This window comes from Mesoplodon densirostris, chromosome 1 (assembly GCF_025265405.1).
Source record: "Mesoplodon densirostris isolate mMesDen1 chromosome 1, mMesDen1 primary haplotype, whole genome shotgun sequence".
Taxonomy (NCBI): Eukaryota; Metazoa; Chordata; class Mammalia; order Artiodactyla; family Ziphiidae; genus Mesoplodon; species Mesoplodon densirostris.
In genome coordinates, this window is record NC_082661.1 from 201,773,697 (window position 1) to 201,845,785 (window position 72,089).

Below are 72,089 nucleotides of genomic sequence, written 5' to 3' on the forward strand. Positions count from 1 at the left end.
CATTTTTAGTGGGGTATGATGTATACAAGTATGAAAGCAACCATAAAGGGAAGAAAAAAGATGAGTTAACAAAATTTTGATAAATGTTGAATGTGGGTTGATGGTACTATTTTTTAATGCAATTGTGTCTGCTTCTCTGCATCTTTGAAATTTTTCATAATAATTAATTTTGAAGTATACTGAAAAGTACAAACTAACTTGAGCCGCATGAAGAATGATTCTGGGGTACCTCAAAATTATCTGTAACACTAATTTTTTTCTTAATATAAAATATTGAATGAAATATGACAAAATATAGCAGGCATTAGTAATACATGAATTAGTTATGCATGAATTTGGCAAGAAATTGTTTATGAAGGAAAAATCAGTAATACATATCCTATTTTTAAGATTCTGACATTTTGTTCATCATGGACATTTTGCTTTCATTTTGACTTTTTTTTTTTTCTCGTTACGCGGGCCTCTCACTGTTGTGGCCTCTCCCGTTGCGGAGCACAGGCTCCGGACGCGCAGGCCCAGCGGCCATGGCTCACGGGCCCAGCTGCTCCGCGGCGTGTGGGATCTTCCCGGACCAGGGCACGAACCCGTGTCCCCTGCATCGGCAGGTGGACTGTCAACCACTGCGCCACCAGGGAAGCCCTAATTTCGACTTTTAAAAATACTTAAAGTAGTATTGGTCTTGATCCCTGTGTGTTTTGGCACCCCTTAAATTGTGCACCTGAGATGAGTCCCATGTTTTCCTCCCTGTAGACCCAGTCCTTCCACTCAACACATGGAGCTGAGCTGGAGCCGTGGCTTGAGAGCGGCGATTCTGGACACATGAGAATCTTGTTTTTCATAACTATGAGCCCACCTCCCCCAGTGCAACCCCTACACTGAGGGAACCTGGCTCAGCCTTCTCTTCCCACAAGATCTATCTCTCCTCTGTCCCTGTCAACACTCTCAAGCCAAAGGGATGGGAACCACTTTTATTTAGCACCTGGGCTCACTACTCTCAGTAAGGGAGGACACACCATGGGGAGCCCTCTAGCATTTCAGGGAGGGGGTGTTATTTTGGTGGTGGTGTGTTATGGGGTTTAGGAAAAGGCTAAGGAAGAAGGACGTTGCTCTGATAAGATATTGCCAGTAGGGGATTCATTCTGTGACGGGGTATCTTCATAAACCTCATGCAGAAGGAGGGAAGACTAGACTGAGGCTGAAGATGTGATGGGCACAGTAATAGCCGTCACTCCTATTAGCGAAGAGAGGCAGGTCCTGTCCTGGATGTTGGGTCACTTTTGTGGTTTGAACGATGTTCATGTTTTGTCTGTGTCCAGACCTGCTTCAAGAGTAGTCTTGTGTTTGTCTTGTTGATCAAAGTCACAGAGTGGCCCTGTCGGATGATGTTGCTGTTCTGTGAAGCTGTTTACGTTCATCAGGAGAACAGCAAGACCTAGGTGAGGGTGCCGGGCCAGCTCCCATTCATGGGGGGCAGGGGTGGGCATTTCTTTCTCCAGGCTCCCCAGTTCTGAGGATCACTGGGCAGGGATGAGAAATGAATGTGCTCTGTTGCATAGCAGTCTGTGGGACCAGAACACAGGTGGAGAGACGCTGGTGGAAAGTGAGAGGCAGTCAAGGGCAGAACCCCAGGGACCACAGTCACAGAGCAGCCAGAAAGAGGAAAACAAAGCAGAAACAGCCGTTGAAAGAGCACCTGCGACTGGTTGACAAAGTCCAGGTCCTGAGCCCTCAGGTCATGAAAGTGTCAATGGTGTTGGAAACAGAATCACCATAAGGAGCCATCTGAGTAGAAAGGCAGGACTGAAACCTTGATGAGAGAGTGAAAGTTTGATTGTAGGGAGTTGGATTTGATGACTGTAACTCAGGCATTTATTCCAGATGAGGCCATCAAAGTTGAACACTTGACTGTTTACATCAGTTCTTTCAGGCTGGGGAGCTCCAAATAAGGTCTGCCCCTCACTAGTGTGGAAATATCGATTGTGCCCCCCAAATGTCCAAGGGAATGAACTGCTGGGAGGGCTTTAGAGCCAAACTAAGTGAGGGACCTTATCCTGAAGAATGAAGAAGAAATGTATTTATAATTATGTGAACACTGGTAAGCAATGACTCACCTACTATGTTCAATATCGATAGAATAAAATTTATATTTTAAGGCAGGACAAGAAAATTTAAACCTAAGATTCACTCTCTCTGTCCCTTTGGGCCTCCTCCCTCTCCCCCTCATGTGCAGGGTGCCTCTGCATCACACATAACCCACAGCTCCTAAAAGATGGGAGAACCTGCTCGAACATAAATATCAATCTTTCCCCCTTTCTTTGATGCTAGCAGTGTGACTTATTAAAAGAATAGCTTCTTTCCCAGCTCCGTAGGGAGTCATGGACCTTGCTGCTCACTTTGTACGTGCTTACCTTAGTGAACTTTATGTAACATATCCATATGTTATTTATTTATTTATTTTTTATTGCCCCCCAGAAGTCAAGGGGATCAGTGTGCTGGCCTGACAGATGACCTCCAGGAAGTGGAGGCATGGGAAATGGAGAAATGGGGGCTCAGAACAGAAGGAAGCTGAGATGTGGCGCGGCGGGTGGGAGGAGGGGTGGGGATGGGGCCAGAAGAGCAGCAGAGTTCCTGGAGGGGACAGCACCCTCCCCCCTCCTTCTGGCACCCCAGACCAGGCCAGAGAGGAAGAACAGCAGCAACAAGCTCCTCTGAGGGCTTCCTAAGTGCCTGGAGCTGTGTTAAATGCTTTAAGGACATTATCTTCTTTCAACCTGGTAAGTGCACCCATTTTGCAAACACGGAAACTGAGGCATGGAGGTCTCAGGGCCACTTCAAGGTGGAGCCTGTCGGACCCCAAAGCCAGAGATTAACGGCTCCTCTTGTCTCCCACCTCACAACAAGCCCCTCACCCTTCACCAAAGTGGCAGCCCTGAAAGAACCAGCAACCCTTTACCGCCCAGAGGGAAAACTGAGGCCCAGAGAGAGGAAGGTTATTGGACAAATACTGGGGTTTAGGGCAAGTTGAGGTGGGGCCACCTCAAACATTTTTAGCTACGAAGAGAGAGACTCCAACTATGGGGCTTGGGGGAGGGATCCCTCCACCACCTCTCGGTCAACGTAGGGACCTCCATCTTGCTTCCCACAAGCAGCCCTGCCTCCTCCCTCCAGAAGCATTACCTGAGCTCAGGAGTTAACCTACAGCGTCCATATGTTATTTTGATGGACGATCCTGTGTCTCAAACACGTACATGACTATACCTTCAACTTCTAGCAGGTGGAACTTCGGTTATATTCCTCAGTGTGGCTTGAAAGAAATTCCCTTCTTAACGTCACTGTTAATTGAATTTTTGTGGACAACACGTACTATTGATTTGTTTCTTTGGTAAAAATCTAGTAACTGGAAGAAGTGACAGATGAGGTACCTAGAGAATCCAGAAGGCTGTATGTGGCCCCTTTGCAGCGCCCTCTAGTGGTTCTGAATGTGTGGTTCCCAGACCAACATCATCTGCGTCAATTCAAATACATACATCCAAACAAAAAGATGGTTGCAGCCAGTTGGGATTCTGGATATCTGATGATTTTTAAAAGGTTATTAATGAAAAGACATCCTATACGTGAAAGACACAGAGTACACTATTTACATTGAAAACACTATGATATGCAGGATTTGCTTCACAGTGATGAAGAGCAGGGATGGCTGGGGGCATCACTCACTGGATGTGGACATGGGATGTTGTAGGCTAAACTGTGTGCCCCCCACAGTTCATAAGTTGAAGCTGTAACTCCCAGGACATCAGAATGGGACCCTATATAGTAATATAGTCTGTAATGTGCTGATTAAGGTAAAATGAGGCTGTTCAGGGAGGTCCTAATGCAACACTGATGGGTGTTCTTAGAAGGGGAAGAGACATCAGGGACGGGGACCCACAGAGAAAAGGCCATGTGAGATCACAGCCACGAGGAGGCCACCTGGGAGCCAAGGAGAGAGGCCTCAGGAGAAAGTGAACCTGCTGACCCTTTGGTATTCAACTTCCAGTCTCCAGAACTGGGACAATGAGTTTCTGTTGCTGAAGTCACCCTAATGTGTGGTGTTTTGCTGTGGCAGCCCTTGGAAACTGATACATTATGTTTGTTCTACTATTTTTCTATTAATTTACAATCTGAACATGTTCTATGTAAAAACACTTTTCACAAGGCTGACCAATGTTCTCAGTGTGCTCCTGTCCCAGCCAGGCCACGCCAGCTTCTCTCTTCCTTCTTTGAGCCACAACTCTCCCTCTCCCTCCATCCTAAAGTGTCCACATCCCTTCAGTCTCTATCTCCAAGGGAAATTTAGAGATTACAGCAGACTCAAAAGGCGTGCCAACCTGGGAATGTAAGTTGGAGTAGCCAATATGCAAAACAGCATGGAGTTTCCTCAAAAAAACTAAAAATGGAAGTGCCATATGATCCAGCAATGTCTCTTCTAGGCACATATTGAACAAAACTATAATTCAAACTGATACATGTATCCCTATTTTCATAGCAGTGCTATTCACAATCCCCCAAACATGGCAGAAACCAAAATGTCCATCAACAGAGGGATGGATAAAGAAGATGTAGCACATGTATACAGTGGAATACTACTCATCCATTAAAAAGAACAAAATAATGCCTTTTGCAGCAACATGGATGGAACTTGAGATTATCATACTAAGTAAGTCAGAAAGAGAAAGACAAATGCCATATAATATCACCTACATGTATGATCTAAAATATGACACAAATTAACCTATCTATGAAACAGAAACAGACTCACAGACATACAAAACAAACTTGTGGTTCTAAAGAGGGAGGGAGGGGGTGGCAGAGGGACAGAGTGGGAGTTTGGGGTTAGCAGATGCAAACTATTATATATGGAATGGATAAACAACAAGGTCCTACTGTACAGCACACGGAACTATATTCAATATCCTGTTATAAACCATAATGGAAAAGAATATAAAAAAGAATGTATGTATATGTAATGTGAATTACTCAGCTATACAGCTGAAATTAACAAACAATTGTAAATCAACTCTACTTCATTTAAAAAAAAAAGACGTACCACCATTACAAGTAATTGATGTGAGTTGGCTGCAAGTTCAAACACATGAAAATAATACTATGATTCTGAGACAGGAAGACAAGAGCACAGCCATTCTGGAAAAAGACCTAGGAATGGCCTTGGGCAAAACAGGCACTGCAGGCTAAAGAACAAACTCCCTGGGGTCTGATTCCCAAAAGAAGAAAAAAAAAAAAAAAGAAGAAGAAGAAACAGGGCTTAAAAGATTGACCTTATCTCTATTACGATAAAACAAATGTCACAGGTGATTACAGTATAAAAAGAAACTGTGTGTATATATGTCCTTATGATAGCCAGCAAATATTTATCTTCCATAAAGTAACCACACAGGTACATACATAAAACCTTAACTAAGGAGCCCATATATTGAGAAGAAAATGGAACAGCAGTGAGCAGGGTGCCTGGCACACAGCAGGTCCATCCCACAGGAGCCCCTAGGACTTGCCCACACCTCCCGCAGGTATGGTCCAGGTGACAGGCAGATTCCAAGTCACACCCACACCCACAACTGGGGCTTCCTTCCCCCTACTGCATCTTCCTCTGAACCCATGGAATTTCCCACTCTGCAGGCCAGAGAGTCTGTTCCAAATGAATCCAGTGAGAACCTCCTGCCCTCTAGTACCTCCCAGACCATCCTGTCTTGGCCCTTCTCCATCAGAGTGTGGTCACCCAGAGTCCCCTGGGCAGCTATGTTGTCCCTGCTCAGGCCCACCTGAGATTCTGGCCCCAAGTCCATGCTCACCTGTCCATGCTTCTCAGTCTTGGCTCTGTGCTGCAGGAGCTGCTCTGTGTCCTCAAGGCCTTGGGGGCATCCTGGCTCCACCCACTGGGGCTCTGGGCTTCTTCCTCACAGAGCAGAAGGTCTTCCTTGATCCAGGTCTTGATCCAGGTCTCAAGGCATGACACAGCCCACCTTCTCTGTTCACTGCTGGGGTCAGAATCTGGCCCCTTGGGCCTTAAAAGCCTGAAGGGAGACTCCTTTCCTTTATCCCATTAGACAGACTGCAGACGCAATCAGCCTGGGAAATTACAGGCTGCTGATGACACCTCTCATCTTCCTCTCTGATTGAATCCTCTGTCCAGGGAGTGTCAGACTCTCCCCCTTAATGCCCTTTCTCTAATTCTATCAGTGATATAGATTCTGGCTCCTTGGAATACTTTTTTTTCCCCCAGAAGGCCATAAGTTTATTTTTTCCAGTTTTATTGAGATATATTTGACATATAATATCACATAACTTTAAGGTATACAATATAAGAATTTGATATATGTATATATTGTGAAATGATCACCACAATAAGTTTAGCTAACATTTATCACCTCACATAGTTAGAATTTTTATTTTTACTTGTGATAAGAACTTCTAAGATCTACTGTTCTAGCAACTTTCAAATATACAATACAGGCCCACAGGCTGCCTTCCCTGGGCAGGGGTGCTGGACCCAGCTGGGTTGAGGGCACTGATCTGCAGTTCCCTTCCCACTGGCCGTCCTGCTTGGGTGCCAAGTTCCATACGGGATTTCATGGATTGGTAGTTCTGCAGGCTGGGGAATCTGACACCAAGGAGCTGGAAGATTCAGTGTCTGAATCAAAGTACCAATAAAATGATGTCCCGTGAAAGCTGAAAGTCTCCATGTGAATATGACGGACAGACAGTGCGTCTTCATTCAGTGAGCAGTTCTGAGCACCTGCCACACCAGGTGTGTGCTGGTTGCTGGAATCCCTGGCTGTTTGGGATGAGGTTCCTGCCCACGAGAAGTTAAGAATCTGGAGGCAGGCGGAGTTAAGATGGTGGAGTAAGAGGACGTGAAGTTTGCATCTCCCCACAAGTACAACAAGAATGCATCAGAGCAATTCTTGCAGAGCACCTAATGGGTGCCGGTGGGGGACCTAAGGCACAGAAGAGGACGGGACAAATCCCCACATGACCAGGGTCTTTGTTCCAAGGCCAGGGGTCAGGCTTGATCTCCTGTGGTGGGAGCTCTGAGTCCAAGCTGCTGGGCTAACATAGAACTTCAGGCCCCAAGGAATATTTATTGGTGTCAGATTTCCCAGAGGTCTTCATATCAGTACCAAGACCTGGCTCCACCTAACTGCCTGCAAACTCCAGTGCTGAACGCCTCAGTCCAAACAACCAGCAAGACAGGAACACAGCCCCACCCACCAGAAAAAAAAAATGAGACTATAGAAAAATATGGTACAGATGAAAGAGCAAGGTAAACACCTACAGGTCCAAATAAATGAAGAGGAAATAGGCAACTTACCTGAAAAAGAATTCAGAGTAATGACAGTAAACATGATCCAAAATCTCAGAAATAGAATGGAGGCATGGATTGAGAAAATAAAAGAAATGTTTAACAATGACAAAGAACTAAAGAAAAAACAGTGATAAACAACACAATAGTTGAAATGAAAAATACACTAAAAGGAATCAATAGCAGAATAACTGAGGCAGCATAATGATTAAGTGAGCTGGAAGATAGAATGGTGGAAATTACTGCCAAGGAGCAGAATAAAGAAAAAAGAATGAAAAGAAATGACAGTCTCAGAGACTTCTGGGACAACATTAAATAGACCAACTTTCAAATTATAGGGGTCCCAGAAGAAGAAGAAAAAGATAAAGGGTCTGAGAAAATATTTGAAGAGATTAGAGTCAAAAACTTCCCTAACACGAGAAAGGAAATAGTCAGTCAAGTCCAGGAAGAACAGAGAGTCCCATACAGGATAAACCTAAGGAGAAACATGCCAAGACACATATTAATCAAACTAATAAAAACTAAATACAAAGAAAAAAATATGAAAAGCAGCAAGGGAAAAGCAAAAAAGAACATAGAAGGGAATCCTCATAAGGTTATCAACTGATTTTTCAGCAGAAACTCTGCAGGCCAGGAGGGAGTGGCAGGATATATTTAAAGCGATAAAAGGGAAAAACTTACAACCAAGATTACTCTACCCCGCAAGGATCTCATTCAGATTCGATGAGAAATCAAAAGCTTTACAGACAAGCAAAAACTAAGAGAATTCAGCACCACCAAACCAGATCTACAGCAAATGCTAGAGGAACTTCTCTGAAAGGGAAACGCAAGAGGAGAAAAAGACCTACAAAAACAAACCCCAAACAATTAAGAAAATGGTAATAGGAACACACATATTGATAATTACCTTAAATATAAATGGATTAAATGCTCCCACCAAAAGACACAGAATGGATACATTCTGGCTGAATAGATACAAAAAGAAGACCTGTATATATGTTGTCTACAAGAGACCCACTGCAGGCCTAGGGACACATACAGACTGAAAGTGAGGAGATGGAAAAAGATATTCTATGCAAATGGAAATCAAAAGAAAGTTGGAGCAGCAATACTAATATCAGACAAAATAGGCTTTAAAATAAAGACTGTTACAAGAGGCAAAGAAGGATGCTACATACTGATTAAGGGATCAGCAAAGAAGAAGATATAACAATTGTAAATACATACGCAGCCAGCACAGAAGCACCTCAATATATAAGGCAAATATTAACAGACATGAAAGGAAAACTTGACTGTAACACAATAATAGTGGGGGACTTTAGCACTCTGCTTACATCAATGGACATGTCATCCAGACAGAAACTCCATAAGGAAACACAAGCCTTAAATGACACAATAGACCCGATAGATTTAATTGATATTTACAGGACATTCCATCCAAAAGCACCATAATACACTTTTTTCTCAAGTGCACATGGAACATTCTCCAGGATAGATCACATCTTGGGTCACAAATCAAGCCTAGTAAATTTAAGAAAATTGAAATCATATCAAGCTTCTTTTCTGACCACAATGCTATGAGATTAGAAATCAACTACAGGAAAAATAAAAACCCACACACACGTAGTGGTTAAACAATATGCTACTAAATAACCAGGAGATCACTGAAGAAGTCAAAGAGGAAATCAAAAAATACACAGAAACAAATGACAACAAAAGCACCATGACCCAAAACCTGTGGGGTGCAGCAAAAGCAGTTCTAAGAGGGAAGCTTATAGCAATACAATCCTACCTCAAGAAACAAGAAACATCCCAAATAAACAATGTAACATTACACCTAAAGCAACTAGAGAAAGAATAAACAAAACCCAAAGTTAGAATGAAGGAAACTGTAAAAATCAGAGCAGAAATAAATGATATAGAAATGAAGAAAACAATAGCAAAGATCAATAAAACTAAAACCTGGTTCTTTGTGAAGAGAAAAAAAAAAGATGAACCTTTAGCCAGACTCATCAAGAAAAAAAGGGAGAGGGTTCAAATCAGTGAATTAGAAATGAAAAAGAAAAATGACAATGGACATTGCAGAACTACAAAGGATCATAAGAGACTACTACATGCAACACTATGCCAAAAAAAATAGACAACCTGGAAGAAACGGACAAATTCTTAGTAAGGTACAACCTTCTGAGACTGAGCCAGGATGAAACAGAAAATATAAACTGACGAATCACAAGGAATGAAATTGAAATTGTGATTAAAAATCTTCCAACAAACAAAAGTCCAGGACCAGATGGATTCACAGGTGAATTCTATTAAAACATTTAAAGAGCTAACACCCATCCTTCTCAAACTCTTCCATAAAATTACAGAGAAAGCTTGGAAAAACTCCCAAGCTCATTCTACCAGGCCACCATGTCCCGGATACCAAAACCAGACAAAGATATTACAAAAAAAGAAAATTGCAGACCAATATCACTGATGATTCTCAACAAAATACTAGCAAACAGAATCTAACAACACATTAAAAGGATCATACAACATGATCAAGTGAGATTTAACCCAAGGATGCAATGATTCTTCAATATATGCAAATCAATCAATGTGATACACCATATTAACAAGCTGAAGAATAAAAACCATATGATCATCTCAACAGATGCAGAAAAACGTTTCGACAAAATTCAACACATATTTATGATAAAAACTCTCCAGAAAGTGGGCATAGAGGGAACCTACCTCAACATAATAAAGGCCATATATGACAAACACACAGCAAACATCATTCTCAATGGTGAAAAACTGAAAGCATTTCCTCTAAGATCAGGAACAAGACAAGGATGTTATCTCTCACCACTATTATTCAACATAGTTTTGAAAGTCCCCACCATGGCAGTCAGAAAAGAAAAAAAACAAAAGGAATCCAAATTGGAAAAGAAGAAGTAAAACTGTCACTGCTTGCCAATGACATGATACTATACATAGAAAATCCTAAAGATGCCACCAGAAAACTACTAGAGCTCATCAATGAATATGATAAAGTTGCAGGATACAAAATTAATGCACAGAAATCTCTTGCATTCCTATACACTAACAACAAAATATCAGAAAGAGATATTAAGGAAACAATCACATTTACTATTACCACAAAAAGGATACCTAGGAATTAACCTACATAAAGGGGCAAAATTCCTGTACTCAGAATACTATAGGTTACAGATGAAAGAAATCAAAGATGACACAAACAGTTGGAGAGATATACCATGTTCTTGGATTGGAAGAATGAATATTGTGAAAGTGACTATACTACCCAAAGCTGATTCAACTGCATAAAGGTTCAATGCAGTCCCTATCATATTACTGTGGCATTTTTCACAGAACTAGAACAAAATATCTTAAAATTTGTATGGAGATACAAAAGACCTCGAATAGCCAAAGCAATCTTGAGAGAGAAAAACGGAGCTGGAGGAATCAGGCTTCCTGACTTCAGACTATACTACAAAGGTACAGTAATCAAGACAGCATGGTACTGGTGCAAAAACAGAAATATAGATCAATGGAACAGGATAGAAAGCCCAGATATAAACCCATGCATCTATGGTCACCTAATCTATGACAAAGGAGACAAGAATATATTGACACAATGGAGAAAAGACAGTCTCTTCAATATGTAGTCCTGGGAAAACTGGACAGCTACATGTAAAAGAATGAAATTAGAACACCCCCTAACCCCATACACAGAAAATAAACTCAAAATGGATTAATGACCTAAAGGTAAGCCCGGACACTATAAAACTCTTAGAGGAAAACATAGGCAGAACACTCTTTGACATAAATCCCAGCAAGATCTTTTTGACCCACCTCCTAGAGTAATGGAAATAAAAACAAAAATAAACAAATGGGACCTAATGAAAGTTAAAAGCTTTTGAACAGCAAAGGAAACTATAAACAAGGTGAAAAGAGCTCCCTTAGAATGGGAGAAAATATTTGCAAATGAATCAATGAACAAAGGATTAATCTCCAAAATATATAAAAGCTCATGCAGCTCAATATTTAAAAAGCAAACAACCCAATCAAAAATGGGCAGAAGACCTAAATAGACATTTCTCCAAAGAAGACATACAGATGGCCAAGGGGCACATGAAAATCTGCTCAACATCACTAATTATTAGAGAAATGCAAATCAAAACTACAATGAGGTATCACCTCACACCAGTTAGAATGGGCACCATCTGAAAATCTACAAACAACAAATGCTGGAGAGCGTGTGGAGAAAAGGGAACACTCTTGCACTGTTGGTGGGAATGTAAATTGATACAGCCACTATGGAGAACAGTATGGAGGTTCTTTAAATAACTAAAAATTGAATTACTATATGACCCAGCAATCCCACTACTGGGCATATACCCAGAGAAAACCATAATTCAAAAAGACCCATGCACCCCAATGTTCATTGCAGCACTATTTACAATAGCCAGGTCATGGAAGCAACCTAAATGCCCATCGACAGATGAATGGATAAAGAAGATGTGGTACATATATACAATGGAATATTACTCAGCCATAAAGAGGAATGAAATTGGTTCATGTGTAGAGACATGGATGGACCTAGAGACTGTCATATAGAGTGAAGCAGGTCAGAAAGAGAAAAAGAAATATTGTATATTAATGCATATATGTGGAATCTAGAAAAATGGTACACATGAACCAGTTTGCAAGGCAGAAATAGAGACACAGATGTAGAGAATAAATGTATGGATGCCAAGGGGAGACAGTGGGGGGGGGATGAACTGGGTGATTGGGATTGACATATATACACCAATATGTATAAAATAGATAACTAATAAGAACCTGCTGTATAAAAAATAATAAAATTTAAAAAAATTTTTAAAACCTACCAGGAAAAAAAAAATGGCAAGCTGGTAAAAGACTGGATTTGGTTTTCTCTCTGTTCAGAGAACAAAGTTTCCTTGGAATGTTGCTTTTGATAACAGATTTTGTGAGTTTCTGTTCCTTTAAGTGATCTGTATTTGCTTTTGAGATCTCTTGTCACTTTGGTTAAAGAATAAGTATTATCTCAGAGTAAGCTATAATCTTATTTGACCCAATGTTTTGAAACCTTTTGACAAACTTCGCAAATATCAACTTTTAATTAAATTTCTTTTTACCTCCAGCTAAATTTGGGACACTTTAGAGGGTTCCTGAGACATCTCACAGAGAAATATTTAACTATTATTATTTGGTATGTTAAATTACACAGAGAACATTGTCACATGAGTGATAAACTACTTAGAATACACAGTACTGTATAGGATAAATGTTATTAATATAGATATTGTAAAAATTATATAGAGAGCCTGCACGACGCAATGAAGAGCCCACACGACGCAATGAAGAGCCCACACACCGCAATGAAAGATCCCGCATGCCACAACTAAGAACCAGCACAGCCAAAGATAGATAAATAAATAAATAAATAGATAGATAGATAGATAAATAAATATTTTAAAATATATAGTTTTAGTTGTTGTCTTAAAATGTTTTATGTTACAGCAACTTGGTTAATCTTCTTTGCCAAAAACATTGTAATCAGATCCTTAGCCTTGCCTTTGTAAGTATTTTTGTCATTCATAGATAGTTAAAATGATGCTTTGCAAAATTGCTTCATCTTCAAGAAGAATCACTTGACTTTTGACAAGTACACTTTTCTGATAACTTTTAAATCACACTACTAAACTAGGTAAGAAATTTTAAAAATCTAATGGAAACTGTTAACAGAAAGGATTAGTTACATAGGATTGAGTAAACTGATGAATATGGTTATAATTTTTATGGTTTCTGTCTGAAACATTATAAGATTTAAATCTGTGTTTTCCAGATATAAAGAAACCCTTCCCTTCAAGCTAATTATGACTTATAGCAATTTGGTAAATTATACATTTGTAAGCAGAATGGAAACATTTCTCTTTTCTCTCTACCTGATCCCTCCAGAGATTGGACACTCTTAGGTTCCCAGCAGGTTTATCAGATAAATTAGGAAGGCTACCTCCTAACAGGTGCAGAAATCTGAAGGTATTTTGTGGACATCAAAAAGGGAGGAACTCTCCTAAATTTGTAAGGTGAAATCTGTGGCAAGCCCCTGGCATGGCTTTCCTGGCCCTGGGAGGAATTTTATGATTTCATCAGACTTAATTTGTGAACCAATTAATTTTGATTTAACTATCTTTGATTAAAATGAGGGTTATTTTAGAGGAAAAGAGATGCTTCAATGGACATCAAAATCTTATTGTGTTATTGAGGTCTGTTTTCACTAAGATTCACTTCCCAGATAGCTCCTTGCTGTTATGTTATACTGTTGCAAAGTTTAACTGAATTATTAAAAGGACACTCTAAATTTGTTTCTGAAATTTAACGCAGTAATCTATCTCTGGATGAAGATCAGATGCTCCATGATCTGCAACCAGGAGATTAGCACCAGGCTATGGTCATTTAAAATTAAAGGCTCCCTTATATTGGGGACAATTAAACCACACTAGGGATAACCGGCCTAGTAACACTAGGAAATTGCACTAGGTGTATTATGGCCAATGCCAATATATAATTTCTCTTAAAGATAAGGATTGGTACAGAACAGACTAAGTCAGATGACTTGGAAATGTACTGGGCAGGGCCTGATGGAAGTTCTTGACTTAAATTCTTACTTATTATCTTACTAATACAACTACCTATGTTACTTTTTTTTTATATTGCCTGTTTTACAAAATTGTTTCTTATACTACCAAATGTGTGACTGAGCCTCTGATAAAATGTTGATATATAGCTCCATATGAGATCAAAGATTGTAATAATGTGACTCTAGATATGGGAAGAAGCAAGAAGAGGGAATATTTTCCTGCACCATAAGAGACTATTAAGACAGGTGGTCCAGAGACTTTTGGCTACTGTGCCTAGGCCAGTAATAGCACACCGAGTGGTCTATCAGTGAAATCTTCACCAGACCTGGGAATGAGTATTCCCAGCACCATGGGGTGAAATGACCATGAAATGCCCCCCAAACCATGGTCCAATTCATGACTCTGAAGGGGACCTGCCAACAGAAAATTGGCACTTGCCTTCTACATCTGCAAGGATTAGGTCAATGACCACTGCAGCCACTGACCTTCAACAGACACTGAAAGGAATTCAGGGTGAAGATCAGGAATGAGGAACTCCATGCTCTGGGAAAAACTGGCAGAACAGACCTTCAGATAGTTAGATACTTTCAGGAGAATATTTTATGACCCCAAATTCTTGCATCTTCTCATATCTAGTAAAGCACTGAAATCACTAACAGTGGCATCTGTTTTGGCCGTTATGGAGAGGAATGCAATTGAAAGTCAAAATGGAGTAGCTGTGGTTCAGACATCCAATGTAATACGAGGGGGCATTATGGACGTGATTTCAGACAAGTCTTTGTATTGCCGAGAACTTGAGTTTTCTGAGCTGTGTCAGACTTGGGATGACACCAGCCATTCTCAAAGCAGTGTCTGCTGGCGGACATCGGTAGCTGCAACCTTATGACCTCGAGGTCTCCCCTTGCAACTATTAAATGTTTAGACAATAAAATTGCTTTAGATTAGATGTTAACAGAAAAAGAAGACATGAGTAGTGGCCAATAGTTCCAGTTATGTATATGTTAATACCACATCGGAAGTTAAAACCTACTTAGATAAAAGTAGACAACTAGTTAATTTGTACTTGGGTACAAATTTCCCTAAGGTGTGAGGTCCAAACTGGGTTTCAGGTTTATTCTCCTGAATTCCTCAGGGAATGAGATTTATTTTGTCCATTAAAATTCAAGTTGTCACTCCTCCAAATACTTCTAATTGGGTCTGTTACACCAAAATGTTGGACAAAGGGATTGAGATCTTTTTTTTTTTTTTTTTTTTTTCGGTACGCGGGCCTCTCACTGCTGTGGCCTCTCCTGTTGCAGAGCACAGGCTCCGGACGCGCAGGCTCAGCGGCCATGGCCCATGGGCCCAGCCGCTTCGCGGCATGTGGGATCTTCCTGGACCGGGGCACGAACCCGTGTCCCCTGCATCGGCAGGCGGACTCTCAACCACTGAGCCACCAGGGAAGCCCCAGGGATTGAGATCTTAATCATACAAGACTCAGATCCAGGACTTGGAACTCAGAAATATTTCCAATTTGGTGTCTATTCCCCAAATTGAAGCAGGACTATGCCCCATTTCTGCAGGAAGTGGCCAGAGCTGTCCTCACGCTCAACCATCGCCTTTGAAATGTTGAGGACTATCAAAGAAAAATGGAGATTGAAAACAAGCAGGACTCTGTGGGGCCTCCAGGTACAAATCCTTTCTGTGCCCTCTGTTTCTGTAGGATATAAGCTTCATCCCAAATTTTGCCTTCCTTTTCTGGGCCCAGTGCTGATCATCCTGTTAAGCCTCCTGTATGGTCCCTGTCTGTTTTAACTGTGTACAGGTTTATCTCCATGGTCCAACATGGTCCAACAGTTTCAGATTAAATTTTTGTTACCACAAGGGTAGAAGCTGGTTTCAGACATGGAATACCTCGATTTAGATCAGAGAGAGAGAGAGAGACTTCTACTCTCCTGGGCAGGATGGCACCCACTCCCAGCAGGAAGTAGTTACAGAAGAAAGAGACTTCCACCCCAATTCCCAAGAAGTATCTTAAGTATGAAGTCTCTCGGTGGGCAGTTGGTAGGGAACTGCTGACCAAAACCACCTTCCTTGGCCAGACACAATGATAACCACTTGCTTGAGTTGCCTCACAATAGAAAGTCTGGATAAAGGATGCAGTGCTGCCCTCAAAAGCCAACTGGGAGAATTTGGGGGGCCAAAAGAAGGAGGGAGAAGACGATATGCCCTGCCAACTTCCCAGAAACCCTCACAGTGGAATCCACCTTGGCTGAAAGATGTGTGCACCACCAGGAAGGATCCTGAGTCTGACCAAACATGGGCCAAGGAAGATGATTGGCCAGGGACAACCTGGAAACTGACCCCATTACCGTAAAACCTGAGAGGGCGAGCCAAGGGACAGAGCAGTTCTCCTAAGTTCCCTTACCCTGCTGCTCTCTGCCCGGGTGCCCCTTCCCAACAGAGTCTTTTGCTTTGTCAGTATGTGTGTCTCCTCAGGCAATTTATTTTCTGAGTGTTAGACAAGAGCCCACTCTCAGGCCCTGGAAGGGGTCCCTTTTCCTACATTTTCCCCATCAGATTAACAAAAGTTAAATTGATCCTTCACAACCAATTGGCAAGGATTGTGAAGGAAATCATATACTATCATTGGAAATGTTAATAGATACAGATTTTCTTTTTACACTTAAAAAGATTGCAGCATCGTAGGACAAAATAGACTTGATTTTTTAAAATAACATGCTTCAATTTTATCAGTAAGACTTATGAAGGAATATAATTTTGGGTGCAGGTAGTGTTGCTACAAGTCTCCTGAGAGACGTGACTTAACCTTGCTCTTCAGTGAGGCCATGTCATAATTTCATGCAGCCCTTACTTTAAATATGCCCCCCTTATTCTTGATCCCCACTCCCACTCACTTCCCCCACTGGGCACCTGAATCTCATTTGTCTTTAAGAATGGATTTTTCTTCTAAATATGAAGTACTGCTTTGCATGTATAAGTGTTAATTTACTGATACGTTCATTTTTATGTATATACTGTATAGGAATTAATTTATTATGTTGGGCTTTGCTTTATAGTTACTGGATTTACTTAAAAGCAGTATTGGTATTTGCTTTTATAGTACCATGTGAATGACAGTAATACTTTATTTTTCAGAAATTGTGTTTTCTTTGCCTGCAATCTACCAGTATTCACTAATAATAATATATTTCATTTTAATGACTTATATTTTATCAGGTTAATGGAAGAATACCACACTTCTCCAGTATTGTTTCCAAAAGGATTCCATTACACGTTATACTGAATTCACATGAACACAAAACTATGTTTTTAGTGTTGGGGAAAAAGAAATTTTCCTCTACCCTTCTAGGTTGTTCTGGCTGGTCTAACTGTCACAGGAATGTGGACCCCTTCCAGGGCCTTAGAGTGGACTGTTGTCTAACTCTTGGAAATGAATTATCTGAGAAGACACACGTGCTGACAAAGCAAAAGACTTTATTGGGAAGGCTCCCGAGTGGAGAGCAGGAAGGTAAGGGAACCCAGGAGGACTGCTCTGTCACGTGGCTCGCAGTCTCGGGTTTATGGTAATTGGGTTAGTTTCCCGGTTGTCTCTGGCCAGTCACTCTGACTCTGGGTCCTTCCTGGTGGTGCACAGGTCACTCAGCCAAGATGGATTCCAGCAAGAAGGATTCTGGAAGCTTGGTAGGACATATTAAATGGAGCCTCTTCTCTCCTATTGAACTTCCCCGAATTCTTCGGGTTGGTGGCATCTTGTTAGATCTGCAGTCCTTACCAGGACCTCCTGTTGTAAGAGAACTCATGGGCCTGGCCAGGGAGGGTTGTTTCAGTCATTGAAACAACTCAATGTAACAACTAAATTGACATGAGACATATTGTATATTAACGCATATAGGTGGAATCTAGAAAAATAGTATAGATGATCTTATTTGCCAAGCAGAAATAGAGACACAGATGTAGAGAACAAATGTATGGATACCAAGGGGGAAAGCAGAGGGTGGGAGGAATTGGGAAATTGGGATTGGCACATATACACTATTGATACTATGTATAAAATAGACAACTAATGAGAACATACTGTATAGCACAGGGAACTCTACTTAATGTACTGTGGTGACCTAAATGGGAAGGAAATCCGAAAAAGAGGGGATATTTGTCTATGTATAGCTTATTCCTTTCATTGTACAGTAGAAACTAACACAACATTGTAAAGAAACTCTATGCCAATAAAAATTAATTTAAAAATAAATTGACATGAAACAGATTGACAGAAGATAATCAAACGAAGTTCAATAACATGGATACATGGGAGAGGCCCAGGAAGACTGAGTAACTCACCAAAATAGCCAAAGTTTCACCTCAAATACATCTTCAGCTAAAGACAAAAGAGGATGTTGAGGGTGGGAGGATCAGTATTGGGAGTTGACCAGGAGAAGCACAGTAAACAAGGGTAGGGTTGTTTATGCAGATTTAAGTCCTTGCTTCTTTCATTGATAAGAGTTTCTAGAGATTTGGTCATCCTCCTCTTTCTGGTACAGAAAGGGAGACAACCTTACAAAGGGAAATTTCCCTTATAAATGTAAATGTTTCTTAAGGGTAACACCTGCTTGGTGTTCACAGTTTTCCTGAATGTTTGCAGTTTCTTAAAAGATAAACAGCTTAAAATACTTGATATGCCAGAAACATATTTTGAGGTGGTCATTTTCTCTCCACTACATCAGCTACAACACCTTTTTAACTTTCTCTTCAGCTAAATCTTTTTTTAATCCTGCTATGAAAAATTTAAAGTTTATACAAAGTAGAGAGAATAGGATAATAAACCTCCATTCAGTCATCACCCAGAGTGATTATCCTTTCTACAACTTAAGAATCACTTTAGAATTATGTTCTATATATATAAATAGAATGGACTTAGATTATTTCTCAAGAATTTCCTTATGAAGTCAGTTTGCATCTATGAACCAGAGCTTGAGTAAAAAAAGAAAAAAAGAACATTGCTCACCACCTGGCTCTACAAGGGTTAAGAGGCCACCCACAGCAGTCATCCCCCCAACAGTGGACCCTGTTAGGAATTCAGGGTGAAAACCAGGATGAGGCACTCTGTGCTTTGGATAAATGAGCCCCTAGATAGTTAGATGCATACCTCAGAAAGAATTTTCAATGATCCCAGATTCTTGCATCTTCCCACACATAGAAAAGCACTAACTTCATTCACTTGAGGTATCTTTTTTTTGTGACTTGCAGTAATATAAGCAGATAGGTTAGGGTGTCCTTGGCAAAAGATGATCAGGCATGGCTTTCTTGACATAAGAGAGACTGTTCTGACCTAAGCCTTTTTGTGATCTAAGCCTGGCCTCAATGCTTGCCCTTGAACAGGTCTCAGTAGTCAATGATCGTAAGGGAACAAATGATGAATGCAGGAACAGAGAAAAGGCAGTCAAATGATAGTGCAGTGATAAAGCAGAGTCCTAGTTCCTCCTCAAAGGATATACGTAATAATACACTTTTGCATTCTGCAGGAACTAAGGCCCCCCCACCCAGGTGGAGGATGGAATGATGATGTTGACACTCTTGACTTCAGTCAACTAAAGTTTGGAGTCTGTTGACCTTTATCCCAATTCTATACCTAATTCTCCTCTGCTTGAGCCCCATTCATGAACATGCATGTACCCTTAGCTTAAAACCTCTCAGATTTTGCTGTTCTGGGATACACTGCTTTGGGAAGATCCCTGCTGTTCTTACTTGCTGCACGTAATAAATCCTTCCTTCTCCTGAACTTTGGTGTGGTTCTGTGTTTTGACACCCACCAAGAAGCAAACCCCCTTTTCTGATAACAACATAACATATAATACCACAGCAGATTGAAGGCAGAAGCAAATATGGTAAACCAGATGTCTTCTATTAAGCCAGAAATTAAAGATGTTGGCAAAAGTGTAAAACAATGTCACTCTTCCCACTATTTTTGTTTTAGAAATATATTTTTCATATTAATATGTGATGACTTTATTATTTTTAAGTGACTTCAATTTTTCTGTTTTATTCATAATAGCAGCTATCAATTGACATTACCAACATAAACAAAACTTCTTTTAGGGTCCTGATTAATATTTAAGGGTATAGGGGAGGAAAACTAACTTTCCCCCTACCCTTCTAGGTTCTTGGCTAAAAACCCCCTGTAGTAAAAAAAACAGATTAACAGGAGAAACAAAAAGTTAACTACGTATACCATCTACATCTGGCAGCAGCACAAAGACATGGAACTAAAAAGGTGGCCAGAGGATTAAGATTTATATACCATCCTGAGCTATGGAAAGGGATGGGAGCCTGGGATTGCCAAGGGGGAGCAGTTCCTGGGAAGGTGAGAAGAGGAGCTGGTAGACAAAGGTTGTTATGCTTGCAAGAGAGGCTGTTTCTGCTGGTAGCTCCTGTTTCAGGCCCCCTTTCTAATGAAACTCTCCTTACCAAAGGGTAACTTCTTCTCTGTTTTCAGAGCTTCTGTGTCTAAAGTTCTACAAAACAGTCAGCTCAAAATAATCTTTATGCCAAAGAGGCTTATTCTGCTACCCTTCAGTGTAAACGGGTCTTGAGATAAAAAAGTGAGAACCACTGCTCTAAAGTTCTAAAAGGAAGAAAAATAGGATGAAGATGGATCACAAGAGAAAAGTTTGCCATTTAACCTGGAGAGGTGACTCCTTGTCTTAAAAAGAAGGTAAAGAGCATGGATTCCCATCTGATTCAGGTCTTACAAATTTATTAAAGGAAGATGAGGGATTTCCTATCTGATAGCCTATATATTTTATCTACATATTTATTCACTTAGTTTTTTTCTTGGTATAAGTTACTGTAAACAATGTTTAAAGGGTTCTGGTTTCAAGTCATGTTTAGAAAGTCACTGCCTATACCCAGATTGTAAAAATGGTCTCCAATATTTCCTTATATATTTATGTGAGGGTTAATTTTTCTTGTCAACTTGACTGGCTGTGGGGTGCCTAGGTTAAACATTTCTGGGCGATGAAAGTAGATGAAGTCACCGGGTGTGAGTAGACAGAGATGACAAGAGGGCCCAGGACTGAGCCCTTGGTCATTCCAACCTTGAAAACCCAGGGAGAGAAGCTTCGGATGCCAAACGAAATGGAATAAGCCTGCTAGTGTCTATCTCTCCCACTGATTTTGATCTTGGAGAGGCAGCAGTGGGCAGTGGCTTGAAGCCACTAAGGTCTTAGTCCTCTCACTGTTGTGGCCTCCCCCGTTGCGGAGCACAGGCTCCGGACGCGCAGGCTCAGCGGCCATGGCTCACGGGCCCAGCCGCTCCGCGGCATATGGGATCCTCCCAGACCGGGGCACGAACCCGTATCCCCTGCATCGGCAGGCGGACTCTCAACCACTTGCGCCACCAGGGAGGCCCGAAAACCAGGAATTCTTGACCAGCAAGGTCTAGAGGCTAGATTTCCCTGGCTCTTGCCCCCAGTGAAAACTGCATTTCTCAGGAGGTAAAAACTGTTAAAAACAGGTACAAAGTATATTATTAGAGACACAGCACAACAAATGGGAGAGCACACAGAGAAACGGTCTGTTTATTTAAGATAGAGGCAAGGTAGAGATACACACCCAGAGAGGAAGGGTGTGGGCCTCACCCCTAATGAGGAGTGCAGTAAAGAGGTTGTGAAATCATTTATATAGGGCAGTTCTTCCCGGTCTTTGTTTACCCTAGCCAATTATCTGGTTTCCTTTTCCACATCTGACCTGCCCTAGGGCCCTCCCCAACACGCGTGCGCAACTTTTTTCCAAGATGGATTCCAGCCCAGAGGCCTAGGGGGAGCCTTGGCATCACCTCTTCTGGGGTGGTGCCCCCTCCTTTTTGACCCGCAAGGGGCCTTTCTGCCCACGTGCAGTGTCTCCCTTGCCCCAAGGATGGGAAATATGTGGCCTCCTGATCTTTACTCCAACAGGGTTTAAGCCCCTCTGTCCTCAGGAGACAAAGCCTGGCTATTTACCCTGTTTCTGTAGTTATTTCTCTTTGGAAGAGCAAACAGGAGGCAGGTTGTAAATATCTAACCTGGAGCCCACCTATCTCCTGTCTCAGGAAATGCAAACAGGAGGCTAGTTGTAAGTGTCTGGCCTGAAGCCCACCTTTTTCTCACCCCAAGAAATGTAAACAGGAGGCCAGCTGTAAATGCCTAGCCTGGAGCCCATCTATCTCCTGCATCAATTTCAACTGAAACCTGGAAAAAATACAAAAAGCAGTTACCTGAGGACTCTGAAAAGTAATTAAGGGCAGGCGGACTGGGGAGGGAAGGTAAAACTTGTAGAGCAAGCTGTAAGGTGGCAGTGAGTTTCCTGGGGTTTCCCTCCTTTACTCTCAGCTTTGACCCAAGAGTGGGATGGTGAATCGAAGATGGCAAACCCTTGGAGAAAGACCCTTCTAGTGAGAGGACAGGGAAAGGGCACATGGAGAGTGTGAGTTCCCACCTTGCTCTGCCTGAGACCAGTTCACGACCCAGCAGGGAAATTGCACTCGCGGGCTACAGAAACGGGGGAAAGAGACCACTTCTTACAAAGTGTGTGTGTGTGTTGGGGGGGTGGATTCTCCTGTTATTTTTTCTCTTTTGCCACTTTGTCCTCAGGGAAGGCCTGATTGCTCAGAACTGCGCAATAGCATGGGAGGCTAAGTTTTCAGGAAAACACCATCTTTTTGTCCACATGTAATAGGAAAAGAAAGTCAGCGAGTGTGGGGAAAGCAGGTGGGACCTGGAGAAGGGAATTCCCTAACTCTGTGGATAGCTCCAGGCCCACCTTTAGCTGCTCTGAGAAATGAGCTGCCATGTAAACCCACACAAAGTCCCAGACAGCTCCTGAGTGGCTCATGCCTGGGGCACATCCAAATATATTAAAAGCCTCTTAAAAATCAACAAGAAAGCAAACAACCCAGTTTTAAAAATGAACAAATGACTAGAACAGACATTTCATCAAAGAAGATAAAGAGATGGGAAATAAGCACACGAAAGATGCTCAAAATCCTAGCCATCGGTGAAATGCAAATTAAAAACAAAGATACTACTACATGCCTATTACAATAGATAAAACTTTTGAAGAGTGACAATGTCAAGCTCTGGCCAATAGGCCGAGGCTGGAACTCAAGTTGCTGGTAGGAGTGCAAAATGGCACAGTTACTTTGGAAAATAGTTTGTCAGCTTCTTTTAAAGTTAGACCAGGGCCGCAGTGGCGGAGGAAGCGGCACCTGCAGCGGTAGCAGCAGCTACAAGCTCCCCGTGCCGGGGCGCTGCTGCACGCGCCCCAGGAGCCGCCCGCCCCACTGCCCTTGGAGCTGCCTGACCCCGCCAGCGTGTCTGTCGGCCCCCAGCCCGGCAGCGCCCCCAGGAGTCCTCCGACTTGCCTTCAGCCTTTCGCGCCACCTGCAGCCTCAGCCCCAGCAGTAGGCACAGCCACCGGCACAAAGCCAGTCCCAGGTCCTGCTGCAGCTCCTCCAGACACAGTCCCTGCGCCGACACCCTGGAGGTTGGGATGCTCTTCTCCAAAATCAACTTGCTTGCCCACCTGTGCGTCGCGCCCTGCCACGACCTGCACGGCACCAAGCTGGCACCCGGCAAGGAGAAGGAGCCCCTGGAGTCGCAGTACCAGGTGGGCCCACCACTCAGGCATCTGTGTCGCCGACAACTTGCCAGTGGCCAACAAGCACGTGGAGAAGGACCGGATCTCCGACTGCGGAGAGCTGCCTAATGGCACCCGAGTGTCTGTGGAAGTGGTTCTGCTGAAGAAGGTGAGCTCGGGCTTCCCCGGCGTCATTAGGCTCCTGGACTGGCTCAAGAGGCCCGACAGTTTCGTCCTGATCCTGGAGAGGCCTGAGCTGGCGCAAGACCTCTTCGACTTGATCACAGAAAGTGGGGCCCTGCAGGAGGAACTGGCCAGCAGTTTCTTCTGGCAGGTCCTGGAGGCACCGTGACATCAAGGACCAGAACATCATTATCCGCCTCAATCGCTGCGAGCTCAAGCTCATCGACTTCGGGTCAAGGACGCCGTCTACACGGACTTCGATGGGACTCGAGTGTACAGTCCTCCAGAGTGGATCCGCTGCCATGGCTACCATGGCAGGTCGGCGGCCGTCTGGTCCGCCTGACTGACCCCTGTTCTCTGGTGCACACTGGCTCTCAACTAAATGTTAAGTATTAAATGAAATGAAATGCCTGTGTATGGAGACATTTTTAGTTGTCACAACTGGAGGTTGCTACAGGCATCCTAGCAGTCAGAAATACTGCTAAATATCCTACAACACACAGGACAGTCACCATAACAAAGATTATACCACCCAAAATGTCCGTAGTGCCAAGGTTAGAGAACCCTGCCTTAGAGAAAAAAGGGCAAAGAATTAACTCAATTCATGTGAAGAAAAACGGCCTCCAGCAGAAGCCTGGGTGGGTGGGTGGGTGGGCGTGTGTGTGTGTATGTGTGTGTTTGTGTGTGTGTTTGGCTGCACTGTGAAGTTTGTGGGATCTTAGTTCCCTGACCAGGAATCAAACCTGGGCCCTCAGCAGGGAAAGCACGGAGTCCTAACCACTGGACAGCCAGGGAATTCCCAAGCATGGGTACATTAAAATTCCCTCAAACACTGCTGGCTCTCACCCGATGTAGCTTTAGGAATTCATTTGTGTGAACTTTCCACTGGTGCTACGGGGACAGAATCCAGGCTGTACTGTTTGAAGAGTACATGGCAAAAGAACCCAAAACAAACTAGAAAATATTTCCAACAAATATAAACTGAAGACTATCCTTATATATAAAAGAAGATGTTTGTTAGAAAAAGAATATCCCAGGAGAATAATAAGCAAAAGACTTACACATGTACATCACAAAAGATTTGTAAAAGGCCAAAGAATACGGGAAAAAAGCTCTAATCCATTAGTATTCAAAGAAATGCAGTAAGTCATGATGCTATTGTCATTTGAAATAAAATCCCCAAATTAACAATATAGAAATACAATACAGATATATACATATATGCCCATGATAAAATGTTACTTTACCCATCCTAGTTCAGCGCCATATACTCTGCCACCCACTTTCCTACACCACACTGGCAGTCTGCTCCTTCTGAAACTAAAACTGACTGCCACTTCCTTGCCTGGAACCCTTCAGTGGGCCCCATTCCACTGCAGGCCCCTTGGCCTAGAGAGCATTAGGGTCCCCAGAATCTGCCACTGGTCATTCCTCCTCCAATGTCCAGCATCACCCTTTGGGCTCAAGCTATACACAGTGCAGATGATCATCTGTAGCTGTTCGACCTTCTTGTTTACTCATAAATTTCCCTGGAATACCTAAAGCCTTTCCCCCCAGGAAACTCTGACCTGGAGCCCCTACGGCACTTTGGGCTTATTGTCATCGTTTCACTTAGCACAGAGCCTGAAAATCCTAGTCCTCTCCTTAGAATGTAAGCCACAAGCTAGGACTGTCTTGTTAATTTTTGTGTCCACCGTGCTAGCACAGTATCTACTTGGTGCGCAGAATGATTAACATTTAAATTGTTTTGTTCATTCCTTTCATTTTCTTTTATTGTTTGAAATGTTCAGAATTGAGTTTAGAAAAGAGTGTTGGTGATTATACAGACAGCCCATCAGAACTTGAGTATTCTAACTTTTTAACTATACCTTTCTCTGTAAACCAATGTTCATCACATAAACCTTAGAAACTGACTGTAGATCCAAACTGAATTTAAAAGTAAATGAGAATTAATCATCTACCACATGTATTTTCCCTAAGGAAAACAGCTAAAGGCAAAAGCTCTTGCAGAACATAGAGACAGGTTTTCACAGAAGGCAGTGGCTTTGAGACATATTAAAAAGGAAGGAAAAAAGAAAAAAAGAGAGGAAGGAAAAGTCAGGAAACTTGGATACAATCTTAACTTTAAAAATACAATTTTGGCTTTAGTTTGTGAATGTTTGCAATTTGGAGACTCAATGGTATTGACTACAGGTGACACACAATCACCTTGACCTCAGCAGAAAACCTTGAGAATGCTCCGCAATGGCTGTATCTAAAGGAAACAGATGTTTGCCCTTCAGATGTATGGTATGACTCAGTGAACACATCCCTTGCCAAATAGTTATGTATAGCTCAAGGATTTTTAAATCAAATATTGATTATTCAGCTAAATAAAAAAAAAATTCAGCAGCATACATAATCACACATATCCCCTTCCCTCATGTTAAGCTTTCACACAGAAGGCTTTCTGAGGCAGCATGTAAAGGTGCCAAAAGCAAAGTGATACATGAAAAGGGCATGCTAGGAAAACTGGAGAAAAAATGCCATTTACTCATAAATATGCTTCATTTTATCTGGAGAATTATATATGTTTACTATCTATATATAGGTTGATATGACATTTTTTTTCCATCATAAATTTTAAGTATAATCCAAGACTAAAAAACATATTCTTTTTTTCTTTCAAACTTAAAGCTACAGAAGACCCCTTTCCTATCACTGAACTTATTGATCCAAAGACAGTCAATACTGAAATACATGGCTACCTCTCAAAGAAGGGCCAAAATAAAGAGAAAGCCTGAAGTCTTCTCTAACTATTTCAGCTGCTGCCAATGGCAGGTGCTCCTGCTTTTCACAAGCAGCACTGGTCGGTCTAATGCTGGTCCAAGTAATCTTCAAATCTTATTTCTGGCGAATGGAAACCTGTAGGGGCTGCAAAGTAAATCATCCAGTGAGACCTTGGTCCTACAGTGATGAAATTCTTATAAAAGCTATAAGGGCCAAGGCCATCCAATACCACACAAACATATAAAATACATAAGGCTCCATGTGAAAAAACACTAACCATGAGCAATGATGACTTCTCTCACCAGTATAAAAGTGGGAAAAACTCAAGCCCAATTTTAAAGATTGTCATTTCAGACTTCCTCTATAAAAAGCCAAATTATTACCAGGTCCCAATGAGTATGGAAGAAGTGTTGGTCAAGGAGATGTTTAATCTATACCTTTGATCCTAGGATAAACCAGGCAGTTAAATAATTTCAAAATGTGCAAAACAGACATTCCCCTTGAGTTCGAAAGGCGCTACAAAGTGTCTTTCAAATGATCCACGAGTCCAACTTATTAAACAGCCACACAGGTGAGAACCAAATTCAGGTTTCCAACAGAAATTGTAGAATGTTACTTGGCAAAGCTGCATTTCTCTAAGACAGCTTGTCAGGTGGCCGGTCAGTCTAAATTACTCTGGCTCCTCTGGAATTGCTGTCAAATCCCACTTGGCTGAGAGCTGAGGTCAGAGGACGTGAAGGCCAGCAGACGCTGGCTGAGCAGGGCATTGTGCCGCTTCAGGTACACTATGATGTCTCCCTGCTTCTCCACAATCTCTTCCAGGCTTGAGAGAGTCCTGCACAGAACCAAGGTATTCATGAGTTACACATGTTCACCAAAAGTCTCTTTGCAAATGGATCTCTACTAGTTTTCAGTACAGCACGTTATATCCGTTACTTTTTCTTAGATTTTATAAGCCAAGGCAATATCCCCAAATGAGATTCTTTCTTTAGACTTGGTTTCACCACAGCTGAGAGGAAGTAAACAAATCAAACATAGTTGTAAACATATTTTAGCATATGCAGAGTCCTAAACTCCAAGCATCAGAATGGTCTCTAGATTTCCAGATGGAATAAACTTAAATCTCTTTCACTAATCTTTTACTCCACACTTACCTGAATCCAGTCTCTGAGGTAATATTGCTGGGGTAAGCATAGATTTTTTCTTCTTCAAGTACATCAGGCTGTGGCTTGGCTTTATTAAATTTTCGAATTTTCACTAAAATAATAAAGTCATTATTGTCAGGTTATCCAATCACGAAAAATTTTCTAATTCCATTTATTCAAATTTCATTAGTAATTGGCTATTCAAGTAATATGCAAAAAAAAAAAAACAGTTCATAAAGGGAATTAACAAATAGGGAAAATGTGCTAAAAGGGAATGGAAATGCTGATGCAGAGGCAGGAGAAGAGTCAGGAAAGAGCCATCAGCGCTCATTACCGGAAGCGAAGACACGTGAAAGAGCCAGGGAATTCGGCGACCTGGAGGCCACTGATGAACCTGAAGCCCTAATCCCAACATGAGTGTCCTTGGAGACATGACCTTTGGTGACGTAATCAAAGTAAGAGCAAAGTAATGGGGGCGGTGCTGATCTGAGAGATGAAGGGACACCAGGAATGTACAGAGCAAAGGCCACGTGAGGACACAGCGAGAGGCAGCCACCTACACACCAAGGAAGAAGCCTCTGGAGAAGCCAGGCCTGTGACACCCTGATCTCAGAGGTCCAGCCTCCACAACTGAGAGAAAATAAGTTTGTGTGTCTTAGTCACCCAGGCTGGGTATGTGCTCTGGCAGCCCCAGCAGCCTAATGCACGTGGGTAGAAGTCTGCTGCAGAGAGTTGAATAATCACACACAACAAGGCTGTTGTTCCCAACCTCGCACGTTTGGCTACAGACTGAGCCGAACAATCTGCATGTCTGAGTAAGAGCCACTGTCCGGGGGCCCTGCCCAACCTGCGTAATAACCCTGGGACATGGCTGGAATGAGCACTCCCACCACAGATGGTGACAAGGGGACAAGAGAAAGGGCTGAGCCAGGCCTCAGTGATGGCAGTGACTATCCAATGAGACTGGCCTTGAGAATTGTTCGTGCAGCTCCAAATGGGTCAAGTATTCAACACGTGGGAAGGGGGAGGGGAGGTGGGTTAGGCCCCAGGACAATTTTTAAAAACTCCACATATGATTCTTTCCTTTCTTGTAACAACCCTTGAGATATAATTCACATACAATGCAATTCCTTCAAAGTGTACAATTCAATGGTTCGGTACATTCAAACAGTTGTGCAACCGTCTCCACAATAAATTTTAGAACATCTTGTCACCCCAAAAAGAAGCCTGGGATCCATGAGCAGTCACCCTCTAGGTACCCCCACCTCCAGGACTAGGCAACCACTAATGTGTTCTCCTTCTCTATAGATGTGCCTGCTCTGGGCATTCCAAGTACACAGAATCATACAATATTTACGACTGGCTTTTTTTTCTCTCAGCATAATGCTTTCAAGGTTCATCCATACTGTGTCAGTGCTTCATTCCACTATTCCTTCCTTTTTGTGGCTGAATACTATCCTCTGTATGGATAGAACACCTTTTGTTAGTCTAGTCATCACTTTATCTTAACACCATTTAGGTTGTTTCCACTTCTGGCTGCTATAAATAATGCCACTTGGAACACCTGTGTAAAAGTACACATGGACCCAGAAGTGCATGTGCTGAGTCATATGTTCAACCTGTCATGGAACCGCCAGGACCCACAGATGATTCTGATGTGACCCTCAGATGAGAATGAGGCTGAAGAAGATTAAACAAAGAGGTTAAAGAGAAATGTGAGAAGGTTCGGAGACATGCAGAGGGTTCATCAGAAAGGACCAGAAGGAAGTGGGCAGTGAGATGCCAAAAGAACCAGTGAGGGAATGTAACAAGAAGCCCTTGATTTTTAGGTGGTGGCCAAGAGAGTTAGAAATGAGAAGCCCCTCACACAAAAACAGACACACACAGACCAATGAAACAGAACAGAGGACACAGAAATAAACCCACATGCTTATGGTCAATTAAGCCATGACAAGGGAAGCAAGAATATACAATGGAGAAAAGAATCTCTTCAATAAGCATTGCTGGGAAAACTGGACAGCTACATGTAAAAAATGAAATTAGAACATTCTCCAATACCATATACAAAAATAAACTCAAAATGGATTAAACACCTAAATGTAAGGCTGGAGACTATAAAACTCCTAGAGGAAAACATAGGCAGAACACTCTGACATAAATTGCAACAATGTTTTTTTGTATCCATATCCTACAGTCATGGAAATAAAAGCAAAAATAAACAAATGGGACCTAATGAAACTTAAAAGCTTTTGCACAGCAAAGGAAACCATAAACAACATAAAAACAAAACCTACAGAATGGGAGAAAATATTTCCAAACCAGGAGACCAACAAGGGATTAATTTCCAAAATATACAAACAGCTCATACAGCTCAATATAAAAAAAAAACCAAACAACCCAATCAAAAATTCGGCAAAACTCCTACACAGACATTTCTCCAAGAAGACATCAAGATGATCAACAGACACATGAAAAGATGCTCAACATGGCGAATCAGAGAAATGCAAATCAAAACTACAATGAGGTATCACCTCACACCAGTCAGAATGGCCATCATCAAAAGTCTACAAAAAAAAGTCTATAAATACAAATAAAATAAAATAAAATAAATAAAATAAAATAAATAAAATAAAAAGTCTACAAATAATAAATGCTGGAGGGGGTGTGGAGAAAAGGGAACCCTCCTGCACTGTTGGTGGGAATGTAAATTGGTACAGCCACTATGGAGAACAGTATGGATGTTTGTTAAAAAACTAAAAGCAGATTTACCATATGATCCAGCAATCCCACTCCTGGGCATATATCCAGAGGAAAAACATGGTTCAAAAGGATACATGCAGGGGACTTCCCTGGTGGCGCAGTGGTTAAGAATCTGCCTGCCAATGCAGGGGACACGGGTTCCAGCCCTGGTCTGGGAGATCCCACGTGCAGCGGAGCAACTAAGCCCATGCGTCACAACTACTGAGCCTGTGCTCTAGAGCCCTCGAGCCACAACTACTGAGCCCACGTGCCACAACTACTGAAGCCTGTGCACCTAGGGCCTGTGCTCCGCAACAAGAGAAGTCACTGCAATGAGAAGTCCTCGCAATGCAATGAAGAACAGCCACCACTCGCCACAACTAGAGAAAGCCTGCACGCAGCAACGAAGACCCAATGTAGCCAAAAATAAATAAATAAAAATAAATAAATCTGTTTAAAGAAAAAAAGGATACATGCACCTCAATCTTCATCGCAGCACTTTTTACAAGAGCCAAGACATGGAAGCAACCTAAATGTCCATTGACAAATGATTGGATAAAGAAGATGTGACACATATATGCAATGGAATATTACTCAGCCATGAAAAAGAATGAAATAATGCCATTTACAGCAACATGGATGGTGGATGGACCTAGAGATTATCATACTACGTGAAATAAGTCAGACAGAGCAGGACAAATATCATATGATTATTACTTACATGTGGAATCTAAAATATGATACAAATGAACTTATTTACAAAACAGAAATAAACTCACAGACACAGAAAACAAACTATGGTTTCCAAAGGGGAAACGGGGTGTGCAGGGAGGGATAAATTAGGAGTTTGGGATTAACAGATACACACTACCATATATAAAATAGACAAACAACAAGGACCTACTATATAGCACAGGGAACTATATTCAATATCTTGTAATAACTTATAATCGACAAGAATCTGAAAAAGAATATATATCTGAATCATTTTTCTGTACACCTGAAACGAGTACAACACTGTAAATCAACTATACTTCAAAAAAAAAAAGATATGAATAGCCCCTTGGCTTCCGATGGCACAAGAACAGCACGCCCACCCAAGGGCAGACGGGGACTGAGTGCTGGGCTCCACCACGCAGGCCGGGAGAGCTCAACAAAACAGAAGATGGGGCCATCGGGGGCCAGGCGGGATGCCAAGAAGCCAGCTTCCCAGGACAAGTAAAGAACGCATCTCAAGGCGGGAGCGAGCCACTGTGTCCAGTGCAACTCAGGAGATGAAGGCTGAGACTCCACTGTCCCATGAGGCTTGCCTCTAAATTGGAGTTACGTTCATATGGCATCTCCTTATAATAGCGTCTTCCACATAATAACTCTAAGATAAATGAAGAATTAAGTTTCTTGAACTGGGGAAAAGGAAATAACAGTTACAGAATATTAAAGTAAAAGTTAAGAGGCAGAAATAAAAGACAATATAGCACAACAATATAAAAATGTCCATTTTTCAGACTCATCTTTGTGGGGTTTTTTTTCCTGAAGGTGTTCCACTTTTTTTTTAATTGAAGTACAGTTGATTTACAATGTTGTGATAGTTTCTGGTGTTTGTGGTTTTAAAAATAAATTAAATTGCATGCAGTCAGCATATATCAGACCACAGGCCAGGCAATAACACCAGTGCAATCTACATGGAATGAGAATCTTCCACTCTTCCTTTCCACAACAGTAAGCCAAGGAGAGCTCTCACTAAACCGCAGGACACTGGACATGGGCCTGCTGCCCCTTACAGTCCTTTCCTCCTGAGCTGAAGCCCGAACATCAGGGCTACTGGAAGGCTGGTAACTGAGTAGCATTTTTTGAATCCTTGCTTACTTTTAAACAAATGGAAAGCTAATCAAATCACCACAAAGCTTTTAAGTTTTCTTTTCCTAGTTTTTTCCTACAGAGGCAGTCAGGTGCCCAATGAAAAGAGTCCATCTTCACTTCTAGAGATTAACTACTTTACTGCAGACAAATTAGTCAAACTTAGATTAGAATTAGTATATCAAAGAATCTTGTCATGAAGAGCTACTATCAGCATTACCAAAACTAGGTATCTTTTAAATCTTTTTAATATAGAGAAGCAAGAAAAATGCATGTATCAGGGAATCAACCTTAAATTTTTTGTGATACACTGAACAAAGTCAACATTTGTCCTAGAAGCCGTAAGAGGCACAAAACAGTAAAATGAAATACAAGCTTTGGCCCATGTGACTTTTCCTCATAACTGAAGAAATAATCTCTTTCAAAATGGACAGATAAGGTATTTTATTGTCACAAAACAACTGTTGCTCAATGCCACCAAATTAGCTGCTATTACAGATTTCAGTGCATATCAGTACTGCAGCAGGAATGAAATCTTGTTTCTTCCAGGCTTGGATTTTTTTTCTCTTCAAGTATCCTTCCATCTATTTTTCATGTTAACATGTTTGAAGCTTATTTAATTTTACCACTGAGAGTTTTGAGAGACAACCAGAAAGAACAATCCTCAGACAGTTCTAAATTTAGAAAGAAGTGGGTTCTTAAATGGTTTATCAAAATCAAGTTTGGGCTAAATGCAGTTTTACATGTATTAACTTATTTACTTATTTTATTTTACTTTTATTTTGCCACACAGCATGTGGGATCTTACCCCTACCAGGGACTGAACCCATGCCCCCTTCAGTGGAAGTGCAGAGCCTTAACCACTGAACAGCCAGGGAAGTCCTATATTTAGCTATATTTTAATTTAAAGCCAGACTTACATCTCAGTTGCCTTTGAGGATGCAAAAGTTTGTAGATCTTTTTTATTTTTTCACTCTTTCTTTTTTTTTTTTTAATGGAAAGCCTTCATTCTAGTTGATAAGAATTTGTTGATGACACAACTTTAGAAATGCGACTCACCGGTATGTTCCTGGTGGTTTGAAATTAGAGGAGTCTGGATGTGGTCAGCAATGAGGTATGGGTGCTCAATAGGGTAACGGCCACGTAGAAAAGGTTTCCCGCCAGAAAGGTAATGGGCTGGGCTTCAGGTGGGGATGCGACCAGCAGTGAAAGGCCTTTCTATAAGAACAGGCTCCTTGTCATTCTCACCTGTGTACACGAGCAGGCACGTCAGGGAACAGACCAGCTCCACGGCCAGGGTAGCCAGAATGAGGTCCAGGTACAGCACGCTGGGCTCGGGGAAGGAGTGCTGCAGGCAGAGCAGGAGGAGGAGCGCCGTGCTGCCTGCGGGGAGGAGACTCAGCGTGGGTGCGTGGGCGGGGTTGGAGTCTCGGAGCTCGCACCGCCGCCGCCACCGCCGCAGCCCCCGCAGGGCTACCGCGAGGGCGCAGGCACCCACCCAGCTACGCGGCGACGAAGGAAGGTAGAGGATGGAAATCAAACATAACACGGCTAAGAGCAAATGATGCCCCATGACACAAATACGTAAGAATCTGGACTTTTTTAAAACTCAAGGAGTGAATTTCTACGAGCACCCGGTGACCCCTTCTGGTCATGCAGCACAGTAAAGGACGCGGCGAGTATCCAGAAAAAAGCCAGGGACACGCTGCTGACCTTGGACAGATGACCTAACACCTCCACTCCTCGTCTGAAAAATGGGGTGACAATAAATATGAGCTGTTTCTCCCCTGCTCAGCGTATCCATTATTTATTTTTGAAGACCATTTTAACCTCATTCTGCACTTACAGTCTGAAGACTGTCAAAGAAAAGTTTAGGGGCAGAAGTCATTCCTGTAGTGTTTTATCTTAGAATTTCCTAAAACTAACGTATTTATCCAAGTCTGATCAAGGCTGGGGAGATGCTCATTTGATTTACCTTCTGCTTCTTGGTACAAAGGGATGACTGTGAGCCAAAGAACCCTGTTTAAATAACCTCTCAGAAGTCCCTCTACACAAAGCAATAGTCCAGCACAAATCCCTAAGCCCTCCCCTTACACTCACAAATGTCACAGTGTCTTAGCATGTTGACCAATAGCTCAATTTATGAATTAGTTTTGTGTACAAGACAAATATAACTTTACAGCTTTAGGGAGAGGAAAAAACTAGGGAAAAACCTCTGCAGGGAAAGTGAACACAGTTTCCAGAGGATTTCTGATGCCCTGAGCAAGGCCTGTGTCAGCAGTGTGGCAGGTCACAGGGTGAACTTGCAGGCTGGCAGCAGAGACTGCAGAAGTAAGACATTCCCCTGAATGGTAAGCACTGTGGACATCATGAGAGCACCCTGCCCAGCACCATGTCTCCAAGGGTCAAGTTTTCGCTTCAATGAAAAGAACAACTAAATAGGGAACTTGTTATGCAGCTAATAACATTTGATAGAGTTCAGGATGTATTTCGATCTAAGGAAGGAGAACAGATAAATCAGATAAATATTTTCAACTTATTGGGAAGGAAAGCAAAGCCCCTTCTCCCATCTCCACAAAATAAAGTAAAATCAATTTATTTTTCTCTCTGCAGAGAATAACAAGCATCAGGATGAAGCCAGACAATACCCAGCAATACTATCACAGGCAAAAAAAAAAAAAGAATGGTTACACCCTTCGGATTAGCTGGAAGTTCTATATCCTCATAGATTTACCTTCTTTTTCTTCAAATAAGAAAAAAAATATTTAAAGAAAACAGAAACAAAGTAAACACCTGCTCCAATTCTCCTGGATTTTCTGGGTCCTTATATGAGTAACTTAAAAGTGATGCCATCTGTGATTAAACTGAGGGTCCAATTGTTTAGAAACAGACTGTGATTAAGGGTCACATGTGTAGCAATAATTTTAAAGTCAGAGGAAAGGCAAAGATTAGACAATCTCTTGGTGGGCCTCAAAAATACTATTTCCAGACCATCAGTGGAGAAACTGAACATTATTTTGGTCAGTATACAAATAGGTTTCTGCTTTTCTCTTTGTCAGAGGCGCAAAGATTATAGGGACATCTTCTGGCCAAAAACAAGTACTGCAGTCAGCAGTAGAAGTAGAAACCGCACTCTTCCTCTGGGGGCAGTAAAGGCCGCCCCTTGGAGATGCTTCAAGACCAGCCATTCCAATACAATGCTTCTTTCTCTGCAACCGCTGGGCCCTCCCGCTCCCATTGACAACCTCGCTGAGCAGATGAATTCACAGCCTGCCCTTTAAGAAAATGCACTACCAGAACACAGGAAAAACATTAAATTCTGTAGAGCTGTTTTTTCTGGGGAAAAATTAATTTCTAATTTGGTTTTAAAATGTTCAAACATTTATTCTGGACTCAAATTGAAAAAGAGGGCTTTTTAGAAAAGGTAGAAACCTTGACAATTAGGCAAAAATACCTAAAGAAGTTCAATTTAATTCCATTAAGCCTTTAAATTGTCTACATCCTGGATGGACTTTCTGACCTTGCCTTCATAAATTGTTTTCCAGGTTTTCTGTTTTAGTAATACATCTTATTATATAACAGTCTTTCTCTTACTGCGAGAAAAGTACCGAGCTTCATTTAAAATAAAACAATCCCCTCTTATCCTACAAGTATCAACTAGCGTCAGCTGTATATCTCCTTGAGATGAGTAAGTCTGCTAGTATCAAAAGGGGGAAAAAAGTCCACATTTCACACAGGGGTATCTTGCTCATAATGAAGGGGACAGAAAATTCTACCCCAAAATATGCCTTCTTTGTCTTAAGGATTATTTTAAGCTGATTATTTTTAAGAAACGGCAGACACAGATGAAGCTCTGAAAACCAAGTAGGAGTTACCTTTTATAAGAGGCATTTACAATTATAAGGGAAATCTCCATTTGTAAGGTTATATCCCTCTCTGTACCAGGATGACTCTAAATCTGTAGGAACTCTAATCAATGCAGAAGGCAAGCATAACAAACTTACCCTTGTTTACTGTGCTTTTCCTGGTCACCTCCCAGAACTATTGCCCCTCCCCCAACCCTCCCCATCTTCTTTGGTCTTTAGCTGGAGATATTATTTAAGAGGGTGGCTTAGGCCATTGTGGAGTTACTCAGTTTTCCTGGGTCTCTCCCATGTATACAGGAGGTATAATGTTATTAAACTTCTATTCGTTTTTCTCCTGTTAATCTGTCCTTTATTGGTGGAATCTCAGCCAAGAACCTAGAAGGGTAGAGGGAATATTTTTCCTCCCCTACATAACAAATACAGATTTCAAAGGGAAATATAAGAAAAACTTCAAGACATTAAGGTGATCCTAATTTTAGTGGCCACATCACTCTCACAAAAATGAGAGCATGTATTTGATTATGAAATCAAACTTAACATTTTCTTTCTGCTGTCATTTATTACATTCAAGCAAGCCGCCAAATAGCTGAGTGAGACAACTGGGCTTACCAGTGGAGTGTATCATCAGCGCAAGGCTTTTAAGATGCCTTGTTGACCGGTAGATCTTGTTATAGCCTCGGTTTCTTACTTTGCTGTGGTGATACTGGATGTATCGTTCAAGGAGGAAATGCAGAATCCACAAAATAACTTTTCCCAGGATTATGACTGTCTGAACTTTCAGTGGGTTGGTATAGTTTCCTGGGCACTTGTCCTCAATTGGATTGGGGTAAGAACAAAGCACACCTGTTAAAAATGCTAAAATAACAAACACAATCTGGTGGAAAGGAAAACAGTAGAATTAATATTCAATATTTGGATTTAAGAAACAATAATGACCATCCCCAGCACATATTCTTATACCTATGACTTTCAGTATCCTACTTTTATGAGTTTAAAAATACTTTCTTTTTCGCCATTTTTACAAACTTTTTAAACAGATAATCTGGAGAAAAATTTGCAGAAAATTTGGGAAACAGATAAAATCACAAATAAGAAAATAAAAATCACCCTAAATCCCATCTAACAAAGATGAGTACTTAATGTTAAATTCAATTTCCTGCCCACTTCTCTTTTATTAAAAATAGTAAAAACAGTTAATTTAGCACCTCAAAACTAATAAAAATTGTGAATTAAAAAAGTTTATTTCTAGCTTCAGTTTTAAGAGAACAAGAATAACTATCCAATTAGATTGACAAAATTTTAAAAGATTGATGTCAACATATGGGCAAACAGACAGTCTCATAAAATGCTGACTGGTCTGGGAAGTGCTGCTGAAAAATAATTTGGAAATATCTTGACCCAGAAATCCTACCTTAGGACCCTATCACTCAGAAGTAAAAGCACAGTACCTAGGATATATGGACACATGTATTTACTGCAGTGTTCTCTGTATTTGAAAAAGACTGTAAATTGCCCAAGTATATGTATGCATCCATAGCAGAATATTTGAATAAATTAAGGTATACCCACTAACATAATAGAATGTTATTCAGCTATAGAAGAATTAACTAGGCAACTTCCCCCGTGGCACAGTGGTTAAGAATCCTCTTGCCAATGCAGGGGACACGGGTTCAATCCCTGGTCTGGGAAGATCCCACATGCTATGGAGCAACTAAGCCCGTGTGCCACAACTACTGAGCCTGTGCTCTAGAGCCCACGAGCCACAACTACTGAGCCCTGGTGCCACAACTACTGAAACCCGCATGCCTAGAGCCCGTGCTCAACAACAAAAGAAGCCACCACAATGAGAAGCCCCTGCACCACAATGAAGAGTAGCCCCTGCTCTCGTCACAACTAGAGAAAGCCCAAGTGCAGCAACAAAGACCCAACACAGCCAAAAAAAAAAAAAAAGAATTAACTAAAGCTCTATGTATTAGTTTGGGTGGATATCTATGACATGTTAAGATTAAAGAAAGTAAGGTGTAAAGTAGTAGTTCAAAGTGTGGTCTCCAGACCAGTTAGAAATGTAAATTCTCAGGCCCCAAATCAAAATCTCTGGGAGTGTGGCCAGTAGCCTGTAGTGTAATAAGCCTGCCAGGGTGTCTGGTGCATGCTCAAGTTTGAGGAACACTGCTGTTGAGTAATAAATACTGTATTATCCAATCTTTTCTTTTTTGGAAATGGGGGACATCCTTTTATAACGTGGTAATCTTTTTGTATACATTTGTATGAACTTAACAAAAGACACCGAAAGAGATACAGTGAACTGACCCCATTTATTAACTCAGGGAGAAGGGGTAAAGCAGAGAAAAGGGAAGATTATATCTTTGTATACTTTGGTAATGATTTACTTGTTAACCATAAGGCAGTATTATTCTATAATTTTTTAAAAATCAAAGAAAATTTTAAATGCTGTCATTAGCATCCATCACCAAGCTTCCAATAGCAACCAATCTTAGAATGTAATAAATCTATTTAAAATTTATGTGGTTTGTCAAGAGCAGTAATATTTGCTATAGCAGCTCAAGATGCACATCTTCATAAAGCAAAAGTGGAAAAGTCAACATATTCCCTCTACTGTAATATACTGTACATTGAACCCAACTGATCCATTTTATACAAAGTAGTATATAAAGACATTAGTTTTTCTTGTTCTTTAACATAAGATTTTCTTAGTCCTAAAATTAGGGCAATCAATCCCACAGTATCGAAGGCAGGCAATTTAACGTAAAAAGTTTTTTTTAAGTGGGGTGTGTGTGTACTGTACATACATAAAGAGTATGTTATACTCTTTATATAATGTATAATTATATAATTTATAAATTATATCAATACAAAGAGGCACAAGGAAAGAAGCGCTTCAGCTGCTACCTGGGGATCAGGAAGCCATGGCAGAATCAGGCCACTTACTAGATCTACATGAGGAAAACAGGTGCACCTCTGTCCTCAATGCACTCAGTTCTGAGTGCAAGTCTTCCACAGTGCACCTCACTGGAGCAGCGGCTGGGCCAGTCCTCAACCACATCCACCCTCCTCATGAACACCCAAGGAGTGGCGAGAATCTGCCTTCTTTTGATCTTTCACATTGCAGCAAAGAACTACAGCCCCTAGTGTCTGAGACTACAGTAACCAAAATGAGGAAATAATTAACAGACTTGGAGCAGAGCCCCCAATAAGCCTGCAAGACCATTCATACATGTGCCTTGTTTTGTTTTTATGACGTTGAACTTTATTTATTTTTATTGAGGGATATAATTGACATAATGCTGTATAAGTTTAAGGTGTGCAATGTGTTGATCTGAAACATTCGTATATTGCAAAATGATGGCCACTGTAGCTTTAGCCAACACCTGTATCATGTCACATAATTACCATTTCTTTTTTGTGGTGAGAGCAGTTAAGGTACCTAGTCTCCTAGCAACTTTGAAATTTATAATATTACTGTTGACTATAATCACTATGCTATGCATTAGATCTCCAGGGTTTATTTATCTAGTGGTTGCAACACAGATTTTAAAAAATCCCCAGGGCCTCCCTGGTGGCGCAAGTGGTTGAGAGTCCGCCTGCCAATGCAGGGGATACGGGTTCGTGCCCCGGTCTGGGAGGATCCCATATGCCGCGGAGCAGCTGGGCCCGTGAGCCATGGCCGCTGAGCCTGCGCGTCCAGAGCCTGCGCGTCCGGAGCCTGTGCTCCGCAACGGGGGAGGCCACAACAGTGAGAGGCCCGCATACCGCAAAAAAAAAAAAAAAAAAAAAAATCCCCAGATATTTGTAATTTTATCATATAAAACATGGGGCAACAGTACACTGATTTCTCTGCTTAACACTATTTCCTAAGTGTAAATAAATAGATAAATTTCCATGTCAACATATATAGATTTATCTGTATCTTTTTTTGTTTTTATAACTGAAAAAGTAATATATGCATATGGTAAAAAATAAATTCAAATAGTACAAAAAGTAAACATTAAAATATATTAGGTGTCCCTTCCACTGAGGCGCTCAGTGCAACTAGCATTAAAAGGGTCTTGTGGGGCTTCTCTGGTGGCGCAGTGGTTGAGAGTCCGCCCGCCGATGCAGGGGACACGGGTTCATGCCCCGGTCCGGGAAGATCCCACATGCCGCGGAGCGGCTGGGCCCGTGAGCCATGGCCGCTGAGCCTGTGCGTCCGGAGCCTGTGCTCCGCAATGGGAGAGGCCACAACAGTGAGAGGCCCGTGTACCGCAAAAAAAAAAAAAAAAAAGGTCTTGTGAATGCTTCTGGAAATATTCTATTACAGAATACAGGAATAAACGTTAAAAGTTTCCAGTACCAATTCCAATGTGTGTGTGTGGGGGGAGGGGACGGCGGAGGGGGGCGGCAAATCTCTGACACCAACTGGGAGCTCGACTGGTGAAATGGGTGTCTTGATGAAGACAGCTCAACTCAATTCTGACACTACCTGAAGAGAGCATCAGATCCCATGGGTTGAAGGCTCAGTCCCACAAGACTGCCCTCACTTCAGATGCTAACTGCAAGTCCAGGTTGTCACCAGTGCTTCTTACCCACTGGCTACAAATCAGAGGTTCCCACAACCCCCTCCTTGGACTTTAGATACCACTTGCAAATCCAGGTTGTTACCTGCACTTCTGACTGACAGGCTATAAATCAGAGGTTCCCATCAACTCCTTCTTGGGTTCAATTAGTTTGCCAGACTGGCTCACAGAACTCAGGAAACCTGTTTACTCACCACATTACCAATTTATTACAAAGGATATTAAAAGACACAAATCAATAGCCCGGTGAAGACATACTTCCTGCCAGTTCCCAAACAAAGGAGCTTCTGTCCTGGTGGAGTTTGGGGGCCTGGCAGGTGGTTCATAACAAGTGTTCTAGCTCACCAGCCTGGAAGCTCTCTTAACCCCCTCCTTTTGGGTCTTTATGGAGGCTTCATTACATAGGCCTGGTTGATTAAATCATTGGCCATCGGTGGATGATTTAACCTCCAGCCCCTTTCCCATCCCCAGAGGCCAGGGCATGGGACTGAAATTTTGTTCCTGCTTGGTTCCCCTGGCAACAGCCCCCATCCTTAGGTGCTTTCCAAAGTCACCTCACCAACATAAATGCAGCAGTGGTGGAAAGGGGTTGTTATGAATATCAAGACACCCATTTCACCTTTATGACTTTGAAGCGATTTTAGGGACTGAGGACAAAAGACCAAAAATTATAACAAAAGATGCTCCATTGCTCTTATCACTCAGGAAATTCCAAGGGTTTTGGGAGCTGTGAGCCAGAAACCATGGATGAAGACCAAAGACATATGAGAACTATATTTTGATCATCTGAATGACCAAGTATATTTCTTGTAAGTCACAACATCACCCATATACACATTTCTCTCAACACCCTTTTAAAATGTACAAATAGGAACATTCTGTACACACCATTGTAAACCTCATTTTTTTCCATTCAACAATGAACCATGAAGGGTACACATCCACCCCAAGTTTCTCTTCTAAGTTTCTCTTTTAATATTGTATAAGCATTCCTTCATATGGACAGGACATACAAAGCATCTTCTGGATGGTGGCAGTTTGTAGTTTCTTCATATTACAGACAACATTGCTATCATAAACGATATCCTTACATGTGTGCAAATATGTCTACAATAAATTATCTGAAGTAGAGATATGAGTAAAAAAGTATGCACACTTTAAATATTAATAGATATAGCCAAACTGCCCTCTGAAGAGGTTATAAATTTTTGAAAAACATCGCCTTTGGATGGATCACTTTCTCCCAGTCAACTTACATGTATCAACAAGAGAAGATTTGCAATGATGACTGTAGGAAGAGGGTGGAATCTGGGCCTAAAATGAGCGTGTAATGAGTGATGTGGGAGATGCTGGGTGTCCAGGAGGGGGTCATCTTCAATACTTTGGATGAGATCCAAGGAACCCTGAGGTGCAGAAAAAAGGAAGCAAGCTATAATCACCACTCTCTGGATTATGTTTCCAAGACAAATCTACTAAACTATAAAGCTTTAAAATTCATTACACAAATTATAGACAAGAAAACACACTCCCTATCTAAAGCCAATTTTGAAAAAATACCATAAACTTCTTGATGACTACTGTAAACAAACTGGTAAAAACAATTATTAAAACAAGTAGAAGAAATCTTAATTTTTTATCTCCAAATGAGGTAAGACATAATGAGATTATGTATAAATAATCTCATTAATTATCAATTATTAATCTCATTAATCTCAAATAATTTCCTTCAAGCCCTCAAAACTTAGATATTGATTTATTTAACATTACACACACACACACACACACACACACACACACACATATATTTACATTTCTGGCTGTGCCATGCAGCATGTGGGATCTTAGTTCCCTTACCAGGGATTAAACCCGTGACCTCTACAGTGGGAAGCACAGTTTTAACCACTGGACCACCAGGGTAGTCCCCAACATTATTTATATTATTGATAAAACTAATTACATATGGTTGCAATTCTTAAACTGTATCTCGGTGTTCCACAAAATTTTGGAAAGCTGGTTGACACATTACTAAGAGATCTTAAACAAACTTTCAATCATGAGAGAAATATGTTAGAGTGTTAATAGAAACAGATCACCCTGATAGACCCTCGAGGAGATTTCAGTTTGTAGATACCAGATTCTCAATGAAAACAACTAGTTGCAATGTCACTGAAGTAGCCAGCAAAGGCTGAGCTGCAACCTCAACATCTTGTTAGCCATGTTTAAAGTTAGGGTCTTGACAGGAACAGCATCTTATGTATCTGGTGCATAAAACAAGCTCTCAGTCTCAGAGCCTTACTGAAAACTGTTACATATGAGGCACTGTTTCTGAGATAAAAGAATGTAAGACACAGTCCCTATTCAAAGGGAGATTACATTTTCATCGGGGAGGTTAGGATAAAGGCATGCAGGACTGAACAATATAAGAATGCACAATAGAATATAGTGTGAGTCATACTATGGGGCAGTACATAATAAATTAGCAAATGAATAGCACAAATGATGCAAAAAATTTAGGTTAGATAATTGCACGAGAACAAGAGGGAAATGAAAATTTAGTGGGAAAAGGGGAAGCCTGAGAATTGGATTTGGAGACAGAGGATATGGGCTCTTCACTTTGGAAGGGGTAGAGAGGGGGACCAATGGTGTAAGGGCAGGCTGCTGTGCACCAGGATTATAAAGATAACACAGCAATCTGGGAAATGACCAGATCTGGAATGGGCTTCTCAATTTCCACTCCCAGGCATTCAATGCTGCTGCAATTTTTTTATTCAATGCCTAGATAGCTTCCTGTTTAGTTTGCCATAACTCATGGAGCAATTCTGATGATTTCTATTCTCTTCAAGACTCCTCTGATTCTAGCTTTCTCAGTTAGCAGCTGTCCCACCTCTACGGCTCTTCCCTTAACTAATGTCCATGAACCTCTCCAGGCCATCCTTCCAGTCTCTGTGCCTCTTCATCCCTCCCCACCTGTCAAGTGTCTATCTTAGCAAAAATGCTGCCTTCTCTGATGCCTCAATGCTGTTCCTACTGCCTTTTTCATCTGACATTGTAGTTTTTATTTCTGCAAGTTTGAGTGGGTTTATTTTATACCTCCCATGTGTCTTTTTAACCTTTGGAACATACAGAAAACAGTTATAATAATTTTTAAAAATGTCCTTGTTTGCTATTTCTAGCATGTCATTTTTGAATCAGTTTTGACTCATTATGTCATATTTCCCTGCCCCTTTGCATGCTTGATCATTTTTTCCACTTTATTGAGATATAATTAACATGTCACATTGTGTAAGTTTGCATACCATGAGTTGATTTGATACACTTATATATTGCAAAATGATTACCACCATAGCATTACCTAGCACCTCCACTAAATCACATAATTAGCAATGCCTGGTAATTCTGGACTGGATGCCAGACATTGCAAAATTTACCTCTTTGGGTGCTGGACATTTTTGTATTCCTGTATTATTGAGCTTTGTTCTGGGATTCAGTTAAGTTACTTGAAACAGTCTGATCTTTTTGGTCTTTCTTTTAAGGTGCTTTCTTAGGTGGGACCATACCATGTTTGGTCTAGTGCTAATTATTCCCCACAAGTGAGGCAAGACCTTTCTGAAAACCTAATACCCTGTGATTATGAGGTTTCCAGTCTGGCTGGAAGAACAGGCACTACTCCTGGCCCTGCATGAAAGTACAGCTCCCTCTGGTCTTTCTAAGTGGTTTTTTCCCAGTCCTCAGGGAGTTTCCTCAGAGGCACGAAGAACAGGACTCAGCTGAATACCTGAGGGGACCCTGCACCTCTTCCGAGCTCTCCCTCTGTGCAGCGCTCTCCTTTCTGGGTTTTCTGTCTGGTGAACTCCAGCTGCTTCAGTATCCCCAGATTCAGCTCCATCTCCTCAACTCAGAGTCTACTGAAGCCCCACTTGGTCCCCCTTCCTCTGCCCACCCCGAAAACTCTCTCAAGGCAGTGAGCTGGGGCAATCACATGGCTCACGTCATTTGCTTCCCATCTCTCCAAGATCACTGTCCTTCATCGCCTGATGTCTATGATCTCAAAAAGTATTTTTTCATATATTTTTTGTTTTGTTTTGTTTTTTTGGGGTTTTTTTTTGCTTTAAAATATACTCTATTTTTTTCTCCAATTATAAAAATAATACATCATCCAAACAGATAGCTTAGGAAGCACAAAAATCCACCCAGGAAAACAACAAAAGCCCCTCCATCCCACCAGCCAGAGATAAGTGCTGCTGGTGTCTGTGACAAAGGCGCACCTGAGGCCGTGCACCATGTACAGATGATGCCTTTTAAGTCCGGGCAGAAGGCAGAAGAACTCACATTAGAAGAAAGGCTGCAATAAGGCTCCAAAGTTTCTGCACATAGAACAGTGGCCTTAAAGTCTCCTCCCCTTGATCATTTTTGATGCTGCAGAGCCCCACCCGGGGACACAGGAAGAGCACGTCCCAGCTCCCTGGGGACAGGGCTGGCCTCTCCTCTTCTCAGCCAGACGCCCATGTCCATGGCCACATGAGATGCCCCAGGGCTCCACGGGGCATAGCGGGGACCTGCAGGCAGGGACCCTGAGATTGTGGGTGCGACCACACATTCCAGAGCAGGCACCAGGAGACAGGGCTGGAGTCCCAGCTCTGCCGCCCACTGCCCTTGGACCAGGCAGTCTCTTGGGCCTCAGTTTCCTCATCTATAAAATGGGAATAACGCCTACCTCACGGGTTCTTGAAGGGACTAAATAAAACATGGGAAGCAGGTCACAGCACTGGCACATCTCAAGGGTCAATAAATGTCACAGTACCCATCACTCCTTCCCATTAACCTGCTTCGTGTCAACCCTGTGGCTCTCATTTTTAAAAAAAACTGTCCCTCTGAGCGCTGACCAAAGCCCAGGGGGTAAAGGGGAGGTTTATCCTATCCAGAGCCAACCTGAGTCTAGATCCAGCCAGGCCTGCCAGGTGACGAGAACCCATGAGCCAGGGGCCTGGACCCTGGACCAGAGAAGAGCAGACTGGTGAGGGCTCTGCCAGGGCCGTGTTCACGCTGCAGAGCAGACAGGGCCCAACAAAGGACGGGCCTGTGTGGAGGGGCCCCGTGGGGGGCACCGAGGCTACCCGGCAGACCTCGGGAGAAGGAAGCCCTTTCACTGGCCAAGCTGGAACCCTCCCTGCAAAACAATGAATCCCCCATCATTGTTTTGCCTTTAATCGCATTTTTAAACACTTGACAAACGAACATCTGTTCCCTGATATTTTGTCTTTGTGCGTCTGTCATCCTCAAAATGAAAGTCCGGAACCTTCTGCACTAATTTTAAAATCAGGCTGGACGTTTAGTCATGAACAAAGCTGCTTAAATTTCCCTCTAATTCTAAGTCTTCATGAAGTTTATCATAAGTAGGGTCATCATAAGAGAATTTCTGAATCATTCCAATCAACGATTCTAAGACCTTCATCTTTTTGCTGTCTTTCTCAGTGGTATAGCCGTGCAGGAGACATCTCCAAGCAAAAGCAAAACCTTGGTAGCACCCGATCTCAGATCCGATTCTAGCTCCATGTAACGTGCCATACTGTCTTCCTTCAATCATACCCAAACTACTTCCTTCTTCATAGCCTTCCTGATAACCTTCCCCGTGAAAGCGATCTTGGGAGGCGAAGTCCACTTCCGGGGGCGGCTGCGCCTGTTTTTTCATATATTATATACAGGTTTTTGGTTCTTCCAGGCAGAAGGAAGGACAAGGTATCAAAGTGGTTCGAATAAGGTGTGCTTCACAAGGTCAGGACTCTATATTATACTATGTTCTTTGTACCTTTAGTACCTGATACACAGCAGGTACTCAATACATGTGTTGAGTGAATGAAAGACGGCCCAACTTCTTGAACAGTTGGGATCTGGGAACTTTTTAAAAGGTAGCATTGAAACCCTGACTGTAAGACAATAGTCTACTTTATCTCCCACTCGTTCCCTTTCATGCACCTTCTCCTCTAGCCTGCATGAGCTTTCTGGAATGCCCCACAAATATCCTCTCTTATCTTTTTCAGAATCCAACTCATCTTTCAAAGTCCAACCAAAACTTATATTCTCTATAAAACTTGTCCTGCCGAGTGTTTTCTTTCTACTTTAAAACTCCTAAAAAATTACTGCCCATAATATTAATTTGGAATATTTCTTATGCTGCCTTGTATTGTTTCCTTTATGTGTATGCCTTTTGTTTTCCCTGACGACACTGAAGGGGCTTGGGGACAATATGGTTTCTATGTCACTTATTCAGTGTTCATGAAATACAATGTATTTGGTGACTACATCAAATACACTGCCCTTCGGAGCCTACAGGAAATGTGGGAAAACCATACAAACAGCACCCTCTGGAACTCACCATCTGCAAGTGAAGATAGCTGTTGTTTTTTCCACACCATCTCCTCCCTCTTCTTTTGTGACAATAGCTACTTCCTTTGGGGACCCAATGTCTACCTCTGCATTAAGTCTCAAGGGGAACATCCTTTGATGCTCTTCACCCTCCTCTGTCCTGGGGTGGTCATGGAACCAAAAAGGGCTGGGCCAATCCAACTCTCTCTCAGAGCAGCAAAGCAAACGGAGTCCATGTTTGAGGTGATCCATCCCAGGACAATTTCTGAAAGGACCCCTGTCTCTGGATCCCTTGAGCTGCCCTTGTTTGGATCCTTTCAGAGGCCTAGATGTTCATCTACCCTATATCCTTTCAAATAAATCCCTTTCTTCCTTAAAGTAGCCACAATTGGTTCACCCACTTGCAAACAAAGAACCGTTAACTAAAAAGCCTTTGCCTCTTTTAACTCATTTAGGTGTCTGGGCCTAAGACATGGCACACAGTTTTTAGCTTTCTACTGAGTGGTAGAAACCGTATCCACAAAATACCAAAAGCAGGCAACTTGCTCAGATCTAAAGCTATGTAGCTATTGGTGAAACATTACTCTCCAACTGTTTGGTGAAACATATTTCTAGGGTTGTACTAATCCTAACACTAAAAGCTACAGACCCAAGAACCCTGGGGCAGGTTAGCACAAACCAAGAAGCATTTACTGCACACGTTTTGATGAGTCTCTAATTTTCCTCTTACTCATTTTCTCCACACATTGTCAGTTCATGAATCTCACCCTTAAAAATTTTAGAAACAGTTTTTCTTTAAATATATATGTCTCAAATCTACTTCCAGGTGTTACAGTTAGCTTTCCATGTTCTCAACTGAAAAAAAAATAGAATTTTTTAGTCTTATCATTAGAAATTGTTCGGTCTTTATTTAGTCAAGATAACTGAACTATAGTCACTATTTGCACAAGAATCTAAGGTCTTGTGTAGGGCTGGAACTGTGTTTCATGTGTCTTGCCTGATGCACCTCATTCAGTGGTAGGATCACAGTAATATTCCTATTAATCTATTAACACAAATCAGTGCTTTAACTATCAACTTTGCATTTTTCAAGAGCAATAATTTTGTGCCAAAGGGTAACCCAGTTAATTTTGGGCACAAATACATGCTTTTCCTAAAAATGCTTTAATACATTTAAGCAAAGATTTTTGCAATTACTCTTCACTCTATACACTCCATACACTGTAACTAGTGCACTGGTTTTTTAGTAATCTGGTTTGGATCCATCTAAGTAAAGAGATTTAAAAATCCCTTCACTCCTACCATGCCTCGATTCAAAACATCACGACATTGTTTTTCTCCAATGTGGGTTTTCGGGTGATGATAACGACAGGTCTGCCGCAGCCGCTCCAAGTCACAGCTCTCAGGACCAAGGCCGGGGCCCAAGAGGAGGGGGACTCACCCCTGCGCCAGGGCGTCCAAGCGGCCCCGCGCGCAGGGCCCCGCTCGCACCGCGGGCCGCGCCAGTTCCAGGACCCGACACGCGCCCGCACAAAATAAGCCCGAGGCCGGCGTGGACCCCGACTCCGCCCCGGTGCCTCCTCCCACAACCCCGCGCCCGGGCAGACCCGCGCAGGAGGCGCCCCTCCGGCCAAGGCTGCCCCCACCCCCATGTCCGCCCAGCGCGCCCAGCACCGGAAGAGTGGGCTCCGGGCCTGTCGCTCGCCACCAGCATCTGCGCACTCACGTCCTCCATACTGCCCGCCGGCGGAGGCCGCAGCCCTACCGCCCAGCCTTCGCACCTGCGCCTGGCACCGCCTTCCGGGACCCGCCCCGGGACCCGCCCCTCGCTTTCAATTAGCCGAGGCGCAGAGGGCGTACCCCTCTTCCTCGCTCCAGGGCTCCACTGCCAGCGGCCTTCCAGGACCCGCCCCCTCGCTCCCGATTGGCAGAGGGGGCAGGATGGACTGGCCTCGCCTCTCGCTTACTATTGGCAGATGCCCCGACACCTAGATCCGGAATGGCCGAGGAGGAGGGGGACGTTATACTCCCTGAAGGCCAGCCTCCGGCCGCCGCTGCGTCTGAGAAAGCTGCTGTGCCTGGGGATCCCGCAACCTGCGCTCGCGTTCTAGGTTGGCTGGAGATTTGGGCACCAAAGGATGCGTTCCAAATCCAAGAATCGAACTGTTTTCGGCCGCCACTTGCTTCTTTGTAAAACGTTAACTTTTCTCGGTCTTGCTTAATTATTGTTTGCAGCACAGCTCCGCGCACAGAACCAGCGGTGGAATCCCAGGTTCCTATTTATAGCTCAAAATTCCACCTGCAGAGGGACACGAACAGAATAAAGACTGATTTCCAGGACATACAGTTTTCACCAGAGGGACAGGAGGCAATAAGGAATTTTTAGGGCTTTCTCTCTCTCTCTCTTTCTTTTTTTTAAGTGGAATTGAAAAAGAAAATTTTATGACATTTTCCTGAAAATACACGATCGTTGTAAAACTGTAAGGAAAGAAAATTTTTTGTTAATACCAGTCCCTATGCTGATACTACAATACATACACTTTCATAGTTTTTAATGCTTATTTGTACATTGTGTATGGTGTAATCTTGTTTATACCGTTGGTGAAATAAAATCATTTAAGTAGCAGCAAAGAAAAAGATGGTGTAAGACTCCACTTGATCTTTAAAATCTCATGAAAATTTTAAATCTTTAAAATTTCCTGAGATTCTATGAATTATTTCTTAAGAGCCTTGTCTAAATGTGCATTTCCCCCAACGTTTTATTTAAAAAAATTTCAAACCTAGGGAAATGTTGAAAGACTAGTACAGTGAACATCCAGGTACCCTTCACATTGATTCAACAGTGTTAACATTATGCCAACAGTTAGCTGCTCTGTGTGAGAGTGCATGCTTGTGTGTGTGTCACACATTTTTTAACTGAAGCATTTGAAAGTAGGTTGAGGACATAATGAAACTTCATTCCTAAATACTTCATTGCTAAAAATAAGGACATTTTCCTACCTAACTACAATTATATTATTACACTTAAGAAAACAAATAGTAATTCCATATTTGCAAAAAATTTCCAAATTGTCCCCCAAATGTATTTTTTGCTTTATAAATTTCCACCATCTAGGATCCAATCAAGGTTCACACACTGCATTTAGTTATTATGTTGACATGTATTTTAACAGGTATAGTAAACTGTAAGCCAGGGTTCTGGAATTAGTCACAGAGGTTTGAATTCTGCATCTTACTAAGGGTGTGATCTTTAAGTTCTCTAGGGCTCAGTTTCCTCATTTGTAAAAATGGAACTGTTACTATTTCTAATTTCAGAGAGCTATTTGACTAAATGAAATATGCATGTAATGCTCTTGTACAGGGTGGTCTCTACAAAGCACCCAGCAAATATTTGTCACATTTTTGTCTAATTCAAGTTTGTTGAAGCATTATTAACATACATAGTCACTGTTTTGGTTTTTTTTTTTTTTTTTTGCGGTAGGCGGGCCTCTCACTGTTGTGGCCTCTCCTGCTGCGGAGCACAGGCTCCGGACGCGCAGGCTCAGCAGCCATGGCTCACGGGCCTAGCCGCTGCGCGGCATGTGGGATCCTCCCAGACCGGGGCACGAACCCGTGTCCCCTGCATCGGCAGGCGGACTCTCAACCACTGCGCCACCAGGGAAGCCCCATAGTCACTGTTTTAATAACACATTAAAATACTGTTATTCAAATCATTCAGCAAGTCTTTTTTCCAAAGGTTAACATTTTTCAAAATAAAAAAAGTTGGAGGTGTTACCAAGTCCAAGCTTATACTTCTTGCTGCACAGCAGGCCAATAAATCGAGAGACGAGTTGTTGGGGCAAGGAACACCAACTTTATTCGGAAAGCCAGCCAAACAAGAAGATGGTGGACTAGTGTCCCAAAGAAACATCTTGCCTGAGTTACAATTCAGGCTTCTTTTATATTAAAAGGGGAGGGAGTAAAATCGAACACTTCCTGGTTCCCATCAGCCTCTGGAGGGGAATGTGTTAATTTCTTTCTCCCTGCAGTCATTCACAGGTGGGCCTGGTCAGGATGTTTCCTGTGTGAGCTAAACAAAGGTATTTTAGCTTAATGCTCATTACCTGGGAGGCAGGGTTCCCAGAGATGGGCCATTATGTATAATTTAAGCTTATAGGCAACATCCCTTTAGTGATTAACTTAGAATACAAAGGTTCTTCCCTATTACAAGGGGACAAAGATGATGGTGTACTTGATAGGTTAAAGGACTTGCTTACACTTTAGGGTAGAAATAATCTATGATTACCCAGTATAAACCAGGGGGAGCAGTGGTCTTAAGAAATAGAATTCTGAACTTCATGAGGTTTTATTGGAGTGGGTTGGTGGGGAGTGAGGTTGTCAGGTTAGGAGGTGTGCTTCCGTAGGAGACCTTGACTTTCAGGAATAACACTGAGTGGGGGAAAAGGGTGCTCTATGGAAAGGTAAGAGTGAATATTTAGAAGGAAGAAGTAGAACAAGCTTATCTTTGCCTCACCAATTTGTGTAGGCCTAGACATGCAGGAGTAGGTGCTATGTCACGTTTACTGTGTCCGGGTCAAAAGTTAGAAATAAAGAGAAATATATAATTGCCACTAAAAGTCATCAATATCCATACTAAGGGAATATAAGCAGAAACAATGGGTTAGGTACAGGAATACGGTTCTGTGGAATTCTGTCTGAAAGGCAGCCTCCAAATTGTGTTTTTATAGAACCAAACGCATATATGATAGATATGGGGAATTAAAACTTAGTCATCATCAGGAAAGATTATTAAAATCTCATGTCTACATAATGCTCTAGTGATAGACAAAACAAGTTAAATAAACATAGCCCTATGAAGAAATTATACTTATAAAAGTGTCTGACACTTCGTATTTGCATGGTTAAAATGTTTTTGGTGAAGATTCTTGCACTTGTTTACCTATGAGGAGTAAGAGGAGAGCAGAGAACTTGTCTTTCGGCTAAACAGTTCAGCTGGTAAAGATTCAGGTCTGAAGTGCCATCTTTCCTATGAGTGTTGTCACCATTTATACAGTTCCAAGCACAGTGCTTAGCCTCTATCACAGATACTACAGTGTTAATAATATCTCACTTTTTTCCAACGTCAAAACACAATGTGTCCTTAATTCACTGTAACTTCCATTTGTCAACGAAAAATTAATGTTGATCTAACAAAGAAATGGAAAATTTTACTCAAACCAAAGTGAGGATTATAAACCAGGAACAGCCTCTCAGAAAGCTCCATAAAACTATTCTACCCATTAAAATTCAAAGCACAGTTACATAAAGTTTTGAGACAGAGAGCTGTCCATCAAATGACGTACATATTACTGACAGTTTACACAATCCAGGTGTCTACATACAAAGCGAGTAGTGGGTCATGGGCCACTGTGGCCCCTTACAAGATTAAGAAGGAACGTTATCTTTTAAGGAGTTGTCTTGTTGGTGCTAGGAGAATGTTGCTCTTTATGGTTGAGCAGGTATTTCTGCCAATGGAGAGGTTTGTTCGATGAATAATGCAGACACACAATGCACAGTGAGGGGAGATAGGAGGCCAAAAGGCAGAGAAAATTTTTTATGCTTAAATTTTTCTTGTCTTGCCATAAAATACGAATTTTATTTCACACATTTTTCAGCCTAATATATCTAGTATCATGTATTATGCAAACGATAGGTACCTAATTAATATTAATCATTGATTTTAAAGTGAGATCTCTTTACTCTTTTTCACAATTGTGACATTTTCACAATTCTCTTAAGTTTCCCTGTACCTCACGAATGCACATATTCCAAATTCTGGCTTTGGATAATGCTTTGTAGTTAAGTTTCTCTTAGCTTCTCAGAGATGTGTCACTGAAATTTTCCCTTTCAATGAACAGTCAGAAAAAGTAAGTGAACAGTTATTTTAGTGTGTCAAATTATTTTAGGCTTATGTACTTTTTCTAGAAAAACTTTTTCTAGAAAGAACTGTAAGCATATTGTGAGTAATTGGAAATATTCCACAGTTTCCATTTATTTGTTCCCTAAACGTTCGTGTCTTTCACAGCACTGTGTACCACAAATAGAATCCAATTGCAACCACACATTTCAAATTTGGGTGAAAATGGTCTATTAGAAGTCCTCAGAACCAATGAAATTTCAGACATTATCCAGTACTTCCTCCCACATTATTGGTTTATGTTCTCCAGGAGTTCTTGTGCCTGATTTTTAAAAACACACTTGTTTTTGAAGACAGAAAAATTTTATTTTGGTTTCACTGACTAATTCGGCAGTGGGAGAACAAATTTGCTAAAACTTCCAAAAATAATTTGTCCTTGGATAGACACCAAATATGTGAAGTTTTAGACCAGAACCAAAATTTCCCTGAAAGTTTAGGAAAAAAACTTTTATCATAACTCAGGAAGAAATGAATTTTGTAACTTTCATGGAAATCAAGGCTACTACTTAGTAACTCTAGAGCTGGTCTCACCTGATCTCTGCTCTTGCCTTATTCTACTCTAATGCTAAGTCCCAGGCTCTGCAATCCAGCCAGGTTAGTTCTTAACATTTTCATGGAGGATTTCCTTATACCAGAAAGATCCAGGAGATGAGGCTTTCAGCTTTCTGCAGTGATGTCTCATTTAATCAAGTAAGATTAAGAAGTAAAATTTTTCTTTTAAAATACAATTCACAATTCTGTGTGCTGAATCGTGACATTTGAAATGTCCTCCAATAACTTATAAAGTAATTATTTTGATTTTCCAGTATTTAGAAATGCTTGTAGCTTCAGTCTCTGAAGTTGTGTGGGCAGAGGTGACATAAAGCAGGATGTGTGATGGTTTGCTGTTTACAGCATCTTAGTTAATATAAGCTAACGATGAATTTGTTCTTTAAAATAAGTGAAAATTAAGTTACTAGAGTGTTAAAAGGAGAAAAAACAGAAGACAAAAATAAATAATATGTAAATTTGTACACGGACATGTGTATATCCTGCCTCTCTCTAAGAAGGATCCTAGGTACAGCATTTATGGGGGCATGACAATTGACAAAGCCTTTACACATTTTTAAACAACATTTTTATTTTGGTCCTGATGACAATCCTCAGAGGTGGGGTTGAACAATATTATTACTTTCATTTTATAGTTCAGAAAATTGGTAAGAGTGTTTAAATGACTTTCCCAAGATCATCTGTTAATCACAGGGACACTGGAGTTTGACTTTATGTTCAGCACTGCCTCGCTCATTCATTTATTCATTCATTAATAAATATTTGCTAAAGTCCTCCAACATGGGAAACTGATAGGCACTGTGGAAAACTAAAAAAATTAGTGAGTCCTATGTTTCCTTGTTTTTATTCTTTGCCTCCTGGCTAGTCTTTGTAAATGCTGCTCTCAGAATTGCCCTTAGACTCTTGTCTTTAGGCTTAACTTCTACATGGACTGAGTACCCTATATTCACAAATGCCTGTAATTCTCCCAATTATACCCTCACACGATGTTCTGGTCTCCAACATTAGCCCAATTCTCTGGTATCTCCTGTCAACCCTTTCCCATTTTCAGGTTTCTATTCTCAGCTGACAGTTAAAAAGGATTCTTGGATGTCCTGATATGTGTGTTTGAAGTAAAGCAGGAGAAAAACCAGAAACTTTTGGAGAGCAAATAAATATTTCATTATGGTTGAGGTGGTAACTGAGTTGGATTTCACAGAGAAAAGTAGAAAGGGAGGGATATTTGGATTAAAGGGAATGAACAAAGAACCCAAATTAGAAGCCATAGTCTCACACACTGGGCTGAGCAGTTGTTCCTAATCTGGTTCCAATTCAGTTCTGAATGATAAGTAGGTTTCATCTTCTTTCAGGAGACTCATGCTCCAGAGCATGAGTCTTTGTCTGTATAACCCTCCTAGGAGTAAAAAATGTCCTAGTCCTTTTTCAACTTGAACTTTATATTTCTTTTATAAGTACCTCCTAGTTGATGGATTATTTGATGAATGATGTTGGGAAAACCAGATAGCCATTTAGAAGAAAATGAAACTGGATCCCCCCCACATTCCTTAAGCCAAAATAAGTTCCTAAAAGTATAAAGATTTAAACATAAAAGATAAATCAACAAGTGTGTTAGAAAAAAGAATATTTTTAACATAGTCTTATAGTAAAGAAAAACTTTCCATGCATAACCCCAAACCCAGAGGCACCAAAGGAAAAAAGTGTAATGAATTTGACTACGTAAAAGGTTTGAAACTTTTGCATAAGAAAAAAAGACAGCATAAAGTTAAAATATAAATGCCAAATAATTGAAAATAACCTAAATATCCATTATTTGTGGAATGGTTAAATAAACTATGGTATCTATAATTCGAATACTATCCAACAATTTTTTAAATGAGATAGATCTATATATGCTGGCAAAAAAAAAGCAGCTCTATAATTTTGTGTGTCATAAAAGCAGGTTGCAAAATTTTTTCATGAAAAAGAGAGTACACACATAATACAAAAACAAATATTTTGATATGCAAATATATGCTATAAAAGCATACAGAGCTAAAGAAATTAGGCAAGAGAAAGAAAATAAAAAGCATTCAAATAAAAAAGAAAGAAGTAAAACTATCTCTATTCACAGAAGACATGATATTACATCTGGAAAACCTTAGGGAATCCACAAAAACACCATTAGAGCTAAGAAGCAAATTCAGCAAAGTTTCAGGATGCACAATCAACTCATGAAATGATTTGCATTTCTAAACATTAGCAGCAAACATTCCAGAATAAAAGAACTCCACTTAAAATAACATCAAAAAGAATAAAATACTTAGGAATAAATTTAACCAAGGAGGTGCAAGATTTGTGCAATGAAAACTGAAGAACATTGCTGAAAAAAATTAAAGACCTAAATAAATGGAAATACATCCACATTCATTGATTGCAAGACTTAACATTGTTAAGATGAAAATACTATCCAAAGTGATAAACAGTTTCAATGCAATCACTGTGAAAATCCTAACTATTTTTTTCAGAAATGGAAAAACTCATGCTAAAAATCATACAGAATTTCAGGTGACCCAGAATAGCCAAAATAATCTTGAAAAGGAAGAACAAATTTGGAAGACTCATCCTTTTCCTGATTTCAAAACTTGTTACAAATTTGTAGTAATCAAAACAGTGCAATACTAGCATAAGGTTAGACATTTACACAAGTAGAATAGAACTGATACCCCAGAAATAAACCCACACGTCTATAATCAATTGATTTTCAACAAAGGTGCCAAGATCATTCAATGAAAGAAAGAATGATCTCTTCAACATGTTGTGCTGGGAAAACTGGATATCCACACCATATTCAAAAACTACTCCAAGTGGATTAAAAACTAAATTTAAGAGCTAAAACTGTAAAACTATTAGAAGAAAATCTAGAGTCAAATCTGCATGACCTTAAATTTGGCAATTTTAAAAAAATATGATACCAAAATCACAGGCAACAAAAGAATAAAAAGATAAATTGGACTTCATTAAAATGAAAAACTTTTGTGCATCCAAAGATGCTATCAAGAAAGTTAAAAAACAACCCACAGAATAAGAAATATTTGACACTCATACATCTGATACAGGTTTAATATCCAAAATATATAAAGAACTCCTACAACTCAACAACATCCCAATTAAAAATTGGGCAAAGAACTTCAACAGACATTTCTCCAGAGAAGACATACAAATAACCAATAGGCACATGAAAAAGTACTCAACATCATTAGTCATCAGAGAAATGCAAATCAAAACCCCAATGAAATAGCACATCACACCTACTATACTCAGAAAAATGGGAAACAGCAAATGTTGGCAACAGTGTGGGGAAACTGAAATCCCCAAACATTGCTGGTAGAAATGTAAAATGATGTAGCTGAAAACAGTTTGACAGTTCCTCAAAAAAGCTAAACAGAATTACCATAAGACCCAGCAATTCCACTCCTAGGTGTATACCCAAGAGGATTGAAAGCAGGCACTCAGACAGGTACTTGTCTGACAGTGTCCACTGAAGCATTATTAACAATAGTCAAAAGGTGGAACACTCCTTTCTCTTTTCTATCTGTTTTGTTGTTGTTATTGTTTTGCAGTTCTCCATGTTTATTTTAGAATTACAGATAGGAAATATAAACATCATTAAATAGTATGAGTAGAAATAATAGCAGTCTTGTTAAAGGCAATAATGGTAATATGTGTGTGTGTGAATATATATATATATACTGTATATGTACACATAGGATAGATTTTACATATTTACATATGAAAGAAGTCAGGGGACTTAAATCCCTGTAATTTTCAGCTAGAGTTATGATTTCCTGCCACTGAAATTAAGAAGATTGACAGATGAGGCTCTGGAAACATCACAAATGTAAACAGATGGAACGAAGAGCTTCAGAGCTGAGCTGTTCCTCACAGGGGCATGGCAAGACACACAGGGCAGTCACACCGTGCACATAATCACCCACCAAGCCCTCTGTTTACAACTCCTTTTTTAGCAATTCCTGTGCCAGTCAGGCCCCGGCACCTGGCCTGAACTCTTTGGGCATCTTGGGGACATGAGCCTCTCTCTGCAGGGGTTGGGGTGTGGAGGCCAGGCCTCTGTCTTCCAGCACCTCCCTTCACTCACAGCTCAAGCGTCTATCAACAGATGACTGGATAAATAAGTTCGGTCTATACATGCAATGGAATATTATCCAGCCATCGAAAGGAATGAAGTTCTGTTACATGCTACAACATGGATGAACCTTGAAAATATTATGCTAAGTGAAATAAGCCAGTTACAAAAGACAAGTATTATATGTTTCCACTTATATGAAATATCTAGAATAGACAAGTTCATAGAGACAGAAACTAGATCAAAAGTTACCAGGGGTCTGGAGAAAGGAGGAAGTAAGGAATTATTGTTTAATGGATAAAGATTTCTGTTTGGGGAAATGAAAATTTTTGGAAACAAATAGTGGTGATGGTTGCATAATATTGTGAATGTAATTAATGCCACTGAATTGTAAACTTAAAAATTGGGAACATGGCAAATGGTACGTTATAAATATTTTACCACAGTAAAAATATAGTTAATAAAAAGTCTGGAATACACACACAAAACTGCCTACTGTGTAATTATGAATCATTGCATGATTCTAACTTTAACTCACATGATAAAGAGCTAATTTACTTAGTATACAAAGAGTGTTTCAAATCACTGTTAAACAAAAATGTAAAAAAAGGGGAGGGGTCAAATGATAATAAGTGGTTCACAGAAACAGAAATACAAGTAGCATAGGAAAAGTATGTTCAATTTCACCCATAATTTTTTAAAGGCAAATTAAAACAACAGAAGATGCTATTTTACTTATCAGATTGACAAAGATGGAAAGTCTGGGTGACAGTGTGGGAAATATTCACACACCATTCTGAGAAAAATTTGGCCAAATCTGTCTAACCCACCAAATCAAATCCAAGTTTTAAATATTTATCCTTTGACTCTAGGAGTTTTTCCTGATGTTATACTAGAAAAGATAAGAGAGATATTTGTTTGTGGACATTTGTTGGAATATTGTTTCTAAACTCTCTTCTTTATTAAAAACAGTAATAATAATCTGAATATCCATCAGTAGGGGACTAGTTAAATAAAATATTGCACCAAAGAAACTTACCATTAAAAAGCATAGGGGTAGATCTCAATGCCATAGCAAGTAAAAAATTTCCAATTTGCAATTACACGTATATTATATATGTTTCCGTTGTGATTACCTCTACTGAGTAGGAGTTAAGCGTATTGAAGAATGCTTTCTTTCCAGGTTAAATTTTTCCACACTTTAAAGTATTTACTATATGTGACTTTTAACACTTAACTTTTAAGTGTTTCATTAAACAGGTAAATCATGACTACACCATGAGCAGTTTGGCATGTGTTTTCTTTTTTTTTTTCTTCAAGTATTTATTTATTTATTTTTATTTTTTTATTTTATTTATTTTATTTTATTTTTTTGCTTTATAACAAATTTAATCACTTATACATATACATATGTTCCCATATCCCCTCCCTTTTGGCATGTGTTTTCTTGCAGACTTTTTTTCTGTATACTTATATAGCATACATTTGCATTTGGTTTTTCTATTATGTATACATTTTTTAACAAATAAAATGATATCATAACTATTTTTTCTACACTGTAGAACCGAGTTTTTTTGGATAATGTATATAGATCCACTTCATTTTTTAAAAATTGCTGAATAGTATTCTAATTATGAATATCATAGTTTATTTAACCTCAATATATATCCTCACATATTATATAAACTCAAATAATACCATCAAATAATGGATATTTAGCTTGTTTTATTTGATATTTCAAATAACGCAATAAATGAACATTTTCCTACTTCCTTCCTTAAGTACACTTGTGCTTCTTGATGCATTTTCTGGAACAGGTATGTTATTTTTACAATTAAAAATAGTTTGACAGGGCTCCCCTGGTGGCGCAGTGCTTGAGAATCTGCCTGCCAATGTAGGGGACATGGGTTTGAGCCCCGGTCTGGGAAGATCCCAAATGCCGTGGAGCAACTAGGCCCGTGAGCCACAATTACTGAACCTGCGCGTCTTGAGCTTGTGCTCCGCAACAAGAGAGGCCGTGACAGTGAGAGACCCGCGCACCGTGATGAAGAGAGGCCCCCGCTCGCCACAACTAGAGAAAGCCACGCACAGAAACGAAGACCCAACACAGCCAAAAATAAATAAATAAAGAAGCTTTCATTAAAAAAAAAAAAAGTTTGACAAAGAATCATGCTTTGGAAGGCTACTAGACATAAATTTGGAAAGTTCAGACATAAGTATCCAACAATATAAATAGAATATATATTTAAAGGCTGAAGGTGTCTCTCTATGTGTCATTGGAAAGCAGCCAAGAGAAATAAAATGGGGGGAAAATGACTTAAAAACCTACCTCATAGTCAACATGCCTAAAACATGGTTTGAATTAAGTATATTGAATCAAAGATGGGAAACTATAACCGACGAAATTAAGAAAAATACTGTAAGGAAAACAAACATCAACAGACATGTGAGGAGGAGTCCTGGACAAGGGGAGTCAGAGAGTAAAGGTTTCCTCAGCCAGGATGAGGCCGGACTCGGGAGAAAAGTGCACTGATGCCCTTGGCTCCTTGACGCTCCTGTCTGGACCGGTGGCTCCTCTTTCTTCCCTAACAGCAGATTTTCTCCAGCTGCTTGAAGTAACAAACCTGAATTTCTTTCTTTCAAGGTATCCTTTTCTCATACCTTTTAACATACAGTTTAAGTTGACTTTTATCCTTTAGTGACTGAAAAATTAGCAAAGTTTAAACCAGATATTTAGAGTTTAGAAGGTTAAAAAAAGACCAAAGCCTTTCTCGTCTCTTTAGATCCCAGTCCACACCGTGTTTCTGTCTGACTTCCAATAATGATTTCCTGTAATCGCAGAGTTTCATGGTTATGCCCCCTGCACCCCCAAAATCAGACGCTTTAAAGTGTGATCCATACACACAGCCCAGAACTGAACAAGAAACAAATGGAGGTTGAATTGAACTCAAAGAGAAATGAGGGGAAAGAGATAAAGATAAGATGCCACTGGAAGGTGGGGAGTGGGATAAATACGATCAAGAAGGATGGGTTAGGAGAGACGTGGGAAGGAGGAGGAGAGAGAGGGATGGTGGAAGAACAGATAAGAACGCTTGCGGCAGTTGAGCAGAGGTACAGAAAAGCAGTGGGGCGAGGCCTGAGGGGCACTGACCTGGGGACTCACTGCGCCCCTCCTCAATTAGTTCAAGACCTGGAGAACAAGATCTACGTGAAACACCGAGGGCTGGCCGGGGCACAGGGAGATAAACCGTGTAGGTGCCTGGCGTAGGGCAGCAGAGGCACCAAACACACAGACACTCCGTGCTGACAGTGAGTGGCAGACGGATGCCAGGCAGCGAGCAAACGTCTGCGTGGTGACAGGGTCCCAGCCCGGCCACCAGCAGCAGCGGGCTCCGTGCTTGGGCGTTTCTGTGGACCCCGCTGTAGCCTTGCAGCCTTACTCTCCGAATGGTCCTGCATCTGCGGCAGATTCACTGTCCAGAGGCGTTAAATACGAAGGGCAATCTCGGGATCTCATAACAGCCTGGAGGGGCGTGGCGGGGGCAGCCGCTTCTCAGTCCCCTGCACTCTGCAGCACCCCAAGCCTGAGAGAATAAGCAAAGTGTTTTTGCCTCAAGCTTTTAGGACTGAATAAAGAAGTCTCTTTCAGGATGTCTACAGGACATTCTTTCTTTGATCCCAAATTACACTTCATTCATCATCTCTGCCTTCCATCCCCAAATGCTGGGAAGCCGTCTTATTGTTTTAAGGGGCCATTTTGCTCTGAGCACACTTTCCATGTCAGCCTGTCCTCTCGGAGGCACTGTGATGTCCAGGAGAGAGCCTGGCACTTAGAAAATTCCAGCTCTACAATTTCCCCTCTGAGCCTCACTTTCCTCATATATAAAATGGACAAAATGATACTTGTCTTATAAGGTTCCATAAGGCTTAACTCACATGTTGATGGGACTGGGCACAAATGAGGAACTCATGATGTGTTAGCTTCCTTCCTGTCTCTCCCTCTGCCCTCCCCCCGCCACTTCTCTATACTGTAAACTGCAGGAGGGGGGCCTGGGGCACCTAGTTCTCTCTGTGGGTATCCAGCACAGCAACACCCGTAATTAAGTACTTCACAAATGCTTTTTGATTAAGTTCAGCAGCATCATAGCAGGCGAAAAGCACTTTGCTCAATCACCCTGATTAGATGTTTTTCCTTGGCAGAATTTCAGATGGCACCAGTGCTAAATTCAGAGTGTTGTTTTGGCAAATCACATAATGTACTTCAATTCATTTCTCCCCAAGATGGAATGACACTTCTCACACCTGTCTCACAGCATCGCCTCTATGGCACTGGGCAGTCAGGCATCTAGAATTTGAGTGTCCTGCCCTTAGATCACGTAGTTATCTAAGATAGAAGCAAAAAGGTTAAGCTGGAGGCTGGTCAGAGAGACTGATGAAGTGCTTTGTCTCTTGTTCACGGTCATCACCCCTTCAAAGGTCAGGAAGAGAGGGTGAGATAAGGCTTTCAGTAGGAACCCAGATGTTAGCTGGGGTCTCCTGGCCCTTCTCCCTTCACTGATTTCTGCAAGAAACCAATTTACACCAGGTGTTTGTGGTTTGTAGAATTTTCTGAGGATTTGAGGAAGAGTGGGGCTTTCTGCCATCCCACTGGCTCAGCCCCTTTCCCCCCTCTTTGCTCCGTGCATATTCTTGCTTACATCTTCTGATGTCCCATCAGGCTCTTGATGCCCTGCCCTCCTCCACTAGCAGCTTCCAAACAGAGCTTCAGGGCTCTCCCTAGGAGAAATTCTGTGGTGTGGAATCTTCTCTACCTCATCACTCCTCCTCCTACTCTTTAAATCCCACCCCTCCCCTACACTGCTCTGGTGGCTGCCCACTAGGAGCAAGCAATGAAGTTTGGGCAGGATGGAACATGCTCATCTCACTGCCTTAAGGACTGCAAGCTATCCAGCAGCTTTCCTGAACTGACTTGCTTTGCAAAAGCTGAGCAATTTCATTGTAAGTTCCCTGTCCCCCCCTGCACTTAGAGATGCCGTTCTCATCCAGCCCACTGAGCAGTGCTGCTCCTCCACTAGTAAATGGACAGTGGACCCTTAGAAGTGTAATCTTTCCCATCAAATGGATAAATAGTATTTCTGGCTAAGTGTTTAAAGATAGATATTTGTTTCCTTTTCATGATGTGTATGAAGAGGCTCTTTAGTGGACACTAAATAATTAAAGCGAGCTGTTATCTGTATAGCACTTAGCATGCATCAGGCATTGTGCTAAGAGGTTGACATACCAGAATATCTAAGAGTCTTAAAATGTGAGACCTTAATAATGTGCTTCAACTCTGATGATGATCTTCATCATTTTCATCATCACTAAGGCCGGAGTCTTTAGTTCTGTATTAAGCTGTTGCCATGTACCTGGATACCCTTGTCTTTGTGCAGGTGGCAGGAACATGAAGCCAGCTAACAGAACCAAAATTCTTTACCTGTGAGTTTGGGAAGAGGCATTCTGGGTGTCTTTATTTTTTTTCTTGAGAAGGAGAGCAGGGAAAGGAGATTAATATTTATTAAATGACCACTATACAGTAGGTATTATGTGCTTATTTTATAAAATTATCTCATTAAACTTCATAACCTTATGAGGTAAGTGATAGTATGCTCAATTTAAAGAAAAGAAAACCAAGGCTCGGGTAAGCCAGATGATTTGGCCAAAGTCACACTGTTACACCAATGTGTAAAATCAAATATAGCAAAGTGATGGTTTTTCACCTTAAACATACAAACTACAACAACAAATGGAAGGCAGCTGTTTCTTTCTTTTTTTTAATTGATGTACTTTTTAATTAATTAATTTATTTATTTATTGCTGCGTTGGGTCTTTGTTGCTGCATGCAGGCCTACTCTAGTTGCGGCGAGCAGGGGTTACTCTTCATTGCGGTGCACGGGCTTTTCATTGCAGTGGCTTCTCTTGTTTCAGAGCTTGGGCTCTTGGCACGTGGGCTTCAGTAAGTGTGGCACACGGGCTCAGTAGTTGTGGCGCCCGGGCTTAGTTGCTCTGGGGCATGGGGGATCTTCCCGGACCAGGGTTTGAACCTGTGTTCCCTGCATTGGCAGGAGGATTTTTAACCCCTGTGCCAGCAGGGAACTCCCAAGGCAGATGTCTCTGATGGGAGAGAGTATTTTTATTTTTATTTTTTTATTATTATTATTTTTATTTTTTGCTTTATAACAAATTTAATCAGTTATACATATACATATGTTCCCATATCCCCTCTCTTTTGCGGGGAGAGAGTATTTTTAGGTTTCTGAAATTATTTTAAAATTTCAAGATTAGGAAACTTGAATAAGGTGGCTGTGTTTTCTAGAAATCAATGTTGAGCATTCATTCTCTTTTTAAGACATTTTCTTCAATATTGATTGTCTTTATAGAAATCTTAGATGATTGAGGATTTTAAACTAAATGCAAAGCAATATAAAACTATTTCATTGCATACTCTTCAGCAGGTATTATATTCAAATGAACTCTGTGTGTTTTAGGGAGCTTCCTTTTTTGCTCTAGGCAGAGATTACATGACTTTTATGTGCTAACATAGCAGCATAATAAAGATAAATTTGGTTCTCTGTTTCAGGTTGTCTTCAGCCTTTTAAAAGAAGGTTAAGGAGGGAATGAAAGTTGTTTCCTAGCAAGAGAATATGACTGATTATAGAATATTTTTTCTCCCTCACTATTTTCATGCTACATCTGGGCACCTGAAGGAGTTGTGTCTATCTGAAGCCTGTTACAGACATCCTTAGCAATTTTGGTGACTATATCAAGTACGTACTCCCATGAACTAAATAAAGGTGATTAAATCAATCAGAAGCAAAGTTGACTGGAATATAGGTATTGTAAATGTTCTCTTTTGTTTCAGGAGTTTCATGGTTATGCCCTAACCCACTCAGCTCAACTTCAGACAGCCCATAACTGAACATGCAACAAATGGTAGTTGAATTGAACTCAGTCAAAGAGAAAAAAGGGAAAGGTATAAAAATAAGGTACTAGTGGAAAGTGGGGAGTGGGATAAATATGATCAAGAAGGATGGGTTAGAAGGAGAGGTGTGGGAAGCAAGAGGAGCAATGAGAGGAATGGTGTCAGGCTTACCAGTGACACTATTCTAGAGTTTCAGCTCCCTTCAAGGTTCCAGATGGCTGCATCCAATACTACATGGGGAAGAACCACCCAGTTAAGTCCAGCCCAAGTTGCAGAATTGTGAGCAAATAAATAGTTGCTATTTTAATCCACCAAGACTGGGGTGATTAGTTATAATAGAAACAGATAATTGAAATAGAGATCTATATGGAGAGTTATGCTTCTGGTACTGTAGAAGAAGTTATCAGCTTAAACCACCTGCAGATAACAATGATAAACTCTGGAAAAGATACAAGAAGCAACTACTCAAGGGCTATGAAGTCTGGTCAAAGCAGTAAGTTTTGGAGAAGCGTTGAATCTTGGAAGAAGGGACTATTACAGGGTGAGTTTCCCATTTATTTGCAGCTTTTCCCTGAGTGCAGACCGAAGTCAGAGGAGGGCACAGAGCAACTAAAACTCCAATGGAAAGTTAGCTATCTTTCTGATCTGAACAATAAGTTTGGGGCAAATAAGGGTAGCCAGAACATGAGAGAGGAATCCCAGAAAGGAAAGAGCTAGAGAAGGGAGCCAAAAATTTTGTGTGTAAACTTTGTACCAAATGCTGGCTGACTACTGAATTATTCATGGTGTCAGACTGCAAGCAGTGAAGCTAAAGATAAAAGAACAGAACTGAGATTTGAGTTGCCACCCACCACAGGTGAGATAAGGTTTCCATCGAGTCTAACCAAATAGACTATGTGCTGAAACAAAACTGTCAACATTCTTCAGAGAAATAGAATCTGGAGTCTCTACAACATAATATCCACAATGTCTAGGATATAATCCAAAATTACTTGACTTAAAAAGAACTAGGAAAATCTGAGCTATTCTCAAGGGAAAGAAAATCAACAGAGGTCAACTATGAGATGACCCAGATGGTAGAATTTAAAGGACTTTTTAGCAGCTGTTATTATGTTCAATCAGATAAATGGAAATATGCTCAGAATAGAGATCTGGAATAGGATTTGTAGATGGAAAAGGGAAATTGGGGAGAAAGAGGGACAAATGACATATACAGACAAGTTCTTCTCCTTTCTCTGTCAGACTCATAGAAAGCATTTGATTGTCGTTTCACCCTTGGCAAGGCGGTGTGTATTTTCTTGAAAAAGCCTCTATTGATAGAAAAGTTACTGTTTCAAGGTAACTCATATTTCTATATGAGTCAAAGTTGAGTCAGTATTGTGGGTGGGAAGGAGGAAAATGCAAAGAAGTAGCACAATATGAAATCTGAAGAACTAGACGACAGCCATCAATTTATATTATCTTAGGCATATCATTTAACTTTTTGAGCCTCAAATTTCCTGACTTGCAAAATGGGGATATTAATAACACTTGCTCCAAAAGGTTGTTGTAGAGATCAGCTAGATAAATATAACACATGTGTAAGTATATTTTGTAAAGTACTATAACTTAGACATGTTAAACACAACACTCTTAATGCAAGACATAATAAGATAAAGGTTTTTATTTTGAAGAACACTTGGGAATAAGAAACAATAACATAAAAATAAAATAAGAGTGGTTTTGGCAGTGTTTTCTGTTGAACCATTTTGGGGAAAGTTCCCTTTTTTCCAGCTATAAATCCAAATAGAGAAATTTAATTTAGCTACTGAAAAATACAGTTAAGTTTAAGTGTACTTCACAAAGAAAACTTTTGCTTTTTGCATCTAAAAAAGACTGACTTTAAAACATTTTTAATATGTTGTATTTTTCTTACACATTCTGATATGGTGCTGTGATTTTTGTGTCTTTATTTCCTGATAAAGTTTCAGCCTGGAAAGATATTTACCTCTCTGTCTCTCTCTCTCAGGCCATTTTTAAAAAGGAGTGTAATTTATTGAGCAAAATTTTGCTCAATAGTAAACAAACTATTTACCAACTGTCTGTTTAATCTAAGAACATATTTACTCCAAGAAATTTCCTTTGCAAAGTGGTGAAGTGTCACGATACTCATTGACATTTCTAAAAGGATGCCTGCTTCTTGATCATTGAGGTTATCATAAGGACTGACTAAAAAGTATTATAAATACCTACTTATGGGGTACAGCTCAAGTAGCACTTAGTTGCCTTTTTTATTCACCCCAAATTGGAGCAATATGAATGTCTGAAATTTTGCCACCAGAAAATGGCATAATGCTTTGTCCCTTATTGAAATTAAACTATCTCTAAATGGAGAATGTGTAAAATTTCCATCAAAATTTGTAGTTTGATATGAATTAAGTCTTTGCCTGAGAACACAGGGGAAGGAGGGAAAATAATGAAGGTGCCTATCCTCTAAGTTTCAGACTCGTATATTAAATGCCAACTTCATATTGCCACTTGAATGTCTAAAGGGCATCTCAAACTTGAAGTATCTCCCCCCAACAACAACAAAAACCTCTTAATTTTCTTCCCTTCTCTTTCATGGACTTCTCCATATTATTGAGTAGAAATACTACCATTCAACCAGCTTCTAATGCCAAGAAACTTAGAGAAACTTAGCTAACTCCCTTACCTACCATGGCTCATAGGCAGTTATTCACGTGGGTAAAGACAATGGTCAGGGCAAATTTCTCCCAAAACATTTTGATGAGAAAGTAACATATTATCTAACCTCTCTACTCACATACTGAATTACAAAGACATCACTTAATCCTCTTCCTGTAAATTCACTTTAATTTTGGATGGGAATATTGGTACCATTTTACTTATTTTTTTTAAAGATTAGTAAAAACTCTTTCTTTTTTTTCTTTTTTTAAAAAATAAATTTATTTATTTATTTATTTATGGCTGCATTGGGTCTTTGTTGCTGCACGTGGGCTTTCTCTAGTTGCAGCAAGTGGGAGCTACTCTTTGTCGCAGTGCACGGGCTTCTCATTGCGGTGGCTTCTCTTGTTGTGTGGGTTTCAGTAGTTGTGGCTCACAGGCTCAGTAGTTGTGGCGCACGGGCTTAGTTGCTCTGTGGCGTGTGGGATCTTCCCAGACCAGGGCTCGAACCCGTGTCCCCTGCATTGGCAGGCAGATTCTTAGCCATTACGCCACCAGGGAAGTCCCAGTAAATGCTATTTCTAAAGAATTTATTTTTTACTTTTTTCTTAAGAGTCTTTCTTTGGAATGGGGTCTGACTTAGTGAAAAGTTCAGTGCATGGCTGCCTGTGTAACTGACTTACCATCACAACTCATATAGAAACCCCATCCTGTCATTCTGTCACATGGCAAGAATTCAGAAAGTGTTTGTACCTCTCGGAGAACAAAGGGAAATGTAAGCTGTGTGAGCAGCAGTTAACAAGCAAAGGAGAACAAGCGTTTGGTCAGAGAGATAAAAAGTCCATTTTGTTTCAGGGACCCTTAATAATTTAGTTTTGTTCTAAGATTTGTCTTTGACGTCAATTTCCATGGAAAGCCAGGATTCTAGGAAGGATAACAGGCTGGATCCACTCTGGGGTAGTTATAAGAGGGGTAAAGTGTGGCTTAAGTACTTTCCTACCCACCAACAACTTCTGTCCTTTTTTACACTCCTCTTTCCTCTTTCTTCTCCCTACTCCACAACCATTTCCCCCACTACCCCTCTCATAGGCCCCAAACATTAATGCTACCTTCTGGTGTCCAGGACCTAGCAGGACATAGTTCATTCTTTGACCATTGCCCACCTTCTCACCACTATCAACTGTCCACATTGAAAAGAACTTACACTTTTCCATCATATTTTCTCTCCTCAAGGTCCCAATAAACGACAGCTGCTTACCTGAGAGGTTAACTAAAGGAGTGAACAGCCGATACTGTTTTTTTTAAATGTAACCCTGCAAAATATATTGCTTATAAATAGGGGTTTCCAGAAGTGGCAATGCCTTAACTAAAGAGCCAATTTCTCCACTAATAGAATTAGAGGCATCTTGGCATGGTAGTTGGGGAGGGATTTTTTTTCTGAATTATATCATCAACAAATTTAATTTTATTATATCATGTTCTAATTTAAACATGTATTATCCACTGTGGCTAAGTTTGTTGTTGTTGTTATTTTTATTAATTTTTATTGATACTTAACTCACATATCATAAAATTGCCATTTAAAGTGGATAATTCAATGATTTTAAAAAATATTACTGCTATGTAATTCCAAAACGTTTTCATCACCCCAAATGGGGAAATTTTTTTTTTTTTTTTTTTTTGCGGTACGCGGGCCTCTCACCACTGCGCCCTCTCCTGTTGCAGGGCACAGGCTCCGGACGCGCAGGCCCAGCCACCATGGCTCACGGGCCCAGCCGCTCCGCGGCACGTGGGATCCTCCCGGACCGGGGCACGAACCCGTGTCCCCTGCATCGGCAGTCAGACTCTCAACCACTGCGCCACCAGGGAAGCCCGGAGAAATATTTTTGAACAAGAAACTCTTTCAACAGTATGTCTCAAAACATGCCTACTTTACAAGATTGTGCCTAGAAAAATAATTAATTGGAATGTCCTTTAGAAGATTTAGAATTCTTTTGAGTAAGAGGAATATCCAAGGCAATCATACAATAACATCTTCTTACAATTAAATTGATTACATTTGCTAATTGAATTGATCACAGTTAAATTGATTACATTTACAAGAACACTGTGATAATAAATGGTTTGCAATTGTTTTGCTACACAAAGAGAGAGCAGATGGAATAAGGGCAGTAGAGGAGAAAATATATCCTTTCCTCACTAGTTAAAAATAATTATTTTTAACTCTTTATTCTCAGGTAGGGTGGTAAAAAAACAAAAAAGGGAGGTGGGTGGTTGTATTCTTTAGAATTGTTTTGTCTGCAAATAGGAGAAACCAATCCTAGCCAGCACTAAGAAGAGATGGAGATGGAGATGGGGAGAGTGAGAGAGAAAGAGAGAGGGAGAGAGTTGTGGGGAGAGAGGGGGAAAACTTGAGAGAATTTATGATAAAGAGGCAGGGACCCATGGCAGTAGACTGAACCAAGGAAATATTTGGCACCATTTTTCTCTACTCGCTGACCAACTTTCTCTGTTTCCCAAGCCACATGGCAGAAAACCTGGCTGCCAAAACATCCCCAATTTTTATTAGCCTACAGGTCCAGCCATCTGGTGAAAGAATTTTCTGGTTCCTGAAGATTAGGATTGGCCCAGTTTTGGACAGTTGTCCACAGTAAAACCAATCTGTCAGTGATAATTTATATAGACTTCAGGGGTAAGAAGAGCAGGAAAGGGTTCACAAAAGAAGAGAAATTTGGGCACTCAAATAGGTTTTCACTATAGTGATCTTTGTGGTCTCATCCATCTAAATAAGATTGATTCTGTTTGAAATTTCTACAGTTCCCTACCCTTACTGCCACTAGCCACAAGAAAAGAAATATACCCACTGCCTTGTTTGAAAATTAATTACAGGGATTTCCCTGGTGACGCAGTGGTTAAGAATCCCCCTACCAATGCAGGGGACACAGGTTCCATCACTGGTCCTGGAAGATCCCATATGCCATGGAGCAACTAAGCCTGTGCACCACAACTACTGAGCCTCCGCTCTAGAGCCTGCAAGCCACACACAACTAGTGAGCCCGCGAGCCACAACTACTGAAGCTCACAGGACTAGAGCCCATGCTCTGCAACAAGAGAATTCACTGCAATAAGAAGCCAGTGCACCGCAATGAAAAGTAGCCCCCGCTCTCCACAACTAGAGAAAGCCCGTGCGCAGCAACAGAGACCCAACACAGACAAAAATAAATAAATAAATTTATATTAAAAAAATTAATTACAGTCAACACTTCCAATATCCAGTGTCTATTTTCCAACTTGAAAAAGGAGGGGCACTTAATCATGCATGGTAGAAAAGTGTAGAGTCTATTCAACCTAGCCTTTCAGTGAACTCCAGTGAAGACTGACTAGAAAATAGCATTCAGAAGATAAGAAAGACTCTGTTACCGACACACTCTCAGATATCCACTAGAGTTTTCCATTCCAGCATATAAATAATGAAGAGCTGTTGGGAGTTGAAGCCAAATGTTTCTGTAACCCAGCTATAGCTTGAAAGGAAACAAAGTTCTCTTAAGGTATTACAGAAAGCATTATTTCTGGGATTCTGGTAATTAATACCTGAAAGGAGGCTTCCGTCGCTGTCATTTTGCCTTAAAGAGGGTTCAAAAAGCATTATATTAAAAACAAATGGCCAATAAAAAAATTTATGTGTGCAACCTCACTAATAATAAACAAAAAAAGCAAAAACCATTGGTTTGGTCAGCAATTTGGCAATGAATTTAAGAAAATGATCATTGTTTATTATTGTTAGGGATGTGTTAAAATAGACACTAGCAGGCTCTGATGATGGGGTGAAAATTGGCACAAACTTTCTAGAGGTAAATTTGGCTGTCTGTATCAAGTGAGTTTTTAAAGTTTTTTTTAAAAAGGAATTTATCCCCAACACACATACGTATGTTCATTATGACATTGTTTCAATAACAAAGATCAGAGAGAAAGAAAAAATTAAAATATCTAGTATGAGAGGATTAAATGGCTAAGTAAATTAAGGTTTAGTAACACAATAGAACACTATGCAAGTGCTTTAAATGATGCACAGATACTAATATCACTCTTTGATAAATGTAGCTATTTGATAAATGAACTACAATATGTCCATAAGTTAGAGTCTGGACAAAAGCTATGATATAAATGTTAAGCAAAAAAAGTAGGATTCAGTTTGTTACCCCCATACGCACATGAATATAGAAAACAAAACTAAGGAATTACAGTTTTAATAGTGACTATCTCCCACATATGGAATTACATAATTTTTTAGAGTTCATTATTCATATTTTCTGGATTTTCTAGTTTTTTATATAGATTGTATGTATTAGTTTTATAATAAATATATTAAAATTGAAATGCTAGTCAGCTGTTCTCTAGGGGTCCTCTTTGCTAGCACTATTGATGGTACCTTCTAGAAAGTATCAAAGGCTGTCTATCTTCCCAGCGCTCTCTGCCTGACTGTTGAGTTCATTCCTGCTTTCCTTACCCCATTCCCTGAGAACCATGGCGCCTTAGTGCCTCAGATGCAATCCAGCCCTGTACCCCCACCCCCATGCTTCTGTCCCCATGAACTTCATATTAATAATAGTGGCTATTTCTTAAGTAGTTACCAAATGTCAGGCACTTGCTTTTACAGGCATTCTCTCATATAATACTTACAATAACACTATGAGATGGCTACT

General features: G+C 40.8%; 1 protein-coding gene and 1 pseudogene across 1 annotated transcript; one reads left to right on the plus strand and one right to left on the minus strand.

Annotated features, from left to right (window-relative positions):
- The first annotated feature begins 17,679 nt into the window (after positions 1 to 17,679).
- On the plus strand, positions 17,680 to 24,163 carry LOC132488930 (serine/threonine-protein kinase pim-1-like; annotated as a pseudogene).
- Positions 24,164 to 24,931: 768 nt separating this feature from the next.
- Positions 24,932 to 49,010, minus strand: TMEM192 (transmembrane protein 192). Its single transcript, XM_060093569.1, has 6 exons — positions 48,860 to 49,010; positions 42,027 to 42,173; positions 36,806 to 37,070; positions 33,579 to 33,713; positions 27,744 to 27,846; positions 24,932 to 27,424 (listed from the first exon to the last, which is right to left on the minus strand). The coding sequence occupies exons 1-6, from the start codon at positions 48,866 to 48,868 to the stop codon at positions 27,286 to 27,288; spliced, it is 798 nt and encodes a 265-aa protein (XP_059949552.1). The 5' UTR covers positions 48,869 to 49,010; the 3' UTR covers positions 24,932 to 27,285.
- Between the last annotated feature and the right edge of the window lie 23,079 nt (positions 49,011 to 72,089).

Bases quoted from the DNA above. Each gene is read 5' to 3' on its own strand.
- TMEM192 (XM_060093569.1), bottom strand. The intron at 37,071-42,026 runs GTAAGTTGACTG...CCTTTCCACCAG, and splicing joins ATCTTCTCTTGTTGATACAT to ATTGTGTTTGTTATTTTAGC. The intron at 27,847-33,578 runs GTGAGAATGACA...TTATTATTTTAG, and splicing joins GTGCCTGCTCGTGTACACAG to TGAAAATTCGAAAATTTAAT.